At 43.9% G+C, this 60,948-nt stretch overlaps 1 protein-coding gene across 1 annotated transcript; it reads left to right on the top strand.

Moving 5' to 3' along the window:
• The first annotated feature begins 312 nt into the window (after positions 1 to 312).
• LOC140914239 (interleukin-1 receptor-like 2) lies at positions 313 to 54,974 on the top strand. Its single transcript, XM_078853800.1, has 13 exons — positions 313 to 722; positions 6,080 to 6,170; positions 14,204 to 14,656; positions 15,360 to 15,429; positions 16,765 to 17,020; positions 29,486 to 29,672; positions 32,004 to 32,166; positions 38,374 to 38,439; positions 42,308 to 42,431; positions 44,504 to 44,640; positions 45,316 to 45,459; positions 47,588 to 47,755; positions 51,932 to 54,974. The coding sequence occupies exons 4-13, from the start codon at positions 15,369 to 15,371 to the stop codon at positions 52,318 to 52,320; spliced, it is 1,695 nt and encodes a 564-aa protein (XP_078709926.1). The 5' UTR covers positions 313 to 722; positions 6,080 to 6,170; positions 14,204 to 14,656; positions 15,360 to 15,368; the 3' UTR covers positions 52,321 to 54,974.
• Positions 54,975 to 60,948: the final 5,974 nt, after the last annotated feature.

Genomic DNA, 60,948 nt, shown 5'->3' with positions numbered 1-60,948 from the left:
CTGCCGCTGCCTGTCGCGCGCGCTTGGCCCCGGCAACCGCGCGGCCCCCTGGCTGACATCCCAAATCGCGGCGATTTAAAGCGCTTTAAATCCCCCCCGCCGAGGGGGACTTCTCGCTGCGGTGCCTTAGCTCCGCTTCCTGCCGCCGCTCTGCCCCGCCTCGCACGGCAGCGGAGCGGGGCGTGTCCCCTCTGCCCCGAGCGGTTGCAAACCGGCCGGCCGGGGCTGCGCGGTGGGGAGGGAGGGAGGAGGAGCCGGGGCTCTCGGGCGGGGTCAGCGGCCACCGCCTCCCGCGGGCGGCCCTGGGGAGACGCGGGGCTTGTTCCCAGCGCGCTGGGCGCAAGGGCCCCGCGAGACCAGCCCCAGCCGCTCCCTTCCCCCCTGCAGCCCGCTCCCAGCGCCCGGCTCCGGCGGCCGCCCAGCGGGGCTTGGAGCCTGGAGCCCAGGCTCCGTGGCGGGCCCGGGTGACGCCGCTGCCGCCTGGGGGCGCTCCGGAGGCGACGGAGGGAGGGTTGGCAGGCGGGAGCAAGTTCCCCGTGTCTGCTCCCCAGTCTCCCCTTCCCCTCCCTCTCCCAGCAGTGCCTGCCGCGCAGCCCACAGAGCAGCATCCCTGGGCGGGCGGGCTGGCTGGTGTCTCCTGGGAGGCGGCTGCTAGGAGCTGGCTCTCTCCCAACCAAGCTGAAGCCAGGGGTCAGCTCTCTCCCGTCTCCACCCACCCACAGGTAAGACCTTCTGCCTCCCAAAGCTGGAGAAACGGGAGAAGCAATCTGGAACCTGGCCTGCTCCTCCTAGTGGGGACACCAGTGTCTCTTCCCAGCTGTGGCTGAGCTGCAGCCACTGCCCTCCTCTCTGCCCTTAAATAAGGAACTAAAGGCTAGGCAGTGGCTCCCTGCTCACGCAAGGGTTGGGGTGAGGAGAAGCTGCCGTGATGGGGGAAGGAGAGGTGAGCGAGCTAACTTACTTGTTTTGTTCTGCAAGGTGACTCACAACAGCACAGCTTCAATAATTTCTGTAGCAGAGGTGTTTAATTTACAACTAAAAGGATTCTGCCCCTCCTACCTCTGTGTTTTAGCCCTGCACACTCAAGGTGGGGTCTTTCCCTCTTGCACAATCAGCAACAATAAGGTTCTGTTGGCCAGATTCTGCTGTTAGCTGGTGTCTGTGCTGCCCGTTGTCTGTAGTGGGTTTGCACAGATGTAAGCGACTGGAAGAGCAGGGGTGGCCAAACTGTGCCTTGTGAGCCACATGCGAGCCATTGAAGTGTGGCTTGTAGAGCTCCCCAGTGACCCCCCATTCTCCACCTACTAGACTGATGGTGTGGGAGCTCAGGACCTCTGCCTGGTCATGACGTAGGGCCTTCTGCCTAGTGCGGAGGAGGGTCACAGGGCTTCAGCCCTGCTGGGCGCACATGCAAGGAGTGGGGGTGAAGCCCCGAATCCCATCAGGTGCTACCTGGGGGACTGAAGCCCTGAGCTCCAGCAGGCGCTTCCCATGGGGCTGAATCCCCAAGGTCTGGCAGGTGTTCCTCAGCTCTTGAACTTGTGAAGATTGTCATATGTGGTTCAGAGGGTCAGTAAGTTTGGCCCCTGCAGTAGAGAGACAAGGTACGTGAAGAAATATCTTTTATTGGACCAACTTCTGTTGGTGAGAGAGACAAGCTTTTGAGCTTACACGAGCTCTTCTACAGGTCTGGCTGGGATTGTCTTTCTCTCCAACAGAAGTTGGTTCAATAAAAGATATTACCTTCACCCCCCCCCCCCACCTCGTCTCTCTGGTATCCTGGGGCTACAACACCATAGCATGTGACAATGGAAGCCAAAAAGCACTTCTGAGGGAAATGTAAGGGGACTGTTGCCCCCTTACTAACATTCAGTGGGGGTGTTTTAGTTGCTAGCTCCCAGTACTAAAAGGGGGGTTGATGGGAAATCAGGACCCTGAGACTGACAGTCCCCAGGAACAATGGGGAGAGGCCAATACTCCCATCAGCATCAGCCTGAATGACAGGACTGGCAGGCTAATCAGGGAGTCAGGAGGACAGGGACATCCTGTCCTCCATGTGAGCTGGAATTGTCTGGGTCAGACAGAGTCGGGCCGAGCTAAGGAGAAAGCCAGGGCCCAAGCTAAGCTGGGGAGCAGAGCTGCAGCCCCAAAGCCAGAGGCACAGCCCAGAGAGAGCAGACTTGCCCTGGGAAGAAAGCTGCAGCAACCAGAGCCAGAGGGGCCAGAAAAGCAGCCCACGAAGCAGATCAGTGCAGGGAGCAGAGTCACAGAAGCAGCCTGCAGAGCAGACCTGTTCTGGGAGCAGAGCTGCAGCAACCAGAGGCAGAGGGGCCAAAGAAGCAGCCCAGGGAGCTGGAGGCAGAGCAGCAGCAGTGCAGAGACCGAGTGGTGGACGTGGAGCTGGGGCTGGAGCAGTCCGGAGCTGGGTGCGGTGAGCAGCTGGGGAGTGCGAGGGGGACCCTGGGCAGCGGGCCCAGCACAGGGAGACACCTCAGCCAAGAGACTCTGCAGGCCAGGCTTGGATTGTAACCCCGACGGGGCGACACTGGGAAGAAGGGTCCTACCACTTAGAGCCTGAGAGCGCGTGGCCACCACCAGAGCAAGTGTCCAACCCACAGCATCCCTGCAGCACAGCTAGGGCCTCAGAAGAAGGCCTGGGACTTACAAGGAACAGACTGTGAACTGCCCTGACATTCCAGAGACACTGTTTGTGTTGTTCCCTGCCACAGAGCGGGTTGATGTGTTTCCTTTCCCATTTTTCCTTATTCTTTTTAAAATTAATTGTTGATTAAATAACTTGCATTTGCTTTAACTTGTATGTAATGGTCAGTGGGTCAGAGAAGTGCCCAGTGCAGAGAGAGTACCCCGGAGTGGGGACACCCTAGCCCCTGTCCTAGGTGACCACAGCAGGGTTGGGGGTCGAGTCCCCCAGGAATCCTGGGCCCAGCCTTGTTGGAGTTACGAGGACTCTGCCAGACAGGAGAGTGGAAGGGGAGTCCTCAAGGCAGGGAGGCCATTGGGTAAAGGAAGTGGGAGCGAGGACTCAGATCCTTTCGCTAGCCCACTTCACTGGGGTAGTGCAGAAGCCAGGAAAGTTCCCCACGATAGCGGGACTATTCCACCGCTTACAGATAGAGGCAGAATCCAGCATGGCTCTGCTGGTATAAAAAGCATTAAAAACTAATGTATGTGATTGCAGTCAATAAACAAAACTGAACAAACACAGGATCAGACTTAGGTAAGAGAGTGCACTTTTGACAGAGTTTGTGTAGACCCCACACCTCATATGTTTTTGGCAACCTATTATAGTCATACACTCACAAAAGAAGGAATTTTCAGTGCAGGTAAGGGTGTAAAAGTGGAAATGTCTCTCTGCTCTTGGAGAGGAGAACAAACAGGAATCCCACTCTCCCTTTTTGAGCACTGCTCTATTCTATCTTTAATACAGACATGAAAGAGAGATGGAAAATAATTTTTTTCATGCAGTTCCCTAAAATTTTTTTCCCCAAAGGTCCCAGATGATGATAAAATTGCAATCCTTTCTTAAATAGACCAATCTGTCAAAGTGTTAAATATTTTATTTTATTATAAAGTGTGTGTGTGTGTGTAAAATTATATTTTAAAACCACAAAGACAAATTACAGAAAGTAAAATTGCAAGTCATTAAGTGCATTGTATACACTCTGCAAAGTCTGTTAAAACTACTCCTATTCCAAGATATTAAATAATGGATATTATCTGCTTCAAAACAGTGAGAAAATCTTTCATCTTTCCAACAGCCTTACAGTGTGGACTCTCCCACCTTCTGACTGCACGCACATTAAGTACCATTTGGGAAGGGTCTGTTTGGACGGAACTTCCCATAGCTATAACCCAATGCTCTCTTGGTTAGAGGTGAGAGAGTTACAGGAGAGGTGATTTTTGATCCACTTCACTTTGATCCCTATTTGATCCACTTTATTTGTTAAGCGTATGCCTTAGTTTTAGGTTGTCAAGGTGGGAAGTTATATAGAGGCCTAACCATTACTTTTTTGGGTACAAAATACATTTTTCATCTTAATGAGTTAACATGCAACAGTTTCCTTCCTGTTCCTTAAAACAGGACTAATTTTAAGTAGTTTTAAATTTACATCTCTGCTCACAGACCACTTATGAGCTTCTTTTAAAGAATGTTATTAATATGCAAAATAATTGTTCAGCTTGTTCTCTATTTAATATTCATAGGTGGATGGGAATATACAGTTATTAATTTAATATATAGGAGCAACTAGTATTTCCAACATGAATTTATTTCACAAATCAGGTGAGCTATGAGGGCTTTGCCAAACTGACAAAAGTTCTTACACATAAATTCTATAGCATGAACTACTATGAAAAAACAGAATTCAGGTTGAAATGTCCATTCCAGAGAAGAGCTCTTTCTTCATTCACTCAAACTTCTAAAGATATCCCTGTGTGGCTAAATCTGTATGTGTTTGTTATGAAATCTAAGGAATTTTTGTTCTGTTTTTGAAAGCTGAATAAAGAGCAGCCTAGATTTAGGGGTTTGGAGGGGGACCAGGAATGGAGGAACCTGCATTTGAGAGTTACAGGAGGAAGATGGAGAAAGGACTAGGAAAGAAGCACATTGGAAGGAGTATTTCTGCGGGATCTGGCCAGCAAGGGAGATTCTGGGGCAAAGGGGAATAAAAGTAGGGATCTAGATTCTCTAATTTAGCTTGAATCGTGTTCTTAATGGTAGTAAGAGTAGTAAACCCGAAGTCCCTACGGTGGGAAACTTTCTTTCCTCCATGCAGCGCAGAAGTTGAGTGTGCCGGCTTGGAGAGATTTATGTGGTATATTTTGAGGGCTGGGGTAAACTAGCTGCAGGAATTTATGAGAATGGCTTCATTGTTGCACATCATTTGCATTGAACGCTGGTGTGATGATGAAAGTAACACCTGATGGGGAGAGAGTTCAGAAAACTGATGCTGGTGTACTGGGACCACAATGGGGAATGGTAGGGAACAGGCATTCTGGTGTTTAAGGGTTCATTTGAAAAATCTGTCATGCTCTTTACATGTAAGAGCGGTAAATAAAGGCTAATCCAGAAGCGATTGGGCAATACGATGCAGAGCAATGATAAGTTTGTGCTACTTGGGCCCTGGCCAACAGAAATTGTTTTGTAATAAAAGAGCTATATCGGGGTGGTCAACCTGAACCTGAGAAGGAGCCAGAATTTACCAATGTACATTGCCAAAGAGCACAGTAATACGTCAGCAGCCCTGTACCAGTCCCGTCCCCCTCCCCTGCACTCCCAGTGCCTCCCACCCACTGGCAGCCCTGCTGATCAGTACCTCCCTCTCCTTCCCACACCTCCCCATCAGCTGTTTTGTGGCATGCGAGCAGCTTGGGGGTGGGGGGGAGAAGCGAGGGCATGGAAAACTCGGGAGGAGATGGGAAGGGGTGGATTGGGGGCAGGGCCTGTGGCAGAGCCAGGGGTTGAGCAGCGAGCACCCCCCGGCACACTGGAAAGTTGGCACCTGTAGCTCCAGCCCCAGAGTCGGTGCCTATCCAAGGAGCCGCATATTAACTTCTGAAGAGCCGCATGTGGCTATATATAAATTAACCCTTCATTTTCTCTGCTTAGAACTAAGATTGATAAATGCAGTATTAGGATTTATACGTTTTGAATGCTAATTCTGCTGATTTCTCATTCTGGTATCCCTGGTTTCTCACTCAAATAAAAATTTTACACTTGCATGTAATTTTTTTTTTTGAAATGCTGGTGCAATGTGCTTACATTTGAACATATATTAACTGTTCTTCACTCATGCATTTCCAATATAAAAAACTAGAAAACAGACAAAAGGCAGTGAACAATTCCTTGAAAGAAATACATTTTTATTTTCTTTACATCAACATTGCCTTTACATTTTAGTGTGAAATTTAATATGTGAAATAATTCAAGAATTGCTAATTGCAAACCAAAATAATTTTTGAAAAGAAATTGTGTCTCCATCGTGAGGGCTTCAGCCATTGTGCATGTCTGTTTAATTTGTCCTTTTGTGATCAATATTCTTGTGTCCATTTCTGCTAGGTTTGTGATTCTTGTTATAATTTATAAACTTAGCCGGAGTCGGGGTTGGTCGGTACTTGACTGGAAGATGACTATGTTAAGACACATGTTGGTGAGTCTTTTATTCAGTAATGCAACACCCCCACATCGTATCTTAGGGCACTGTATTTCAGAGATTTTTTTTTGAGCAAGAAATTTTTGAAATATTCCCCTCATACTATTCATAGGAATAGTCAGAACTGGTCTGAAAATTTCCAAAAAGGTTGAAATTTTGGTGGGAAATAGAAATTATTTTCATTATTTAACCAGCTCTAGGACTAAGATTGCAAGCCAGTGTTGTTCTCAAATTTCAACTTGTCTTATGCACACTCTGAAGTTTTCTGTAGTTTCAATAGAAGGTATTCTTCAGCTTCTTAAAAAAAATAGTTGTATGTATTACTGCTACAAAATTATTGCCATTTCCGGTCTACAGATGACAACATACTGAGAGTGGGTGTAGTGAGCCCTATGTGTATCTATAGGGAATAAATACACACATACACTGCATAGTCTATAACATACTTTGAGAATATTAGAAATATAGAGAGTTGGGTTTGGTGATTGGGAGAACTGCACGGTGAATTACAGGCTGGTTGCAAAGGTTGCGGACCTCTCAAGACATCTAGGCAAACTTATGTGCAGTACTGGGAAGGAGCAGATGGTCGTGATACACATAGATACCAATGACACAGGGAAAGTAGGAGAGAGGTCCTAATGGCCAAATTTAGGCTGCTAGGTAAGAGATTAAAGATCAGGACCTCCATGGTGGAATTCTCTGAAATGCTTCTGGTTCCACACCCAGGCCAGTTAGATAGGTAGAATTGCAGGGTATCAATGTGTGGTAGAGATGATGGTGTAGGGAGGAGGAGCTTAGGTTTATTAGGACCTGGGAAACCTTTTGGAAAAAGAGAAGCCTATACAGAAAGGATGGGTTCCACCTAAACCAAAATGGAACCAGACTGCTGACACACACAATTAAAAAGGTTGTAGAGGAGTTTTTAAACTAAGGGTTGGGGGAAAGCCGAGCAAGTACAGAGGAGCACACATTTAGGAGCGAGACATCCTTTACGGGGGAAATTTACTAAAGGGAATACTCTGTGTCCTAGTAAAAAGGAGAGGATAGAAGTTGATCAAGTAGGAACTGAAAAGAAACAGTCAAATGAAAGAGTCCCCTTCAATTGCATCACATGAAGCCAGACAACTAAATATTGACAGATGTATAGGTGCTCATATACAAATGCTAAAGTCTAAATACTAAGTGGGTGAACTTGAGTGCCTGCTATTAAATAAGGATATTGATATAATAGGCATCACAGAAACTTGATTGAACAATGATAATCAATGAGACATGGTAATAGCAGGATACAAAATATACAGAAATGATAGAATAGGTTGCTCTGGCGGGAGAGTGGCACTATATGCAAAAGAAAGCAGAGTCAAATATAGTAAAAATCTTAAAGTAAATAAACTGTATCATAGAATCTCTATGGATAGTAATTCCAAGCTTGAATAATAAGAGCATATCAGTAGGAATAAATTACAAACCACCTGACCAGGATGGTGATGGTGATTTTGAAATGCTCAGGGAGGCGAGAGAGGCTACAAAAACAATAAACGCAGTAATAAGGGGGCATTTCAACTACTCCCATATTGACTGGGTACGTGTCACCTCAGAACGGGATGCAGAGATAAAATTTCTAGACCCCATTAATGACTGCTTCTTGGAGCAGCTAGTCCTGGAACCCACAAGAGGAGAGGCAATTTTTGATTGAGTCTTAAGTGGCGCACAGGATCTGGTCGAAGAGGTGAATGTAGCAGAACTGCTCAATAATAGTGACCATTATGTAATTAAATTTAACATCCTCGTAGGGGGGAAAATACCAAAGAAACTCACCTTGCTATCATTTAACTTGGAAAAGGGTAACTATTCAAAAACGAGGAAGAGTGTTAAATTAAAAGGAACAGTCACAAGAATGAAATGCTGGCAAGCTGCATGGAAGCTTTTTAAAGACACCATAATAGAGGCTCAAATTAAACGTATATCCCAAATGGAAAAACAAAACAGTAAGAGGGCCAAAAAATGCCGCCATGGCTAAACTGCGGGTGGTTAGAGGCAAAAAGGCTGTCATTTAAAAATTGGAAGTCAAATCCTACTGAGGAAAATGGAAAGGAACATAGTCTTGGCAAGTCAAGTGTAAAAAGTATAATTGGGCAGGCCAAAAAAGAATTTAAAGAGCAACTAGCAAAACACACACAAACTTAACAGCAATTTTTTAAAGTACATCAGAAGCTTAGTGGGGCCACTGGATGATCAAGGTGCTAGTACAGGAGTAATCAAGGAACACAGTGTGTTTCAGAGAAACTAAATGAATTCTTTGTGTTGGTCTTCACTGTAGACTCGGATGTGAGGGAAATTCGCACACCTGAGCAATTCTTTTTCAGTGACAAATCTGAGGCACTGTCCCAGATTGAGGTGTAAATAGAGGAGGTTTTGGAACAAATCGATAAATTAAACAACAATAAGTAAGGCCCTACTTCATTTACAATATTTTGGAAATTGCAGATCCTGCAATATTAGGCTTCCACTGCAGTTTTGATTTTAATTAGCTTACTTTACTTGCCCCCCAAACCTGGAGCCCCTCGTGCACCCCAATCCCCTCATCCCCAGAGCCCCTCGTGGACCCCAAACCCCTCATCCCTGTCTCCAGCCCAGAGCCCTGACCCCCTCCCGCAGCCCTCACCCCAACTCTCTGTCCCAGCCCTGAGCCCCTCCCACACCCTAAATCCCTCATCCCCAGTTCCATCGGGTCACGGGCATCAACAATTTTCTTCAACTGGGTCCCCAGAAAAAAAGTTTGAAAACCACTGCCAAAGAGCATTGCTTTTTATTTACATTATATAGATAACACTAGCTACCTCCTGTCACATTATTCAGTACCCCTATTTCACCAATTATTCAATACAACCTATTTAACCACATTATTCAAAATGTAACCAATCATGCACTGGCACCTATGTGTCCTCCTCCCTGCTTAAATATTTCTTACATTTTATCTCTCATGCACAAATTATAACTTATTTATGACCACCTCTTTTTGTGCAGTGGGCAGCATAAATTCACTGGCTTATTTTATCAAATTTACCATTTGCTGAGTCTTTTGGTATCCTCCCTAAACTTTCCAGTGCCTGGGGGTGTCTCTACTTTACAACCCTGGGTGTTATAACTCTTGTTAGGGGCATTCCTGAGGTGGGGGTACCTTATTAGCAGCAGAACAATTTTTTCTTACTTTTAATGGTGAAATCCCTGAGTTTCACCCAAGGCTAATCAAGGTTAGTTTAGTATGGTGGTGAATTAGGTCCCAGGCCTACTGTAGCTATTCAGCAACCAGTTCCAAACACAGGTGCTCTTCCTTCTGCTAACAAGCTTCGCCAAGATTACTTACCCAAAGCGTTTGAAGTCCACAGAGAGGAGCTGAAAGAGCGTATGAAAAAAGCTGCTTCTGCTTGCATTATGTTTGACAAGTCAACGGATGACAAACATAATCATATTGTGAGTCTGGCTAGCAATCAATGGCATGTTCATTTTTCTAAAATTGATAAATTCACTGCTGCAGTGAAAAAAATGTTTAAGCACTGGCCCGCTCGCAAACTGTGTTTCAAGGCTTTCTTTGCAAGAAAAAAACAGCCCAATCCTGACCGACTGCCTCTGTCCAGAACCAATAGCGACATGATGGAATGGGTGGTTTGAAGCAGTTCTTTGCCACGCTGAACATGTAAGTGGCTACTGCAAGTTCATTGACAGTGAAATGGAGATTTCACCTGACACTTACTCAGTGATGAGCTGCCAAAACCTTAACAACCGGTTCCCTCCTCACCCCACGAGGGGGTCATGGCCTACCCCGCCCTGCGGGACTTCTGCCCCATCCAACCCCTCATGTTCCTTGACGCCCCACCCTATCCCTGGGATCCCTGCCCCCTGACAGCCCCCGGAACCGGGCAGGAGGCTCTTGTGGGCCACCGTAGTGGGTGCCCACCCTGCCCCTAAGAACCAGAGGGACCTGCCAGGGGCGGAGGTGGGGAGTCCTGGCAGTGCTTACCTGGGGCAGCTCCCAGGAAGCATCGGGCAGGTCCCTGTGGCTCCTAGAGGTGGGGTAGCGTAGGTGGGGGGGTTGGAGGGGGAGCGGCCACTCCCCCCACTGATCACATCGAAAGTGGCACCTTAGGCGCCAACTCCGTGAGTGCTCCGGGGCTGGTGACGATGCAGAGCAGAATGCATTTTTACAAAGAGTGTTCAAGAAAACAGCAGACAAACTGAAGACACTGAAGAGAATGTTGCCAGACCAGCTCAATGAGGCCCAAGGTTCAGATAGCCCGGACCGTCATTTATGAAAGCAGTTTGGGTATTGGATGTGAAACAAGTGAATATGTTATCAGAGCAAGTGCTCCCTCTGGAGGTAATCCCTATGTTTGGCCGCAAAGCTAAAGCACAGCTTGCCCCATACACCGTTTTGTACAAGTGAGTGTGAATTAACTTGGAGAGTTTTGGGATTCACCTGCCATTCTACAGCGTTTTCCAGAGTTAGCAGAGATAACAAGGCAATCACTATCAATCTTGCGTCATTTCTGTGGATGCCAAGAGTGCTGTGTGTACCTGTCGCTTAAAGCAGCCTCTTACCAAATGACTGGAGAATAGCTAATGTAATGTTATTTAAAAAAAAAAAAATAAAAGGGAGAGGGCTCCAAAAGTGATCCTGGCAATTACAGCCCAGTAGGGTTATGTCTACATTGCAGTGTAAGCCCAGGGTTAGTGGGACTCGAGTCAGCTGACCCATGTTAGGGAACCCTGTTGTGTGTCTACATTGTTTTCTAACCCTATATTAGAACTTTTCTAAACTGTTCTTGTGGTGCCCATATTGGCAGAGGGAAATGTTATTTCCTGACTGCAGGGAAATCTGCCGTGTGTGCAGCTGAAGTATTCTAATGTATAGTGACAAAATAGGATGTTTGTGTGAGAGGAGTGAACTAGTCAGCTGTCCATGGGGGCCTGGAAAATACACCCTCCCCTGCAGTATGACTGACTATCTGGAGTTGCTGCTTCCGGAAAAGTTTGCAGCTATCAGCAGCCAGGATTGGGTCAGAATCCATGAGGGAATTAACACGAGGCTGCATTAGGTCACATGTGGCTTACTCTGTTATTGCTCCAACAAACGTCGAAATCCATAGGTTTCTTCCACTCTAGGTTGGCACTAGGGGAAAAAACTGACACTTGGAGACCTGATTTTGTGACCCGCTGACTGTATGGACTACTTCTAACTGAAATGGACTAGATTTGGAAATAAAATACTGTTTCCCAAACACACACACTCAGTTCACTGTTCACAGGTGGCTCCATAGACCTAGGAGGAGTGATTACAGAGTGGCAAATTTCTTATTACTGAAAGGAAAACATGACTGACCCTGACAAACATGTGTGACTTAACAGTTAAAATGACCTTTACAGCTGTTTATGAATGTTTGAAATTCCAAATTGCCATTTTGAATGCCACATGCGGGGAGGAGAGGGCGAAGAAGAAGGGAGTCACGTAGGCAATGTGATGCAGTCTGCCCTTAGTGGCCATGCTGCTAGCCGGGACTTGTCATTATTGCATTGTTTCTTACAGCAGAAATCCTTCCCATTACTGTAATAATAAACTGTAAATTTGCCTTATACACTTACCGGGCTTTGAGGTGGCTTCTGCCTCCACCAGGTTTGTTACAAGCTCGGCTGTGTTGGGGGGGATCAAACAGCCCTGCTGAGTAGGGACCAAGAATTTGCTGTTAATCCTGGTCCACAATCTGCTCTTGTTAATCCTGGTCCACAGTTCCATTAAAACTGTCACTTCATGCTCCTCATTGGGAGCCTGCTTCTGGCTCCCATCAGACCCCATGCTGATGGAGGTCATTGGCCGCTATCCTAGCTGACCAGGTCATTATGAAGCACAGTTGCCTCCATGCTGGGCACAGTCGTCATAAAATGGACATGTTGTTGGTGAGTTACCCGAGGTGCAGTTCTTGTCCCTCGTCTTCCAGTACTTGTTCTTCAGCCTCTTAATACATTCCCTGCACTGATCACCAGTCTGGAATATCTGCAGAGCTGTCAGCTTTTTAGCTATCTGCTGGTACACGTGGTCATTCCTGGTGCTTTTGCTGAAGTCCACAGTTTTACTGACCTTGCACCAGAGATTGACCAAAATTTGGCTGTGCTCCCATGACCATGAAGCAGTGCGCTTTGGAAAAGGTTCTTTCAGTTCAATCTCTATTGCAAACCCAGGAGGCTCTCCGATAGTGTGGTTGCAGATCAGTGATCAGAAGAGAATGGGTTAATGACCTGAGCTGCTGCCATACGCCAAGAAGGGAGTAGTTTCTGGTTTCAATAGAGTGGATTGGAGCTTGTTGGGATAGAGAGAAGTAAGGAAGTTGTCCTATGGAATTGTGGGTTACTTCTGGCAAACTACTAGACATGGGCAAGTGGGGCTGTGTCTACACTGCAAAGCCATAGGGCTCAAACAATGGATCCCGGCTTGACTTGAGCTCCAACCCTGTTGCCTTGCAGGGTCCTGGGACCCTGGGTCTGAGTCCTGGGTTAGCGGAATTGCAGTGTAGACGCAAGGTAGGTTAGGCTTGACCCCGAGCGCTAATATGGGCTTATGTTGCAGTGTAGACGTACCATAGGCCTAACTTGAGGACCAGGCAGATTGGTTGAAACTATTGTAAAAAATGGAATAATCAGACACCATAGGTGAACACGATATATTGGGGAAGCATCAACATGACTTTTGTAAAGGGAAATCATGCCTCACCAATCTGTTAGCACTCTTTGAGGGTGTCACAAGCATGTGGACAAGTGTGATCCAGTTGATATAGTGTACTTGGACTTTCAGAAAGCTTTTGACAAGGTCCCACACCAAAGACTCTCAAGCAAAGTAAGCAGTCATGGGGTAAGAGGGAAGGTTCTTTCGTGGATCAGTAACTGATTAAAAGCTAGGAAACGAAAGGCTAGAAATAAATGGTCAGTTTTCACAATGGAAAGTGGTTATCCATAAGGATCTGTGTTGGGATCTGTGCTAGTCAACATATTCATAGATGATCTGGAAAGGGAAGTAAACAGTGAAGTGGCAAAGTTTGCAGATGATACAAAATTACTCTAGTTAAGTCCAAAGCAGACTGTGAAGAGTTATAAAGGGATCTCATAAACTGGGTGATTGGGCAACAAAATGGCAAATGAAATTCAGTGTTGATAAGTGCAAAGTAATGCATGTTGGAAAACATAATCCAAACTATACTAAACTAAAATGCTGGGATCTAAATGAGCTGTTACTACTAAAGAAAGTGATCTTGGAATCAACATGAATAGTTCTCTGAAAATAAATGCTCAATGTGCAGCAGTAGTAAAAAAGCTGACAGTATTAGAAACCGTTAGGAAAGGGATAATTAAGACAGAAAATACAATGCCACTATACGAATCCATGGGATGGCCACACCTTGAATGCTGCATCTAGTTCTAGTCGCCGCATCTCAGAAAAGGTACAGAGAAGAACAATAAAAATGATTAGGGGTATGGAACAGCTTCCTTTTGAGGAGAGATTAAAAAAACGGATTCTGTTTATCTTAGAAATGAGTCAACTAAGAGGGGAAACAATAGAAATTTATAAAATCATGAATGGAGTGGAGAAAGTGAAGTGTCGTTTACCCCTTCATATAACACAAGAACCAGGGTCTCCCAATGAAATTAATAGGCAGCAGGTTTAAAACAAACGAAAGGAAGTATTTCTTCACACAATGCACAGAAAACCTGTGGAACTCGTTGTGATGCTGGCAAACCAGGTGCCAGTGGACTGCAGGCATTAGCTAAGAACTAACAGACTCATAACTGGAGACTGGATCAGTTTACCTGTGTGTTAGTTTTGCTCAAAATTAGTCTTATAAGAATGTATTTAGTGTTTAGACTCTCTGAAATGCTTGTAAGGTGCTGCTTGCATGAATCTAACTTTTAATGGCTGTATTCCATGCTACAAAAAATACGTAAGTTTTGCTTTATAACTTTGAAAATGTTTGTTCTGAACCCAGGTATGGGAATCATGTCCCCCACCCCGCAGCCATCCAGAAGGACTATCAAAATAAAGATGAGCCATCAAGGAACATCGCAATACAAAGGATTGGTTAATGGCCCTATCACACCTAGGAAAAGCTGTGTGCAAGGAAGCTTATCCTATGGACTTGAAAACTGAATGAAGGAAATAAAATCACAGGAAATTTGTCCAGCTCTCTCTTTGCTGTTTGAACGCTGAGAGGGCCAGAGACTGAGGCAGGTATCCCAAGATACTTTGAATTGACAGATCTCTACAACTCTGTCACTCTAGTGATTTAGATAACTCATTTGTGTGTATATATTTGCTTGCTTTAACCTGTAAATAACTCTTATTTCTTTTCCCTAGTTCAATAAACCTTTAGATAGTTTATTACAGGATTGGTTACAGGCATTGTCATTGATGTAAGCTCCTGGGTACCAACTGATCTGGGGTAAGTGTTGGTCTCTTGGGAATGGAAGCAACCTGAATATTGTGTGATTTTTGGTGTGACCATTTATCACTGAGTCCAGCTTGCCTGGGTGGCAAGATAGACTGGAGAGTCTAAGGGGACTGTCTGTGACTCCATGGTAAGACTCTTACACTAGGAGTTCACATTGGTTACTGGGTTGGTGAAATCTAATTATAGAACACACCACCAGTCTGCCCTGTTTTTGACAGTCTGCCCTGTGGTAGGCCCTCGTGAGCCGCTCCAGACAGCGTGACACTCATTGCTAGGATATGTTATGAAGGTCAAAAGTACAACTAGGTTAAAAAAAGAACTAGTTAAGTTCATGGAAGTTAGCTCCATCAATGGCTATTAGCCAAGATAATCAGGGACGCAACCCCACGCTCTGGGTATCCCTAAGCCTCTGACTTCTAGACGCTGGGACCGGACAACGGGGATAGATCACTCAATAATTGCCCTGTTTTATTAATTACCTTTGAAGCATCTGGCACTGGCCACTGTCAGAAGACAGGATACCGGGCTATATGGACCATTGGTCTGACCCAGTATGGCCGTTCTTATGAGGTCCTTGTGTACAAAAAGATCTATAAAAATACAAGTTACAGTGTGGACGCTTGTAATTTTTGTTCTGCTCTGAGTTGTACTACTTTGAGAGAGACAATACTGAATCTATTTTTTTTCCCTCTAGTAAAACATAATGGCTACAGCTGTGATTACCTGCAGTATAATCCTAGTGTTTATCTCTTCAGTGAAGGCAGGTAAGTTGATCAGATGGTTTCTTAATTACTTCCTCTGAAATGCGCTCTTTTCACATACATGTATTATAACTTACTTCTCAGATACCTGAAAACAGCTATTTAAGAACAGAGATGTAGTATGACCAGTAGAGACGCTAGTCTGAACTCTATATATTTAGGGTGTGCTGTATTTTCATTATAAAATGGTGTGGCTTTTATTTGTGATCTTAAGTTGCTTTGGTGTGAAGTTTGTCAGTGCATTATGTGTGCTTTCCAAACCTAGGCATTTTTAAATGAGCACTGTAAAAAGTATTGAATATCCTAGATTTGACACACATTTGATATTTTCAGTGTGGAGAATTCTCAAGACTTATATTTGTACATCTTTCAGTGTCTCTATATAATCCTACAATGTATACACCTTATTGTTCCAGATCTGGGCAGGGTTAGGCTGACAAATTATTTTACAATATCAAGGCCCCATGTATCTGTTAATTCCATGCTGCCATTGACAGCAAAGCAGCAGAAAGCTCATACAAGCGGGGGACAGAGTAGCAGAAGTTGGAAATGACAGCCCCATAAAATTCTCCTTGTTTTCCACTCTCCCCCAATGTGCAGACTTGGAGAATGTAGAAGGACCTTTGTACCAGTATGTTGTGATCAGGTATTTGCACATTGGGATGGAAAAAGTCAGGTAAAGAACAATGACTGTTTCCTGGAAGTTGGCATGCTCTGCTTGCTTTCAGCATATTTCAGAGTGAGAGTTGATGCTGGCGAAACTAGTCATTTATTGCATGGGCTGATGGAACAACTGAAGACTGGACAGTACTGCTACAAAACAATGTAGGGTGAGATTTTCCAAAAGTACTCTCTATTAGCCTAACTCTACTCTCATCAAAGCCAATGGTAAGCTCCCCTTGACTTCAGTGAGAGCAGAGATAAGTTGCTATTTAGTGCTTTTGAAATTTCAACTCGGTGCGGGAAGGGAGGTGAAACAAAATATGCAATCTAAACTCAGTGTGGGGAATTCTAGATAGGCAAAATATAATTACTTAAACTGGGATTTGGCTATCACATTGAAGCTGACAGTTTCTAATGTTATTCTCCTAATTCCTTCACATAAAATAGTCAGATTTCAGATTGCTGGGGAACTCTCTGCCTTCTTTATGATTAGAATTTCACTAACAGAATTTTTGTGTATAGTTATCGAATATCATTTAGTTTGTAGATGCTGGAGTTGCCTGTCCCACAAGAGTATTTAAGGATGAATATTGAAAACCTGTTAAAGAAATAGACAATTTGTCTCCATAGTTCTATACTCATGTCTTTTTTAAATTTTGTCTCCATGTTTTTTAGACGAATGCATGGTACATGATGTGCTGCATAGTCAAAGTTTGTTATCTGTACTGGTAGGAGAACCTCTTACTATTGATTGTTTGTTAGATAAAACACTAGCTCTTCAGCACATGAATTACAGCTTGACTTGGTATAAAAGTGGGAGAAAAATACCTGTAACTCAAGTGAAACTTTCCAGAATACATCAGCATGAGAACTTGCTTTGGTTTATGCCTGCAATTTTAGAAGACTCAGGATCCTATGAATGTGTCATATGGTAAGAATCTGTTTTTCCTTTGGTCTGGTTTTTTTACAAAAGCTACACGCTGTAGATGTGAGCTTGAAAAAATAATAATTAAATAAGTATCTGAATTATTTTTCTGATATTAAGTCTGGGCTTAGCTTGTAGTTTTCCCTTCACAAACTCTTACGGTTTATTATTAAAAACAGAGCTACTCATTTTGATTTACAGCAGAGCTGATTTTGATGAGGCTGTTACACTTTATTGGAAAAGAATCCCAAGTACATTCATCGCTGACACAACTTCATGATTAGAGCTGGTCAGAAAATACTAATTATTTTCTATGGAAACTTTCAAACTAAAGGAGATTATTTTTAAAAAATTTGAATTTTTTTTCAGAATTTTGACTTTTTTTAAAGAAAATTATTGGAAGTGAAACATTTTCATTTTGATTGGAATTTAATGGAGTTAACAGTTTTGTTTCTTGGTAATAAAATCTTTTATTTCATGTAGTTGAAAATCAGAAAATTACAAACGCTGCAAAAAGTTGTAATGAAAAACACTTTTCCTTGAAAAACTTCCAGAGGAAACACTTTCAGCCAGCTCTAGCCATGATATCATGAGGTTTGTGTCTATTCAGATATCATGATGATAGGACACAAGGGCGGCAAAACCTCAGCTGGTATTAATTGCTATAGTTCCAATTACTTCAATAGAGCCAAGACAAATTGCACCAGTGGAGGATCTGCCCCAGTGATTTTTTTTCCCAAGAGGTGCACCCCAGTCCTGCTGCCCAGTGTTAAAAACTCATGCCCATCCTAACCCTCTTCAGGCTTCCAGAAAACCATGTCCAGCCGTAATTTTCAGTTGTAATCCAGATGTAGCCATGGTCCCAGAAATCCTTCCCTGTTCTGGCCCTTGAAGAACTAAGAGCTGATCTAAATTGATGTATTCTTTCCCAGCTACAGCATTCTCCTGGGTCCCTAAAATTCAGTAATCATATTTCTTTCTTCAGCATAAGCCAGTTGCCTGGACGCTGTTTGAAGGCCAGTAGACAGGGTATGATGACGTTCATTCATGGACATGTATTTGCACATGGGAGGTTCATACCCCAGTTCGAACAGTGTTTGTTTGCTGTGAGTTTTCAGGGATTGGAGGAATTTTTTGCTAATTAAAACACGACTAGCAAACAAATTCTCTCAGACTTTTAAAACAGTCAGTTCATTGGCAGTCTGAAGTAATTAGGCAGACCCAAAGAAAAAAAGACTCTGTGAGCCAGGTTCTCTGGTATAGTGCAGCAGCTGGTCTTGCACCACTAGTGGACTTTGACCCAAAAATCCTCTGGTCATAAAGCTGGCATAAGCATGTCAAGGAAGATCACACCAATGTAAGGACAGTTTTCTGGTGATGTAAAGCCAGTGTAGGGGCTCTTTCCTTGCTGCCAGAATAGCAGAAGAGGAAGCATAGCTAGGTGACTCTTACACCACACCAATCCTTTTGTCCCCTTCTGTGCAGACTTAAATTAGATCAGCTTGAAGGCTGCTGTAACTTGGGGTATGTCTACACTACAAAATTAGGTTGAATTTATAGAAGTCGGTTTTGTAGAAAGCGTTTTTGTACAGTCGATTGTGTGTGTCCCCACACAAATGTTCTAAGTGCATGTAGTCGGCGGAGTGCGTCCACAGTACCAAGGCAACCATCGACTTCCAGAGCGTTGTACTGTGGGTAGCTATCCCACAGTTTTCGCAGTCTCCGCCGCCCATTTGAATTCTGGGTAGAAATCCCAGTGCTTGATGGGGCTAAAACATTGTCGCGGGTGGTTCTGGGTACATATCGTCAGGCCCCCCTTCCCTCCCTCCTTCCGTGAAAGCAAGGGCAGACAATCGTTTTGTGCCTTTTTTCTTGAGTTACCTTTGCAGATGCCATACCACGGCAAGCATGGAGGCCGCTCAGCTAACCATCACCGTATGTCTCCTGGGTGCTGGCAGACGCGGTACTGCATTGCTGCACAGCAGCAGTTTATTGCCTTTTGGCAGCAGACAGTGCAGTATGACTGGTAGCCGTTGTCGACGTAGTCCTGGATGCTCTTTTAACCAACCTCGATGAGGTCGGGGCACCTGGGTAAACATGGGAGTGACTCAGCCAGGTCATTTCCCTTTTAAGTTTTGTCTCATGGCGATTGAGTCCTACCGGCAGTCCTAGTGCACTGTCTTTTAATCAGCAGCCAGGAGAATATGATGGCCAGCAGTCATACTGCATCGTCTTCTGCCGAGCACCCAGGAGATGACGATGGCTAGCGGTCGTACTGCACAGTCTGCTGCCAGTAAGATGTATAAAGATAGATGAAGTGGATCAAAACAAGAAATAGAGCAGATTTGTTTTGTATTCATTTTCTCCTTCCTCCCTCCATGAAATCAACGGCCTGCTAAACCCAGTTTTGAGTTCTATCCTTGAGGGGGCCATTCAGTTTCTCGCAAAGCCACCCCCTTTTGTTGATTTTAATTCCCTGTAAGCCAACCCTGTAAGCTGTGTCGTCAGTCGCCCCTCCTTCCGTCAGGGCAACGGCAGACAATCGTTCCACGCCTTTTTTCTGTGCAGACGCCTTACCACGGCAAGCATGGAGCCTGCTCAGATCACTTTGGGAATTAGGAGCACATTAAACACCACGCGCATTATCCAGCAGTATATGCAGCACCAGAACCTGGCAAAGTGAAACCAGGCGAGTAGGCGACGTCAGCGCGGTGATGAGAGTGATGAGGACATGGACACGGACACAGACTTCTCTCACAGCACAGGCCCTGGCAATGTGGGTATCATGGTGCTAATGGGGCAGGTTCATACGGTGAAACGCCGATTCTGGGCTTGGGAAACAAGCACAGACTGGTGGGACCGCATAGTGTTGCAGGTCTGGGATGATTCCCAGTGGCTGTGAAACTTTCGCATGCGTAAGGGCACTTTCATGAAACTTTGTGACTTGCTTTCCCTGCCATGAGGCACAATAATACCAAGATGAGAGCAGCCCTCACACTTGAGAAGTGAGTGGCAATAGCCCTTTGAAGCTTGCAACGCCAGACAGCTACCGGTCAGTTGGGAATCAATTTGGAGTGGGCAAATCTGCTGTTGGGGCTGCTGTGATGCAAGTAGCCAACGCAATGAAAGATCTGCTGATATCAAGGGTATTGACCCTGGGAAATGTGCAGGTCATAGTGGATGGCTTTGCTGCAATGGGATTCCCGAACTGTGGTGGGGCCATAGACGAAACCCATATCCCTATCTTGGCACCGGAGCACCAAGCCGGCAAGTACCTAAACCGCAAGGGGTACTTTTCAATAGTGCTGCAAGCACTGGTGGATCACAAGGGACGTTTCACCAACATCAACGTGGGATGGCCGGGAAAGGTACATGACGCTCGCATCTTCAGGAACTCTGGTCTGTTTCAAAAGCTGCAGGAAGGGACTTTATTCCCAGACCAGAAAATAACCCTTGGGGATGTTGAAATGCCTATAGTTATCCTTGAGGACCCAGCCTACCCCTTAATGCCATGGCTCATGAAGCCGTACACAGGCAGCCTGGACAGTAGTGAGGAGCTATTCAACTACAGGCTGAGCAAGTGCAGAATGGTGGTAGAATGTGCATTTGGACGTTTAAAAACACGCTGGCCCAGTTTACTGACTCGGTTAGACCTCAGCCAATATTCCCACTGTTATCCCACTGTTATTACTGCTTGCTGTGCTCTCCACAGTATCTGTGAGAGTAAGGGGGAGACGCTTTTGGCGGGGTGGGAGGTTGAGGCAAATCACCTGGCTACTGGTTACGGACAGCCAGACACCACGGCGGTTAGAAGAGCACAGGAGGGCGTGGTACGCATCAGAGAAGCTTTGAAACCAGTTTCATGACTGGCCAGGCTACGGTGTGAAAGTTCTGTTTGTTTCTCCTTGATGAACCGCCCTCCCCCTCCGCCCCTTTGTTCACTCTACTTCCCTGTAAGCTAACCACCCTCCCCATCTCCCTTCGATCACTGCTTGCAGAGGCAATAAAGTCATTGTTGCTTCACATTCATGCATTCTTTATTCATTCATCACACAAATAGGGGGATAACTGCCAAGGTAGCCCAGGAGGGGTGGTGGAGGAGAGAAGCACCAGGAGGGGTGGTGGAGGAGGGAAGGACAAGGCCACACAGCACTTTAAAAGTTTAAAACTTATCGAATGCCAGCCTTCTGTTGCTTGGGCAATCCTCTGGGGTGGAGTGGCTGGGGGGCCAAAGGCCCCCCACCACGTTCTTGGGTGTCTGGGTAAGGAGGCTATGGAACTTGGGGAGGAGGGCGGTTGGTTACACAGGGGCTGTAGCGGCGGTCTGTGCTCCTGCTGCCTTTCCTGCAGCTCAACCATACGCTGGAGTATATTAGTTTGATCCTCCAGCAGCCTCAGCATTGAATCCTGCCTCCTCTCATCACGCTGCCGCCACCTGTCAGCTTCAGCCCCCTCTTCAGCCCACCACTTACTCTCTTCAGCCCGCCACCTCTCCTCCCGGTCATTTTGTGCTTTCCTGCACTCTGACGTTGTCTGCCTCCACACATTCGTCTGTGCTCTGTCAGTGTGGGAAGACAGCATGAGTTCAGAGAACATTTCATCACGAGTGCGGTTTTTTCACCTTCTAATCTTCGCTAGCCTCTGGGAAGGAGAAGATCCTTGAAACACACGCAGCTGGTGGAGAAAAAAAAAGGGACAGTGGTATTTAAAAAGACACAGTTTATAGAACAATGGGTACACTCTTTCATGGTAAACCTTACTGTTAACATTACATACATAGCACATGTGCTTTCGTGACAAGGTCGCATTTTGCCTCCCCCTTCCCTGTCGCTAACAGCAGGGAACATTTCTGTTCAGCCACAGGCAAATAGCCCAGCAGGAACGGGCACCTCTGAATGTCCCCTTAAGAAAAGCACCCTATTTCAACCAGGTGACCATGAATGATATCACTCTCCTGAGGATAACACAGAGAGATAAAGAACGGATGTTGTTTGAATGCCAGCAAACATACACTGCAATGCTTTGTTCTACAATGATTCCCGAGTAAGTGTTACTGGCCTGGAGTGGTAAAGTGTCCTACCATGGTGGATGGAATAAGGCTGTCCTCCCCAGAAACCTTTTGCAAAGGCTTTGGGAGTACATCTAGGAGAGCCGCAAATGCCAGGGCAAATTAATCATTAAATATGCTTGCTTTTAAACCATGTGTAGTATTTTAAAAGGTACACTCACCAGAGGTTCCTTTTCTGTCTGGCGGGGCCGGGAGGCAGCCTTGGGTGAGTTCGGGGGGTACTGGCTCCACGTCCAGGGTGAGAAACAGTTCCTGGCTGTCGGGAAAACCTGTTTCTCCGCTTGCTTGCTGTGAGCTATCCACAACCTCATCATCATCATCTTCCTCGTCCCAAAACCTGCTTCCTATTGCCTCCATCTCCATTGAAGGAGTCAAACAACACGGCTGGGGTAGTGGTGGCTGAACCCCCTAAAATGGGATGCAGCCGCTCATAGAAGTGGCATGTTTTGGGCTCTGATCCAGAGCAGCCGTTCGCCTCTCTGGTTTTCTGGTAGGCTTGCCTCAGCTCCTTAAGTTTCACGCAGCACTGCTTCGGGTCCCTGTTATGGCCTCTGTCCTTCATGCTTTGGGAGATTTTGACAAATGTTTAGGCATTTCGAAAACTGGAACGTAGTTCTGATAGCACAGATTCCTCTCCCCATACAGCGATCAGATCCCGTACCTCCTGTTCAGTCCATGCTGGAGCTCTTTTGCGATTCTGGGACTCCATCATGGTCACCTGTGCTGATGAGCTCTGCATGGTCACCTGCAGGTTGCCACGCTGGCCAAACAGGAAATTGAAATTCAAAAGTTCGCGGGCCTTTTCCTGTCTACCTGGCCAGTGCATCTGAGTTGAGAGTGCTGTCCAGAGCGGTCACAATGGAGCACTATGGGATAGCTCCCGGAGGCCAATACCGTCGAATTGTGTCCACAGTACCCCAAATTCGAGCCAGCAAGGCCGATTTAAGCGCTAATCCATTTGTCGGGGGTGGAGTAAGGAAATCGATTTTAAGAGCCCTTTAAGTCGAAAAAAAGGGCTTCGTCGTGTGGACGGGTGCATGGTTAAATCAATTTAACGCTGCTAAACTCAACCTCAACTCCTAGCCCTGGTCTAGACTAGGACTTTAGGTCGAATTTAGCAGCATTAAATCGATGTAAACCTGCACCTGTCCACACGATGAAGCCCTTTATTTCGACTTAAAGGGCTCTTAAAATCGATTTCCTTACTCCACCCCTGACAAATGGATTAGCCCTTAAATTGGCCTTGCTGGCTCGAATTTGGGGTACTGTGGACACAATTCGACGGTATTGGCCTCCGGGAGCTATCCCAGAGTGCTCCATTGAGACCGCTCTGGACAGCACTCTCAACTCAGATGCACTAGCCAGGTAGACAGGAAAAGAACCGCGAACTTTTGAATCTCATTTCCTGTTTGGCCAGCATGGCAACCTGCAGGTGACCATGCAGAGCTCATCAGCACAGGTGACCATGATGGAGTCCCAGAATCGCAAAAGAGCTCCAGCATGGACCGAACGGGAGGTACGGGATCTGATCGCTGTTTGGGGAGAGGAATCCGTGCTATCAGAACTCCGTTCCAGTTTTCGAAATGCCAAAACCTTTGTCAAAATCTCCCAAAGCATGAAGGACAGAGGCCATAACAGGGACCCGAAGCAGTGCCGCGTGAAACTGAAGGAGCTGAGGCAAGCCTACCAGAAAACCAGAGAGGCGAACAGCCGCTCCGGGTCAGAGCCCCAAACATGCCGCTTCTATGATGAGCTGCATCCCATTTTAGGGGGTTCAGCCACCACTACCCCAGCCGTGTTGTTTGACTCCTTCAATGGAGATGGAGGCAATACGGAAGCAGGTTTTGGGGATGAAGAAGATGATGATGATGATGAGGTTGTAGATAGCTCACAGCAAGCAAGCGGAGAAACCGTTTTTCCCGACAGCCAGGAACTGTTTCTCACCCTGGACGTGGAGCCAGTACCACCCGAACCTACCCAAGGCTGCCTCCTGGACCCAGCAGGCGGAGAAGGGACCTCTGGTGAGTGTACCTTTTTAAATACTATACATGGTTTAAAAGCAAGCATGTGAAAGGATTACTTTGCCCTGGCATTCGCGGTTCTCCTAGATGTACTCCCAAAGCCTTTGCAAAAGGTTTCTGGGGAGGGCAGCCTTATTGCGTCCTTCATGGTAGGACACTTTACCACTCCAGGCCAGTAACATGTACTCGGGAATCACTGTAGAACAAAGCATTGCAGTGTATGTTTGCTGGCATTCAAACAACATCCGTTCTTTATCTCTCTGTGTTATCCTCAGGAGAGTGAGATATAATTCATGGTCACCTGGTTGAAATAGAGTGCTTTTCTTCAGGGGACACTCAGAGGAGCCCGTTCCTGCTCGGCTGTTTGCCTTTGGCTAAACAGAAATGTTCCCCGCTGTTAGCCACAGGGAGGGGGGAAGGCTGAGGGGGTAGCCACACGGTGGGGGGAGGCAAAATGCGACCTTGTAACGAAAGCATATGTGCTATGTATGTAATGTTAACAGCAAGGTTTACCCTGAAAGAGTGTAGCCACTGTTTTATAAAATGTGTCTTTTTAAATACCACTGTACCTTTTTTTTCTCCACCAGCTTCATGTGTTTCAATGATCACAGGATCTTCTCCTTCCCAGAGGCTAGTGAAGCTTAGAAGGAAAAAAAAACGCACTCGCGATGACATGTTCTCCGATCTCATGCTGTCCTCCCACACTGACAGAGCACAGACGAATGCGTGGAGGCAAATAATGTCAGAGTGCAGGAAAGCACAAAATGACCGGGAGGAGAGGTGGCAGGCTGAAGAGAGTAAGTGGTGGGCTGAAGAGAGGGCTGAAGCTCAAATGTGACAGCAGCGTGATGAGAGGAGGCAGGATTCAATGCTGAGGTTGCTGGAGGACCAAACCAGTATGCTCCAGTGTATGGTTGAGCTGCAGCAGAGGCAGCTGGAGCACAGACTGCCACTGCAGCCCCTGTGTAACCAACCGCCCTCCTCCCCAAGTTCCATAGCCTCGACACCCAGACGCCCAAGAATGCGGTGGGGGGGCCTCCAGCCAACCAGCCATTCCACCACAGAGGATTGCCCAAAAAAAAGAAGGCTGTCATTCAATAAATGTTAAAGTTGTAAACTTGTAAAGTGCTGTGTGGCATTTTCCTTCTCTCCTCCACCACCCCTACTGGGCTACCTTGGTAGTCATCCCCCTATTTGTGAGATGAATGAATAAAGAATGCATGAATGTGAAGCAACAATGACTTTATTGCCTCTGCAAGCGGTGATTGAAGGGAGGGGGGGCGGGTGGTTATGTTACAGGGAAGTAGAGTGAACCAAGGGGTGGGGGGTTTCATCAAGGAGAAACAAACAGAACTTTCACACCGTAGCCTGGCCAGTCATGAAACTGGTTTTCAAAGCTTCTCTGATGCGTACCACGCCCACCTGTGCTCTTCTAACCACCCTGGTGTCTGGCTGTCCGTAACCAGCAGCCAGGCGATTTGCCTCAACCTCCCACCCCGCCATAAACGTCTCCCCCTTACTCTCACAGATATTGTGGAGCACACAGCAAGCAGTAATAACAGTGGGAATATTGGTTTTGCTGAGGTCTAAGCGAGTCAGTAAACTGCGCCAGCGCGCCTTTAAACGTCCAAATGCACATTCTACCACCATTCTGCACTTGCTCAGCCTGTAGTTGAACAGCTCCTGACTACGGTCTAGGCTGCCTGTGTACGGCTTCATGAGCCATGGCATTAAGGGGTAGGCTGGGTCCCCAAGGATACATATAGGCATTTCAACATCCCCAAGGGTTATTTTCTGGTCTGGGAATAAAGTCCCTTCCTGCAGCTTTTGAAACAGACCAGAGTTCCTGAAGATGCGAGCGTCATGTACCTTTCCCGGCCATCCCACGTTGATGTTGGTGAAACGTCCCTTGTGATCCACCAGAGCTTGCAGCACTATTGAAAAGTACCCCTTGCGGTTTATGTACTCGGCGGCTTGGTGCTCCGGTGCCAAGATAGGGATATGGGTTCCGTCAATGGCCCCACCACAGTTCGGGAATCCCATTGCAGCAAAGCCATCCACTATGACCTGCACATTTCCCAGTGTCAATACCCTTGATATCAGCAGATCTTTGATTGCGTGGGCTACTTGCATCACAGCAGCCCCAACAGCAGATTTGCCCACTCCAAATTGATTCCCAACTGACCGGTAGCTGTCTGGCGTTGCAGCTTCCACAGGGCTATCGCCACTCGCTTCTCAACTGTGAGGGCTGCTCTCATCTTGGTATTCATGCGCCTCATGGCAGGGAAAGCAAGTCACAAAGTTCCATGAAAGTGCCCTTACGCATGCGAAAGTTTCGCAGCCACTGGGAATCGTCCCAGACCTGCAACACTATGCGGTCCCACCAGTCTGTGCTTGTTTCCCGAGCCCAGAATCGGCGTTCCACAGCATGAACCTGCCGCATTAGCACCATGATGCATGCATTGTCAGGGCCCATGCTTTCAGAGAAATCTGTGTCCATGTCCTGATCACTCACGTGACCGCGCTGACGTCGCCTCTCGCCCGGTATCACTTTGCCAGGTTCTGGTGCTGCATATACTGCTGGATAATGCGTGTGGTGTTTAATGTGCTCCTAATTGCCAAAGTGAGCTGAGCGGCCTCCATTCTTGCCTTGGTATGGCGTCCGCACAGAAAAAAGGCGCGGAATGATTGTCTGCCGTTGCTCTGACGCAGGGAGGGGCAACTGAGGACACGGCTTACAGGGTTGGCTTCAGGGAGCTAAAACCAAGAAAGGGGGTGTCTTTACATCAAGGAGTATTTCAGGCAGGACTTCACGGAGGGTTCCAATAAGAAATGGTGCACATAAGTTATTGTTCTTATTGGAACAAGGAGGTTAGCCTGGCCTCTGATTGATACATGGCTAGATTTACCTCGCTGCACCTTCTCTGTGAGTGACTGCAGTGTGACCTAGAGGAATGGGTCCCCTAGACAGGGGAGGAGGCAAATGTGTACAAAACAAATCTGGTCTATTTCTTGTTTTGATCCACTCCATCTATCTTTTACATCTTTGGCTGGCAGCAGACGGTGCAGAAGGATTGCATGCCATCCACATCTCATGGCTGCTCGGCAGAAGATGGTACAGTACGACTGCTAGCCATCCTCATCTCTTGCCTGCCTGGCAGAAAATGGTACAGTACAACTGCTAGCAATCCGTATCGCCTGCCTGCTCACCATAAGACTGTTCAATAGGACTGACTGCAGGACTAAAGAGAATGGCCTGGTCAAGTCACTCCAAATTTAGTCCCTGCGCCCATGTCTGTCCAGGCGCTCCCAGCTGACGTGGCCAGGAGCACTTCGGACACGATGAGGACGGCTACCAGTCATACTGCACCGTCTGCTGCCAGAAGGCAATGGGTTGCTGCTACTGTGTAGCAAAGCCGTACTGCGTCTGCCAGCACCCAGGAGACATAGGGTGACGGTTACCTGAGCGGGCTCCTTGCTTGCCGTGGTATGGCGTCTGCACAGGTAACTCAGGAAAAAAGGCACGAAACGATTGTCTGCCCTTGCTTTCACGGAGGGAGGGAGGGAACGGGGGCCTGACGATATGTACCCAGAACCACCCGCAACAATGTTTTAGCCCCATCAGAGTGCTCCATTGTGACTCCTCTGGACAGCACTCTCAGATGCACGATTGTTTGCTGTTGCTCTGACGCAGGGAGGGGCGACTGAGGACACGGCTTACAGGGTTGGCTTCAGGGAGCTAAAATCAACAAAGGGGGTGTCTTTACATCAAGGAGTATTTCAGGCAGGACTTCACGGAGGGTTCCAATAATGGTGCACCTAAGTTATTGTTCTTATTGGAACAAGGAGGTTAGCCTGGCCTCTGATTGATATATGGCTAGATTTACCTCGCTGCACCTTCTCTGTGAGTGACTGCAGTGTGCCTAGAAGAATGAGTCCCCTAGACGGGGGAGAGGGGGAAGCAAATGAATACAGAACAAATCTGGTCTATTTCTTGTTTTGATCCACTCCATCTATCTTTTACATCTTTGGCTGGCAGCAGACGGTGCAGAAGGACTGCATGCCATCCACATCTCATGGCCGCTCGGCAGAAGATGGTACAGTACGACTGCTAGCCATCCTCATCTCTTGCCTGCCCGGCAGAAGATGGTACAGTATGACTGCTAGCAATCCGTATCGCCTGCCTGCTCACCATAAGATGGTTCAATACGACTAACTGCAGGACTAAAGAGAATGGCCTGGTCAAGTCACTCCAAATTTAGTCCCTGCGCCCATGTCTGTCCAGGCGCTCCCAGCCGACGTGGCCAGGAGCACTTCGGACATGACGATGATGGCTACCAGTAGTACTGTACCGTCTGCTGCCACAAGGCAAGGGGTTGCTGCTACTGTGTAGCAATGCCATACCGCGTCTGCCAGCAATGGGTTGCTGCTACTGTGTAGCAAAGCCGTACTGCGTCTGCCAGCACCCAGGAGACATAGGGTGACGGTTACCTGAGCGGGCTCCATGCTTGCCGTGGTATGGCGTCTGCACAGGTAATTCAGGAAAAAAGGCGCAAAACGATTGTCTGCCCTTGCTTTCACGGAGGGAGGGAGGGAACGGGGGCCTGACAATATGTACCCAGAACCACCCGCGAGAATGTTTTAGCCCCATCAGGCATTGGGATCTCAACCCAGAATTCCAATGGGCAGCGGAGACTGCGGGAACTGTGGGATAGCTATCCACAGTGCAATGCTCCGGAAGTCGACTCTAGCCTCGGTACTGTGGAAGCACTCCGCCGAGTTAATGCACTTAGAGCATTTTCTGTGGGGACACACACACTCGAATATATAAAACCGATTTCTAAAAAACCAACTTCTATAAATTCGACCTTATTCCATAGTGTAGACATACCCCTAGTGTAGACCAAAGCTTGGAAGGGGGATTGGCAGAGCACCAGATTTGGAGGAGTGCAACGGCGAGCTTTACACCACATGTGTGTACATGCTGATCAGCATTCTGTGCAGTTTAGTTGCTCCTCAGGATCTGTCTCTTAATTTGTTCATAGTTTGTGGAATGTCATACCTGACCATGTTGTCTTCTCTTCTCTTTTTTTTTGTAATCGTATGGGCTTTGTGGATTATGGAATGAATGAAGGAATTGATGCTAGGGAAAGTAGAGCTGGCAGGGGGAGTGGGGTAGGAAATTCTTGTTACAGGATCCTCTGACAGTCGATGTGCTAGACAGCAATGGATTTGCTTCTGGGGGGAACTATGTTCCCAACTTTCCAGCCTGATGTTAAAGCTTCATTAGAACTGGCTAAAGAGAAAGGGTAGTAGGTATGAAAAGGATATAAGTATGAAAAATATTAGAACTGTAATTCACCTGCTTTATTTTCATTACAGGAATTTAACAAGCTGCAACAAAATATATTTCAATGTAATCGTTTTCAAAAATACTGCTGGTTTGTGTTTTAATGGGGATTTTTTCTATGCTCAAGAGATACCAGCATCATCAAATGAAAAGATTGTGTGTCCTCATCTAGACTATTTCAGAGATGAGAAAAATACTTTACCCATTCACTGGTATAAGGTATAAGACCATGTGGGGTCTGTCCCCTATTTCATTTTCAGCCACTGTTTTGTGTTTTAACTGATGTTTAGAATTGGTAATGGAGGGTGGGGAGAAAGAATAGATCATATGACTTTTTTTTCTGTGACATGGGATGTACATGTGAGGAGACTTGTGTGTCACGGTGAAATTACTATAATAAAGTGTAGATAAGCATGTCTATTTTAGCTGCCCACATGACACGCAAGGGGCCTATTGTTTTGAAGGTGATTTCATCTTCCCCTTCCCTCATATCGAACAAAAAAGGGGACCTTAACAACATATATACGTAGTTACATAGTAGGGTGATTGTGTTCTTGAAGAGGCTGGCCTGATGTGTAGCCAGACTTCAGTGTGAGTTGAGGATGCTGAGCCCATCGCAGCACTGAGTCCTGTCTTGGTAGACCCCTGTGGCTGTGCGGAGCTCACTGCAGAATCAGACCCTAAATGAGTACCTGCTATGCACAAATGACTAAAATTCTGCCTATGGTGTATTAGGAGGAAAATAGGGAAAAAAAACCCTCGGTGATGTTTTAGTTTTAACTGGGGCTGTCAAGTGATTAAAAAAGTTAATTGTGATTTAATCACATTGTTAATCAAAGAATAACATTTATTTAAATATTTTTGGATGTTTTCTACATTTTCAAATATATTGATTTTAATTACACAGAATACAAAGTGTACAGTGCTCACTTTATATTTTTTATTACAAATGTTTGCACTGTAAAAACCAAAAGAAATAGTATTTTTCAATTCACCTAATACAAGTACTGTAGTGCAATCTCTTTATCTTGAAAGTTGAACTTACAAATGTAGATTTTTTTTGTTACACAACTGCACTCAAAAACAAAACAAATGTAAAACTTCAAAGCCTACAAGTCCACTCAGTTCTACTTCTTATTCAGCCAATCGCTAAGACAAACAAGTTTGTTTACACTTACAGGAGATAATGCTGCCCTTTTCTTATTTACAATGTTACCAGAAAGTGAGAACAGACATTTATTTGCATGGCAGTTTTGTAGCTGGCATTGCAAGGTATTTACGTGCCAGATGTGCTAAAGAGTCATAGTCCCTTCATACTTCAACCACCATTCCAGGGGACATGCGTCCATGCTGATGACTGGTTCTGCTTGATAACAATCCAAAGCAGTGTGGACCGATGTATGTTCATTTTCATTGTCTGAGTCAGATGCCTCCAGCAGAAGGTTTATTTTTCCTTTTTGGTGGTTTGGGTTTTGTAGTTTCCGCATCGGAGTGTTGCTCTTTTAAAACTTCTGAAAGCACTTCTGATTCTTAAACCTTGGGTTGAGTGCTGTAGCTATCTTTAGAAGTATCACATTGGTACCTTCTTTGCATTTTGTCAAATCTGCAGTGAAAGTGTTCTTAAAATGAACAACATGTTCTGGGTCATCATCCGAGACTGCTATAACGTGAAATATGTGCAGAATGCATGTAAAACAGAGCAGGAGACATACAGTTCTCCCCACAAGGAGTTCAGTCACAAATTTAATTAACCACATTATTATTTTTAATGAGCATCATCAGCATAGAAGCAGTCCTCTGGAATGGTGGCTGAAACATGAAGGGACATACAAATGTTTAGAGTATCTGGCACGTAAATATCTTGCAATGCTGGCTACAAAAGTGCCATGCAAATAAATATCTGTTCTCAATTTCTGGTAACATTGTAAATAAGAAGAGGGCAGCATTATCTCCTGTAAGTGTAAACAATCTTGTTTGTCTTAGCAATTGGCTGAACAAGAAGTAGGACTGAGTGGACTTGTAGACTTTGAAGTTTTACATTTGTTTAGTTTTTGAGTGCAGTTGTGTAACAAAAAAATCTACATTTGTAAGTTCAACTTTCATGACAAAGAGATTACACTATGTACTTGTTTGAGGTGAACTGAAAAATACTATTTCTTTTGTTGATAATTTTTACGATGCAAATATTTGTAATAAAAATAATATACACTTTGATTTCAATTACAACACAGAATACAATATATATGAAAATGTAGAGAAACATCCAAAATATTTAATAAATTTTAATTGGTAGTCTATTGTTTAACAGTGCAATTAAAACTGCAATTGTGATTAATTTTTTTAATCTCGATTAATTTTTTTGAGTTAATTGCATGAGTTAACTGTGATTAATCGAAAACCCTAGTTTCAACATAAAATTCATATTGAACCTAACTGGTGAAATTACCTTGCCCCATTCCATGGGAAGGAATATTTGAATTGGATATTTTTGGAGTACTGTATTCTTATTCTCTGTCTGTGATTTAACAGAGCACTTTCTGTTGTGTTTAGGAATGTAATCTGATTGACAATGAAAGATTTCTAAATTGGAATGATGATCTCATAATAATTAGTGCGAATGTAAATGATTCAGGAAATTACGTATGCAAAATGACATATAATTATATGGGAAAAGAATATAATATTTCACGAAACATTTATGTAACTGTTATAGGTAAGTCTTGTTTTTATTCTTCAGTGCATTTGTAGAGTTCAATGTTACTTTTTTTTGCAAATCCAGAAGTTTTGGTCAATTCATCGGTTAGTGTGAATTCAAAGGAATACCAAATTTGACCACTAAGATAATCGTTTGTTAGTAATTCTTATATAACTTTAAGGGAGAGCTAGAAGACTGAAAAACACTATTAATATTATTTTTGTTTGTTTGTATTACAATAAAATAAATAGAGACTCCAGTCAGGATTTAGGGTCCAGTTGTGTTAGGAGCTGTACAAACACACAGGAAAACACAGGCCTTGTCTGGATTAGTTTACAATATAAGGGCCTGTTCTAAACTGGGGATGGATGTACTGGTGTAACAGCACTGGTACTATATATGGAAGGTTTCAGAGTAGCAGCCGTGTTAGTCTGTATTCGCAAAAAGAAAAGGAGGACTTGTGGCACCTTAGAGACTAACCAATTTATTTGAGCATAAGCTTTCGTGAGCTACAGCTTACTTCATCGGGTGCATCCATGATGATACATAGGATGCATCCGATGAAGTGAGCTGTAGCTCACGAAAGCTTATGCTCAAATAAATTGGTTAGTCTCTAAGGTGCCACAAGTCCTCCTTTTCTTTTTATATATTGAAGCAAACTCCAGGGGGAATGCACTTCCCTGATGTAAAATGAGGCTTGCACTAGTGTGACTTCCCATGATTTGAAACTGGGAGCATTTGTATTGGTGCACGGCACTAATGCAAACCCCCCAGCGCAAGCTATTTTACACTGGTAAAGTGCATCTACGCTGAGGGCTTGCATCAGTGCAGCTGCACCAGTACGAATACTCTCAACACAGACAGGTCCTGATTTTAAGACCGGATGTGACAGTTGGGTTTAAGAAACAGTTGGAGGAAGGAAAATTGCAACAGGGATAAGATCTGGTGGTCTAGCTAGTGCTCAATTTGATTGGCTAAATAATCCCCAGCTGAGGAGAGGAAAAGACTCTAAAGCCATCTTCCCACTCCCTTGATTCTGGGGATGAAAAAGCCCCTGTCCCAGGTGACCACTCCACCATGTACTCTGGCCCCACCTTTCCCTTGCCCAGGTGCTGCCCGCACAGAGTAAGGTGGGAGTGCATGGTGCAGAGTTAGCTTTGCCAGTTTTATACCAGGGCAATTTCTAACTGCTCTTTAAGAGCAGATTTTGGGCTGCCTTGGCCCTCAAAGCAGCACGAATGACCAAGATAGCAGCTGAAGATCTGGCCGGATGAGTTAGATTCATTTTTCTGTATGATCCCCTTTTCCTACTTTGCTGATTTGTGTTTTTATTTTTCCCCTTCTTAAAATTAAATACATCTTTATTCTTGTTCTTAAAACCTATTTTTGTAGCCATTACCTTTTCCACATTCTTAAAGTACTGTATTCACTGCACTTGACAGTTTTTCTAATAGTATTTAAACTGCTGCTTTCTCCAGTGTTTTCATGAGGTTATTTTTAATAATCACCACCTTTGTTTATTTACCCCTACATTTTTAAAGCTACTGCCTTTACTTATTTTGTATATTAATTTAAATAAAAAACCATAGTCAAAGTAACTCATCCTGTTACTTGGCTACTTCTCGTCCACTGCCCCTGCCAGTCACTGCTGTTTCCTAGTCAACAAAGTGTCTTTTAGGAGCACAGAATAGCCGCAGCCAATAAAAGCAGTAAGCACTGAAAGTCAGTGATTGCTGCTTGAAACCTGAATGTCCCAGGGTGTTAGCCGACGGCCAAGGATGTTTGGTGAGGTGCCAGCTATGCCCGTTTATACCATCCGTGACTTTAACCGCTAGGACGCACTGTCCCTTCGCGGCGGGCAGCCCGGGCTAGGCTGACGGATGCCCCAAGGTCCTAAACACCCGTGACTTTAACTGGTAGAGCTCAGAGCTCCTTCGCAGCGGGCAGTCAATACTGACTGACAGGTGCCCCAATGGCAGCACTAAGAGCCTCTCCACACCCGTGACTTTAACTGCTAGAGCTCAGAGCTCCTTCGCAGCGGGCAGCCAGGATTGACTGACAGGTGCCCCAAGAGTTTGCCCCGTGGAGGCGGCACAACTCAACGCTAGGCTCTTAGTACTCTCACCTAATGGCCAGGCTTTAGAGCCAAAACGGCTGAGGTTCTTTAATTGTGTTGGCTGCTTTACAGTAAACCAGAGAAAACAAGTCAGGCTTATGCATAAATGGTTACCAAAATTTATTAAGCTAGATTCTAATCATGTGGTTACAAAATTGCTAGTGCCTACTTATTTAAATGTAGAGATGTTACACACACAAACAAGTTACAAAACTGAAGCCACAATCCCAAAGAAAGAAAACAAAGTATAGAGCTCTATTTCAAAATATGTGTACACTAAAGATAGGAGATCAGGTGTGGGTGCTTCTTACCCTCCTTGCATCTCTCAATTCCAGCGGTGCCAAGCCAGGATCGGTCACTCAATTCCGCGGAAAGACGAATAAGGGACAAGGCGTAGGGACCCTCTTAGCTGCAGAAGCCTTGGGAGGCTGTCACTTATCTGACCAGCAGATAGATAGTGAAAAGCACTCAAAAATCATGGTGCTGTAGGTCCCCTACTTATACCTCTGTACTCCTTTATTCTCTTTCTCCTTTCTTATGCCAAATTGAGGCTGGTCTGTCTGGGTGACACCAGCTTTCGCAAGAGTAGTTTACACTTGCAAGGGAGAGAAACAATAAGTGTCGACTACTGGACATTTCTTTTATCAGGGTAAATATTTTCCCACCTAGGGTGTTGGTGTGTGTGCATCACGCTATTTAGTAGGGGCTAAGAGCCATGTCTGTCACAGGGCCTCTGCCTGCTGTGAGCTTAATCCTTGTATCTGTTCCCAGCGGCACATTGTAGCAGCACACCTGTGCTTTCACAGCTTCAAAGGCTGTGCTGGAATATATGTTAAGTGCCCTGTTTTGGCTTCCTCCTGTGTTTCCAGCAATGCTGGTCTGAGGGGGGGGCTGGCTGTCTGGCTACACAGGGAAGTAGAGGAACATGGTAAGGAGCAGGGATGTTGGAGGGACTATGCTGTGGATCAGGATGAAGGGGGAAGTGTATAGGGGCAGCCGGGGCATGGGGAGGGATGGGGGTGCTAAAGGGACATTGGAAGAGGAGTGCAGCTCTGTGGGTGGCTGGGGAGGGGGTGAAAGTTGGTTGGGAGAAGATGAGTATGAGAGATACTAGGTCTCTGCAGAGGGACATAATATATGTCAGCCGATAGTTACCCATGTGAATAACTCAGTGTTGACACATGTTAAAAATACACCTAGAAAGTTCCACACACAACACTTAATTAACTTTAAATTAAGGTTACCAGACTGTGCATCCGATCAACTCAAACTGCAAAAAAACAAAGAAACAAGCAGTTAGGACATTCAACCCCATATGCTCCAGTCATCAGTTGCCCTTCTGAACCTCAGCTACCTCTCTCCACCCTCACTCTGACCAATCAATGTGCATCCTTAATTCCAACCATAAATATAATGCACCATCACATGCAGATCTCAGTTTTGTAATTTCTATATAAAAATGACCGTCAGATTTAGAACAGTCATTAACACAGATCACCAACTCACATCGCTGTTCCTAAACATTATAGACAACTAATCTCACAGCCATCTTTGGCAATTTGATTCTCTCCTTTACTTCCTTACACATATCATTGCAGAGCCACACTAGAGCTACATGGAATGTAACATCTGAAAGCCACAGACAGTAACTCTGTATTAATCATCAAAACATCTGAACTTACAGGGATGAAGTTGAGGCTGCACATTGGTTCAAGGTGGAGATACGTGGCGTGTGAAAGGGAGGCTGAGAAGGGGAACTTATGAGTGGAATGTGAACTGGGTGTTTAAATGACTTAATAGCTTATTTCCTCTGGGTTTTTTTTAATGGTCAGAGTTGGTGAGAGATGCAGTCTAGCAACCTTAACTTGCTGTATTTGGTGTTTTTTCTTCTTAATATCCCCAGCTCAGGGAGTTATGAGAATGTGAGAATCTCTGCTTTTTGCACAAAAGTATGTTTCTAACACTCATGAATGCAGAGAAGAACATGAAGATGCGACCCTAATGCACCCTGAAGGTTGCCAAACCAGAAGGCAAATAAAAAGTACTCAAAATTTCTTTTTTTTTTTTTTTAAAAAATATCATTTTTAAGCCAATCTCTCAGTTATTTTGGTGCATTGCTTTTGAACACTTGGGTTGACAATTTGGTAAGACTGAGTTTACTTAATCCTTGGGGGGGGGGGGAAATATGTATAATAATGCTACTATTTGTAAAGCATTCTGGGATCCTTCAGGGCACAAAAAGACATGTAGTTACATGTGAAATAGTGAAGAGGGACATAATATGTGTCAGCTGATAGCTTTCCATGTGAATAGAGTCCTCTTATTAGCAGCCCCTCTGTTTTCAGCAAAAAGTTGCTGCTGTTAGACAATTGCCAGTAAGTGGAAGGAGGTTTGCAGGGCTGCAGCCAGGGATGGAAGCGCTGGTACGTGCTGATCCTGGGCCCCAGAATAGGCCGCAGGTAGGGCAGCCGTGGGGAAGAGGGCTGCTGCCTGGATGCTGGGGCTTTCCATAGGAAGCGAGGGCACTGGGGGCCTGACCGGTACCTCTCTGTGAGCTCTCCAGGCTGCATCCTGCCCTGGCACTGGGGGCCCAGGCTCAGCACATCCCAGCATCCCCATAAGCCGTGGAAAGCCCTGGCTGCAGCCAGATGTGCAGGACTGCAGCCAGGGAAGGAAGCACTGGGGGATGCTGAGCCTGGTCCCCTTGTTTCAGGACAAAACACAGCCTGGAGAACGCAGGGAGAGGTGCCATGCAGTGCTTGGTGCCATGCCCAGTGCTTCCTTCCCTCTCTGCAGCCCTAGAGGGAAGCTCTTGGACATACTGAGCACTAGCTGCAGACAGGTTTGTGAGGCTTCCACTCACAAAGACAGGATAGTGGGTCATTGGATGGACTGTTGGTCTGATGCAGTGTGGCCATTCTTATATTCTTCGGCAGTCTGGAAGGAGGCACTGGGACAGACCGAGCACCAGCCGCCGGTAGGTTGAGGGCCTACAGCTGGGGAAGACACATCCCAGTCCTTCCGACCGTGGCTGCAAACCTTCCTGCAGCTGTGGCTTTCCACAAAAACTGTTTTCAGTAGCTGATGTGCCTGTTGCCAGTATACAGACCAATTAACAAAATGTTTCTGCTAACCAAAAGTGGTTGTTCTCCAGGTTGTTACTAAGCAGTGTCTACTGTACTGTTATTCACACCTGGAGCACTATAGCCATAATTGTAATGCTAAAGTGAATTATAATTAACTAATGCTTTGTGGAGCCACTCTGGTCCAGGAGCTGTAGCGCTGGATTGGGTCTTCAGAGACCTGGGTTCTAATCCTGCCGCTGCTTGGCTTGGGGCAAGTTGCTTCACTTCTGTTCCTCTCTCTGCCCTATACCTGTCTTGTCTGTTTAGATCATAGAGTCTTTAGAGGAAAGGATTGTCTCTTACTATGTGCCTGTACAGTGTCTGACATGCTGGGGCCTGTGGGAATAAGAAATGTGATGGAGTGGCATAGTTTAAAGGTTTTATTAGTATAAGTTTGGGCTGACCCTGTCATCCATCACAAATTAAGCACAACTGTTTGACAAGAAAACTGTTCTGATTTTTCTACAAAACTGATATTTTTAAGGTATTTGCAAGTATTTCTGGTATTTAACTTGATGTAGTTAATCTTTTTTTTGGGGGGGGGGGGGCGGGAAGGTGGTCTGGATTAAGTAGAGAACTGTTATCCTGGACACTACAAATAAGGATGGAGCGGGGAGAGTGAAGGGTTGTTGATATTTTGGGATACTGTAACTGTTAATGTGTTTTACCTCTTCCCCTGGTTTTCTCGGTCTGTTTGTTGTTTTATGGAAGTTCTTCAGAAAGAAAAGAACAAGCAAACGCAAAACAAACATATAGAAACATACTTTCTGAAAAAGTTTGAGGTTCTTTTCATTGCAAAGGAACAGTAAGGGCTACAGGCAAAAGTTTTGTGTTCTTGTTTTGCAGTTCATCTATAAACCACTCCTGCTTGTTAGTGGTATTTCTAAACTAGTGCTGTACAAAATATCCTTGCCATTACTTTTGATTATTTCTGATAAAATTTTGTATTTATGCATGTGCTTTTGTTTTTTTTTAAATTTTTAGAGACCCCACTGAAGAAGAAAACTGAAATTCTTTATCCAAGAAACAATACAATTGAAGTGGAACTTGGTAAGAAATGGGCTCATCGCACATTATAAAAATTGAGAGTCTTTTGTCTCATTGTCAATTCATAACCCCTTTATTATGGTCCTCAGACTTCTTGAGTCTGGGAAACCTTTCCTGTATTTTCCCAAAATTCATTGAACCTCCATTTACATTATTATTATTTTATTATTATTTTTTAAAGGGGATAAAGGGGTGGTTCCTCATCTATCTCCTGTCAATCATCTTGGGATTCCTAAAAAGGCTGAGGCTCCGGCTGGACTTCTTACATGGCTGAAGTAGCAGCTGCAAAGTGGTCGATTTGATATCTTTTGACCATCCTACATAAATATTGAGTAACTTGCAGTGAAGAGGGTAAAGGGGAGGTTCAGAAAAGGGCAATGAGAAAAATTAGGGATGGGGAAAAATTCTTAGTGAAGCAAGATTGAATAGATTTTGATTGTTTACCTTAGAAAGGAGATGAACAAGAGGGGACTTGATAGACGTCTTCCCCACAAGCAAATGAAACCCCACCCTGCTCCAAGCAGAATTTTGATTCCAAAAAGGGAAAAGTGCCAGAGACTGCATGGTCTGCTTGGGACTGTACTACTGCTATTGATTTCGTGTGGAAGATGTTCAGATGCCATGTTGAGGGGCAGCAATATAAAACCCGAAGACAGATAAAAGTATATACAATAATAAATTATATCGAAGGTAGTAGCTTCTGCCCTTCTCGTCTCCTAACACAATGAGAAGTCTTTCAATTAAAGTAAAAAAGTGGCAGATGCGAAACTAAGTGCTTTTGGCACAACATGTAATTAGATTGTAGAACTTGCTGTCACAGGAAGTCTTTGAGCCCCAAATTTAGCAAGGTTCAAAAACTGTTTTGGATGTTGATAGAGAGAGCCACACTTTTTACAGTTAATGATATGATTAAGAAGAATAGCCACACTTTTTTACAGTTCATGATATGATTTATTTTGGACAGGATATTAAACCCCATGCTTCAGGGCTTTAGCCCATGTCTAACTATTAGAGATCAGGATGAGACCCAGTGTGGAGGGCAGCTTATTTCACATCTTCCTACCACAGGGTTCTTATACTTCCCTCTGAAGCATCTGGCACTAACTTTTGTCAGAGGTAGAGCACTGTACTAGATGGACCTCAGATCTGATCCAATGTGGCAATTCCTATGTTCTTAAATACTTTCTAATGAATTGGGGTGGGGGGATCTATGTCCCTTTCCCAAATGCCAGGGGCTCCCACCCTGATTCAGTGTTTCATGTTTCACCTTCCAAGGCTTGCCTTTAAAAGGGACTTGAAAAGGGGGCTGGGGAGAAAGGGTAAGTGATGTTTTTCCTGCTTTGAGAAGTCTAAACAAATCCCGGTAATATGTTTTCAAATTTAAAAATAAAAACCCGATAGAAGCTGGGACTGGACTTGATAATTGTCCAGCTCTGTTCTCTTCCTCTGAAGCATCTGTTGCTGGCCACTTTTGGAAGACAGGATACTGGGTTAGATGGACCATAGGTCTGATCCATTATGGCCATTCTTATGTTCTTAACCAAACCTGCATTTTTGTATCTTTTTAGACTGTCCAGTCGTGTCTTTCCTGTCTCTGTGTGTGTGCGTGCGGGGGGGAGGGGAATAGGAAAGAATGGAATGGGATTCGGAACCAGATTCGCTTGCAGACTGAGATGTGCGTTGTGATCTTTCTCAGCCCTTAAGTGAAGAGCTGGGGAATGTCGAAGCTTTAACAGATTTTTTTTTCCCATTAGATCTTCAAATCTTTATAGGATGTTTTACTTAAATAGATGTTAACAAAAACAAACATAACAGAGTTTTAAACAGCCTGGATAAATGCCACTCCTTTCAGGCCCTGATCCTACAAACACTTATTCACATGAGTAACTTCACACATGTTTTTACTGGATTGGGCCTTAATCAAATTTCCCATGCTTGTATTTGGAATATCATAATTCTACCAGTTTTCCAATTGTTCGTAGAGTCAGGGAAAATAAAGCAGGCAAGACTTGAATTTCTAATGTTTAAGGGTTTTCCCCCCCTTTTCTTTAAACAAACCCTCACTTCATGTCACCTTTGTCTGTTGAAAAGAAACAACAAAGGCACAAATCTATGTGTTTTCCTTTGTGGGTCACCTTTAATCCTAGAAATGGAAAAAAATGAAATGCTTATCACAAATAAAATTCAAGCAAAAATTGTATAATTAACAACAACAACAAAAAAGTCACTGCTTTTGTTGCTTCATGTCCTGTATGCTGTTTGGCTTATGAATTCTTTAGGGCAAGACCCTTTACTCCTGAGGCAGTTGTGCGCCGCTGTACATGCTCAGAATTCATGTTCCGTGCAGAGTTTTTTCCCCGCAGTAAATACATTCTGCCCAAGAAGTGCTGCAGTTCTGCCTTTTGCCTACAAGAGGCCGTTGTGGCACCAGAACAGCTGGCTGACTGGCATTAACAGCTAGCAGTCAGCTGTGTTCATTACAGCAGCCTGCTGGTGGAGCCAGAGTGGGGCATATGGGGTTGCTGGGAGGGTCATGGACTGGGGTCCAGAAGGGCTAATGGGGAGCACAGGCTGGGACTTGGGTTCAGGAGCTAGTTGGCTGACAGCATTGAGCCAGGGCCTGAATGGGAAGGGGCTCCAGCGCCATATGATGATGGGGGATAGGAGGGCTATATGGGGATGGGGGTAGATGTGCCTTACTGAAGGGGAGAGACTTGGGGTCAGCCAGGGTCTGCATGGGAGAGGTTCCCCAACTCCCTAAGAATCCCCCCACCCAAAGAAACTGTTCCATACTTTTCCCACCCACACCCAACAACCCTACGAGTTCAATCCAAGGCTCCTTTCTGCTCCCTCATCTCCTCTGTTACCCTCGACTCCCCCAAGTCTTTGCACTGCTTCTGTGGGGTGCAGAAATACAGTTCTGTGTTGTAGTTTAAATGAATTGCTCAAAGTTCTGTATTAATATGCCTATTAAGGAATCTATTTGTCAAAAAAAAAATTTTCCTGAATCTTTTTTTTTTTTGTTTTGTTATCTGTATTGTTACAGACATACTTGCTGACAGGTATTTTGAAATAAATTACCAAAAATAATTGCAACTGGTGTGTTTATACTGTGTTATTTTGACAAATAAAATGTTCAGAATTTTGCAGAATTTTAAAATATCGTGTACAGAATTTTTAGGTTCAGAATTCCCCCAGGAGTAGCCCTTGTCTTCATACTTTTGTGAAAAAGCTTTTAGTTCTCTTTTGGTGCTATACCATCCATAATAAAAAGTGGTTCTGGAATTCTACTTTCAACAAATATGATGTTTTGTCTTCTACAATAAGAGTCTGTCCAGCACACTTCAAGAAAATGTTTGCAGGATAAAGAGCAACTGATTTTGTCCTAGTGATCTGCTGATCTGGACCAAATGTAAAAAATGACAAGGGTTGTGATATATTTAAACCTCTCCTAATTGTTGTGGATGGAAGAGTTTTGTATTCGTTCTTTTATGAATTTTCTACTTTGACCTTTTCAAGCTTCGCACTGAAGCCATAAACCTGAGAGAACATTATTTCATCCATAGATGTGTCAAATTTAAGAAGCAATTATGGTCATTTTGTTCAAAATAGAATTAACATATTTATTCTCTGGAGGGATTAATTTACTGGGCTCTTTATAATTTGCTAGGTTAGCGCTTGTAAAACAGCTGATGGTCTGACAAGGGATCTTCATAATTCTGCAAACTCCCTCCTTCGTTCTGTCAGATTACTCTTTAGATGTTTACTGGCGTTGGTTGCTAATGTTTCCCATGTTCCTTTACATGAGTGGATCTCATGACTTTGCAGAGTAAACGATATCTCATGGCCATTTTCTAATGCTATTTTTCAGGGTCCAGTGTTATCGTGGACTGCAACGTATCAAGTTTTAAAGATAGCTCAGTTGGTATATCCTGGAAAGTCAATAATACTTTAGTCAATTTTTTGTTTATGGGGAGAGTTCAAGAGGGAAATCAGTAAGTATACTTGCATATAAAAATGCATATCAGTTGATCACTGACTGCAATGTATGACAATACCCTTAGTGTTTGTAATGCCTTTCTTTGCTTCCCAGGAGGGATCCTAATTCTGTGTTTCTTAGAGACCAATTTGGACAACTAGTATCCTACTAAACTTCAATGGAGTCTAGGAGAAAAAATAACATGGATACTTCGGAACATATTGCTTTACAAAAAAATCTGTTCACTGGGCAAGGCACCACTCAGGGGCTATAACCCCCAAGCATCACCAGTCTGCATTGGTTCTCCCCCTTCCCCCAAAGAAAAATATTCCTGAAAATTAAGCGTATGAGCTACTGAAGCAAATCTGTCCAACAGCTGCATATGGAAACCTCATGTGCTTTTTAGAAAGTAGAATACTAGCAGTTTTGCCAACCCTGATAGGTCAAAAATCATGAGTTAGGTTCTCCAAAATAGCAAAATTGTCTCAAAAAATCATGAGATTTATAAACATAGATTTGGGGTTCTTTCTATTTGCCTTTTGGTTTTTGGGGTGCACTTGGGTCAGATTTTTAAGCTTTTCTCTTCAACTATGAGGGCTAGAAATGTTTTCTTTTTAAATGAAGACTGAGATTCTCAAGAAATTATTCAGTTACATGAGCTGAGGCTTTCAGAAAAATGCCAAATATCATGAGACTTTGTAATAAAATCGTAGAAATTATAGGGTAGGGAAGGGACCTTGAGAGGTCATCTAGTGCAGCCCCCCTTGCTGATGGAGGACCTAGATCAGTGGTGGGCAGCCTGCGGGCCACACGAGGCCCATCAGGGTAAACCGCTGGTGGGCTGCCAGACAGTTTGCTTACATTTGCACGGCCACCTGCAGCTCCCAGTGGCTGCGGTTTGCTGTTCCTGGCCAACAGGAGGTGCGGGTGGCTGTGCAAACGTAAATAATCTATCTGGTGGCCTGCCAGCGGGATTACCCTGACAGGCCACATGCGGTCCGCAGGTTGCCCACCACTAACCTAGACCATCCCAGACAGGTGTTTGTCTAATCTGTTGTTAACATCCTCCAATGATGGGGATTCCACAACCTCCCTTGGTACTCTATTCCAGTACTTACCTAATATACAAATAGAAGGTTTTCCTACTATCTAACCTCAATCTCCTTTGCTGAAGATTAAGCCAATTACTACCTATCGTAGCTTCAGCGGGCAAGGGGTACAATTGCTCAGCATCCCCTTTGTAACAGCCCTGACTGTGTTTTGAAGACTGCTACCAGATCCCACCTCAGTCTTACTTTCTCAAGACTAAACATATCCCGGTGTTTTTTTAACCTTTCTTCATCGGCCGTGTTTTCTAAACCTTTTATTGTTTTTTGTGGGCTTTCTTCAAATTGTCCACATCTTTCTCAAAGTGTGGCTCCCCAAACTGGATACAGTATTCCAGCTGAGGCCTCCCCAGTGCCAAGTAGAGTGGAACAATTAGCTCCTGTCACTTACATACAACACTCGTGTTGATGCACCCTGGAATATTAGCCTTTTTTGCAACTGCATCACATTGTTGGCTCATACTCAATTATGTTTACTGCTTTCCCTTTATCCACTTTGTCAGTAACCTTGTCAAAGAAGGAAATTAGGTTGGTTTGGTGTGGTTTGTTCTTGACAAATCCAAGTTGGCTATTACTTATCACTGTCTTATCCTCTATATGCTTACAAATCGATTGTTTGAAATATTAGAGTTGGCAGCACTGTCATAGAATTGCCTCATGTCTTTCTCACTGGGCAATGATAGCATGAATAAGATTCTTACATGTATGTAAATCTAGTCTATTTTGATTGAGAGCTCCTAGTGCTATCTCATTATGTGTCTACACATGAGGCCATGCTCTTGACTGGAGCTGCGAGGTACATCTATAATTCAGATAATTTATAATCATAGACTCCAGATATCTGTCTGTTTTGAAAAGATTCAGGCACATTTCAGACATGTCTGAAGATAAAATATAACCATTGTCCTGTTTTGTTTTCAAATGAAGAAACCTGCCTAATGCCACTTTTATTATTTTAATTATTCACTACCTTTTTGGATAGAGAAGATTCTTTTCCCGATGGGTACTTATTCTCTACAGTGACACTCAGCATCACAGAAGTGAAGCAGGAGGATTATGGACGTCAGTTTGTGTGTCATGCCGGTGAAGTTGCAGCCTACATTGCATTAAGACAGTCAGGTCAGGCCTTCAGTCTTAATAATGTTCTGAACTGCTCTTGTAGTCAGGACTTAATTTAAAAAAGAGATGAGGGGAACACTTTGAAAAGGGACAGACAAAGGGTGTGTGAAAATTTGGGATAATGGGCAGGAAAGAGGCTATAAAATCATTGTAAATCGTGGAGTAGCTTAATTAATGTCAAAGGAGTTACTATAGATTTACTGATCGGATTATTCACCAAAACATCAGCGGTAAGGCAGATGGAGTAGAATACATAAGGAAAAGCAAATTCTGAATTTGCACCAGACATCTGGTTCTGAAAGTGGTGCTTCTCCAGCCAGAGAACCAAGCGTTCTGTGTTTCCATGTGTCCAGTCAAGACAGCATAAATTTCAAGTATTGAATACCTTCAATGAACTGCTTACAAACAAGCTGTAGAACTAGAATTATTTGTCATCAATTATTTGGAATAATGAATACATTCAAGAAAATCACAATCAGTTTGCAGATAATTCATGAACAGAAAAAGAGGAGAGAGATGTCAGATTTTTGTTATCAATTATTCACAGTTATAACTGTCTTTAGGCAGCTTAAAAGGGCTCTAATTTCAGAATTCTACACAATTTTGTTTGAATGTTCCTAACTTGACCAGTGCTACCACTTCAATATATTACATATTTTTCCTTTGCTGATGTAGTTCGAAATTTTCAAGGATACTTGACTGGAGGACTCCTTGCACCAGTGTTTGTAATAGTTGTTGTCATATTAATCTACAAGTATTTCAAGGTTGACATTGTGCTCTGGTATCGAAAATCCTGTCGTCCTTTTCTGAGTAAAGAAGGTAGGTGTGTATAGCCATGTAGCTAATGTACATGGCATAGAATCCCAGGATTCATTAAGAATTCTTAAGTGAATAAGAAGCTATATTTATTTTGTGTAGCCTTTTTAAGGGGGAGCAGATGCAGGAAATGTCCCTGAATGAGCAAGCTTGTTTGGAATTTCCGTCTGTGTGTTGTGTTGTGTTTGCAATATGGATGATGAAAAGATTGAGTACCAGATTTTTAAAAGGGCTTCTACTCAGTGTCCTTTTTTGCAGACACAGTCTTTTCCAATGTATTTTACACACAGTCAGTTAAGAGTGCAAATCCTCTCTTTTAGATGCTGAAGTACTTCAGTATGGCCATCTTAGGCCTGGGCTACACTGCGGGGGAGGTGGTTCGAACTAAGATACGCAACTTCAGCTATGCTGTTTGCCTAGCTGAATTCAGAGTATCTTATTTCAACTTACCTGGCCGTCCTCACGGCGGCAAGTCGACCACGGTGGCTCCCTGATCTACGCCGCTTACTCCTCCTGCCAAGGTGGTGTACAGGCGTCAATTCGGGGATTGATTTATTGCGTCTAGACGAGACGTGATAAATCGATCCCCGATAGATCGAGCCGGCAGGTAGTGAAGACGTACCCTTAGTGGTGTCATTTTTATTTGTATTGTGATAGTACCGAGAAGCCCAGAGACCTCTTGTGCTAGGCTCTGTACAAACATATAGCAAAATGATGATCATCTCTGCACTGAATAGTTTACAGTTTAAGACTCCATAGACAACAGGTGGATATGATGAACAGTGAAGGGGAACACAAGGTACCAATGGAATGATACTGGTTAGCATGATAAGCAGTGGTCACAGAACACCGCTATTCTAATCATTGTCCAGTGTAAGTATCATAACAGAGATGGAGGGGTTTGAAGGAGGGCAATGCAGTACTTTTGTAGATATTGATATGGCTCTCCTATGAGGCATAAGGACAGGCTGGGAGAAAGTGTGCTTGTTGGAAAACATTATAATTTTAACTGTAAGATGTGAAACTACGATTCGCTGAAGGTGGAAAAAAAATATGGGTGCAGTCTTTGAAAGTGCAAAATGTGCTCCAACAAAAAAGGAAGTCTGCTATTTTAAAATCTGGGCTTAGATGCACTTTGAACAGAGGGTGTGAAATGCCTTATATATGTAAGCTATCAGACGTTGGCTCGTGTAGGTAGAAAAGCAGATATGTAAATCTGCTAGAAACATAAACCTGAAAAAAGGTTTATCTGCTCTCTGCTTTGCAGGGAAACTCTTTCTAACTGCGAGACATGCATACTACAGAATACTTATATCTGCAGAGCAGGTCTTGTAATGAAAGGCTGATGTCACCAAGAGCTACTGCTGCAAGAGCTACATTGACAAGGTGACAATGTGATAAGGTAGTTTATTGCTCAGTGTTAAAACAGAAATCAGGGTAGTTCTCAACCTTTCCAGATGACTGTTCCACTTTCAGGGGTCTGATTTGTCTTGCATACCCCACGTTTCACCTCAGTTAAAAACTCTGGCTTCGGCTTCAGCACCGCATGGTAGGGCTTGAGCTTCGGCTTTCTGCCCTGGGCCCCAGTGAGTCTAACGCTGGCTCGGGAGACCCCATTGAAATGAACTCCCAGTTTGAGGATCGCTGATATAGTATATAGAGCAGTATAAACAAGTCCTTGTCTGTATGAAATTTTAGTTTGTACTGACTTAGCTAGTGCTTTTTTATGTAGCCTGTTGTTAAACTAGGCAAATATCTAGATGAGTTGATGTACCCCCTGGAAGACCTCTGAGTACTCTCAGGGATGCACATACCCCTGGTTGAGAACCACTGTGCTAAGGCAGCAGTGAAGAACTTCTAGCCAGCCCTGCAACTCTTAGTATTTTTCATTCTAGATAGGTAGTAAATTTGGGCAATTTTTAAATTTGCCTGAATAATTAAATGCAATTATGGTGGTATTTTTTGCAGCATTTAACAAAGATTACTTTATTATTAACCTGTGGTTATTTGTATGTTCTATTCAAACAATTAACTCATGCAATAAAGTTTAAAATAGAAAAGGGGGGAAAATATTCTTCTTCCTTTAAAGTAATTTTTGTCTTACAAATCTCACTGCTTCTGTCTTGTTCAGTTTCAGATGGGAAGATCTATGATGCATATGTATTTTATCCAAAAATCAACAAAGTAGATTGCATCTACCCACCAGATAACTTTGTGCTAACGCTGCTTCCTGAGGTCTTAGAGAGACAGTGTGGATATAATCTGTTTATACTTGGAAGAGATGATCTACCAGGAAAAGGTAAAATGAAAAATCATGGTATTCTCTCACTGCCTTTAAAGTAGAACTGGGTGAGTTTTTTCATCATTCTCTTTAAATACTAGAGCAGGGTAGGAAAGTTTTACATCACTGTGGTCCCATGGATCACATCATGACGCAGAGGCAGGAGATTAAGGCAACAATTTTTATAATAGTAATTTCCGAAATATGGATGCTCTGAAATATTTTAAATTGGAACTAGGTTGGAATGGAACTACTAGTGGGAGGAGAGGCGGCCACTTGGCAACAAAACCCAATGTGTCTCCAAGCTGAACTTCAGTAGAGAGAGGTCAAGGGAAGAGAACAGCTTGCCTAAAGGTTTTGGATACTACACCTAGAAAGGGGAAGGTTCAGGGTTCCTCTCCCAAGCAAAATTCATGCAATACTTCACACCCAATCTTCTCTTAATTCCTGCTTCAGGTTAAGTATTGGCAGCATTCCCCATAGTCCCTGAATTCTCAGTGCTTCAAGAAGGGCTGGTTCTAGCACTGTGTCCTATGTGTGACTGACCAAAAGCATTGGTCCTGGCAGGATATACTCTTCTATCTGATTCTTGTATTGGTTTCATATTTTTGTTATCCCATCTCTGGTTTTCTCTCTCTCTCCAATGTTTTTTGTCCTGTTGTCCCTCCTCTGCAGTCTTCCCCTGATCCCTCATTTCCTTTCATTTCAGATTTGATTTTCCTTTCTCTCTTTATTTCCTCTTCCCCCATCTCATGTTTCCCTTTCATTTTTTCATCTCCTCCATGGATCCTTCAGTTGCACCGTTTTGTTTGTAGGGGGAACTTCATTGCTGGCCCCACTTGCCCCACAATACAGACAAACCCTTGAAATTTTGGGTATCTTTGCCTCTTTCTGAGAATGTTCAGTGAAGTTTGCTTCCACTTACCCTTTTCACCTTTCCCTGTGACATACTCCACCTTTTCCCCATACCCTGTAGATAACATGAGACTGCTGCTGCTTGTGCTCCCATGTGATGGGCTTTACACATCTCCCACTAGGTGGCACTCTGCTCCTAAATCTCTCTGCAATATGTCTGTGGGCAGAGTTCGGAACAGAGTGTTTTTGGCATCATAGGAGCAACTCTTTCTTGTTCCACTTTTCCTAGTCTTAAAGGTAAGAGCAGTGCTCTGGGAGGGAGGAAAGGCTAATCTGCTAGTGATCTCAGAGAGGGCAAGAGATCTGGTATGATATAGAACATCAAGAAGTTGATTGGTTTTAGTACAATAAAACCTAACCAGTTGGTACTGGATGTTTGTTCTTTCTAATACTTCTGCACTATCCCATTTGCTTACTATAGAAAAGACATTTTTTCACTGTTAACATGTTCTTATTTTGTACTGTATATTTACATTTATATTAAAACATCAGAATAAAAAATTGCTTCTGAGGTAATTGATTTTGAAATATGGCTATAAAGCAAAATGGATTTTTTTTGTTACTAGTTATAATTGTAGAATTCATATTTCTGAAAGAAATCTTTAAATAGAGAGAATTTGTTTTTAGTAACATTTTTAATTGATTTTCATCTGGGGTAGTGAAAAGTAGCAATAAACATTATTCTTTGAGTGCTGGCCCCTATGTGTATTCCACTGTGGATATGCATTCACTCAATGCACCTGGAGCCAGAGAACTTCGAAAGCAGTGTCTGTTGGTCCACACACACATGCCCCGAGGCTTACCTCGTGCCTCTGACTGAGGAGGTAAAGGCAAGGCGGACCGACTGCGTCTCAGCTCAGAATCTCTAGAGTCCAAAGCTTTGGCTTTCTCTTTTATTTATTAATAGATATCTGTCAATAGTTTTTATAGTTCTAGAATTTTAAAGTTTTTATCTGATAGTTTTAATGTTTTCTGGTTATTTAGTCAGTCTCTCCCGACCTGGAGGGCACCCCATCACCCCCCCAATTTGGGTACTGGACTATGCCCAGAACTCTGGGCTTCAAAATTTGTGCTTCCTCCCTGCAATCCTTCTCAGTCAGTGACGACCACCAATGCTACATGTGCTGCCTTGGGGGAGTCCACATCATGGCAAGGGCAGGAACTTTGCCACAGGAAGCACCTAATGGAAAATGCCATGAGGCAGCAATCAGACGTATGCTGGGGGTGGGGGAGTCCCCCAGCCCGGATCAGCCTGATTCTGAAAAGAGTGCACCTCCTGCCATGAAGTCTGACTCAGGAGCAAAGAAGTCTATCCCCACAGATCCCTTGATGGGGTCTTGTTGGGAGAGTAGGGAGCATTCTCATGAGCATTAGGCTAAGTCCTTTTCCAAATCCTCTTTGAAGAAGTCAGATTCAGCCCTGTCTAAACCGAGCAAGTCTATAAGCTCAGCCCTAGAAAACCTAGTAAGTCCTATGTCTTAGAGCTATGACAAGGAAACCTACAAGTCTAGGGCTCCGTTGGCACCAGATCGCAATCTGTCACCTGCAGACCACTAAGTCCAACATCTCCCTACTCCCACACACCTTTTGGGGTTGTTTAGCACTCTTTTTCAACAGCTGGAGTACAGTGGATAAATGGGTGCTGAACATCATCCATTCTGTCTGTACGATAGAGTTTATGTCCCTTCCCCCTCCAAAACTTCCTTCCTCACCCCCTCTTGGGGGCCACTCTCATGATAAGATTCTCAAAGTGGAATCCCTCTTTCAGTGGGAAGTGATAGAGAAGGTTGCTCTTTAGTACCAAGGGTGGGGGTTTTACTTGACATACTGGGGTCAGACTATATCCTCTCAAAGAATCCCAAAATGGATCTCTGACTGTTTAATTCCCCCCCACACACACACATAGGGTAAGAGCTCATTCCACAAGAGTGCAAGCAGCATCTCTGGCATCGCTTCAAGAGATGCTGCTACTTTATACCTGCAAAGCAGTTACAAGGAGCTCCATCCACGTTTGTGAGACACTATGCCTTGGTACAGGACTCCTCTGCCGATACATCTTTTGGAATCACAATCCTTCATTTGGCTCTGCCATCTACAACCTCTCACCCTCCTCCTATCTGAGTACTGCGTGTCAGTCACCCACAGTGAACGCCCATAGGGACCAGCACTTGAAGAGAAAGTTACTTACCTTTTAGTAACTGGAAATTCTTCAAGATGTGTAGTCCTATCTGTATTCCTCTACCTGTCCTCCTTCCCCTCTGCTTTGGATCTTCTGTGATTTGCGGTGGAGAAGCAGGGCCATCCCTAGCTATTCTGGGACCCTATGCAGCCCCCCCATAGGGGGGGCGGTGGTTGTGGGGCCCCAGTCCTCCGCTTGGGGGAGGAGGGCCTGGCACCAGGCCTCTGCGGGGAGGCAAGGCTGGCTTGGGGGGCAGGTGGGATCCGCCCCCCCAGCACTCACCGGCAGCACGGCTGGGTCCAGGTCGCTGCACTTCCCGCCGCTGGTGAGTGCAGGCCCAGCCCTGCTGCAGAATCCTCAGGGGAGTGGGGGTGGAGCGGGGAGGCGGAGCAGGGGTGGGGCCATGGGGAAGAGGTGGAGCAGGGGCTGGAGCAGCACGCAGCTGCGCAGGGCACCAGGAAATTTCCTGGTGCCCTATGCAGCTGCTTACTTTGCGTATGGGTAAGGACGGCCCTGTGGAGAAGGAACTGGAGAAGCAGTTGGTCCACCCCGCCCTTTATCTCCTCGGTCGGTGGCACAAGGTGAGCCACGGCACATGTGCGGACCAGCGGACACTGCTTTCAAAATTCTCCAGCTCTGGATGCATGCAAAATATGCGTATCCACAGTAGAATACAGATAGGGGCCGCACATCTTAAAGAGCCTTCAGTTACTATAAGGTAAGTAAGTTTGCATGGATTAAAAACAAAAACAAAAAAATCAGCTGTATCATTAAAGTGTGGCCTAGAGTGCACATCTAAAAATGTTACCAGCATAGCTATGTTGGTAAGGTGGATGGTTTTCTTGCCACCAAAAACCTCTCTAATGTTGACACAATTATATGTGTATAAAAGTGTGTGTGTAGCTTATTTTGCTTCTCTACTGGAATATGCTATGCTGGCATAGACACTTTATACCAGTATAACTGTGTATATATTAGAGGGGTTTTGCCACTTTAATTATGCTGACATAAGAAAAAGTAAATATCTATTTTTAATGGGGGGAGAGCGATTCTTTTGTATGAGCTAAAAGTTAATCAGTCATTCTGTGTGTCTTTTACAGCTGTGGTCAGTGTTGTTGATGAAACCATTAAACAAAGCAGAAGGCTTATAATTGTATTAGTACCAGAATCATCAAGTTGCAGTTTATTAGAGGATATCTTCGAACAGCAACTGGTTGTGTACAATGCTCTTGTCCAGGATGGAATTAAAGTTATTCTGATTGAGCTAGATAAAATAAAGAACTATACGAACATGCCAGAATCAATCAAATACATTAAACAAAAGCATGGTGCCATCAGATGGAAAGGGGACTTCACAGAAAAATCCTATTCAGCAAATACAAAATTTTGGAAAAATGTCAGATACCAAATGCCATCCAGATGTCCAACTTCTTCAGAACTACACTTGCTGCCAACAACCTTGAACAGCTTTCAAACCACAGAAAGATGAGGCATATGTCACTTTAATGGCTCTGGGCAGCTCCATTTCTAATGCTGTTTTAATGGATTTTATTAGAATGCTGATTGTGTACATGGTAAATGGATGATTTCACTTAAAGCCTTTCAGGATTGCATTCACAGGTTAGAGAAAACTAATTAATTATCATTCCACTGTGCAGAGCTAGCCAGCAGGACACACAGTAGTATTCCTTCAATGTTATATTAATGACAATATTAGAATGATGACATCAGAAAAGAAGCCCCAAACACAGCAGAAGAAATAAGCTTTTGAAAGGACACTTTTCAGACCCTTTTTGAACAGTGTGTTTCTAGGAAAAAAACTGAATTAAAGCAGATTAAGTATAATGAACATTCAGGTATCTTTTATGTTAACTGGGTCCAGATTTATATTCTGAGTTTTATTAGTGATATATTATGTCTTTATCCTAGGTGATACAATTGCAGTAGTTAGAAGTGTAGTTCATTAATCTGTTCTTTATCACTAACTTATTCAGTCCACCCAGGTTAGACCCTCTTCACCCTGCCACCAAGCACGATCAGACATTGCCATGCGTATCCTGCAAAAGCTCATCTTACTCTGAATTGTAGATCTTCAAGTCCCAACAAATACGTTTTTAGATGAATCTGAACAGTTTGAAAGATGGAGGCAGTTCAGTTGAAAGATGCCACGGTGATTAGTTTTTAAGCATAATGTTACTGAACATACTTTAAATGATCTGGAAGAGGGGCAAAGGATTAAACAGCTGTAAAATGTTAAATTACTTCACCGATAATACTAATTTGGGGTACGAGGCAAGCACGAAGGAGAACAAAGTAAACGTATGAAGGCTGGAAATCCATGCGTAAAATGATACAACCTAATCCAATGAGATTCACTAGAAGCATTACAAAATGTACTGTACCGAACAGTCAGTGACCTGGCAGAAGGACAGCCTTGGTGATCGAATAAGTCTCTTCCATCTCCCAACATCTAAGAATTGATGAGAAGTGATAGCAGTGTGTTTAATATTGGTCAGATATAAATATTAAGTTAATGGGGCAAGTGCGGGGTTTTTTTTTGTTTGTTTTTAAGAAAATATATGCCATAGTTGCAGCTGATCTTTAATACATTTCCAGTACTGTTTTGGGTCAATTTTTGAAGCAAACTGCAGGGATTTGATGGTATAATTTCCTCTTGCATAAATTAGAAAGACTGCTAAAGCCTTTTACAGTTTTGTGGAAAATATAAGCTTTTTGAAGCAGCTGTGTATTGTTAACCATATGAGACTGATGTTGAACCGGACTATCACACAGAGGCTGCTGGCCAGGAGAGGTGTGGCAAGTTTTAGAAATGATACCTTTTTGAGAAAAGGAGGCAAGATTTTCATTGATCTTTCCTGGCACAGCAGAGGATTTAATGTTTGCAGGTTGTAATAGAGTTGTCTGTGTATAGTTATCCAAGTGTTCTGACTACAACTGCTAAGAAATTAGTCTGCCCTGGAGAGGACCACAAGAGCTTGGGATATGTTTAAGATACAGGGATTTACAACAACAATCTAGTCAATGTATCAGCTTTCACTGGATTACAAGTGGAAGGAAATTTCGTATTTTTGTAAATGATAGGAAAAAATCATGTTCTTGAAATGAAGAGTAGAGTTGCAAAGTGCACATTGGTCATGTGAGAAATGACAACCTGTAGGGCGGGCCAGGGAAAACTGGTAAAATTTGGGAGATCAAATATCGAATATCTAAATTTATGGATACTACACTGACCTGTGGATCTACCGGTTGTCTTCTAAATTAACCAGAAAAGGTTATTTCACTCTGAAACTAATGCTTAAGGCCCCATGATTATAATGGGACTACTTGCAAAAACAGTTAAGCATGTGTAAGTGCTTGCTTGCCTAGGGGCCTGTGACAAGGAGGACTCTCAATGCAGATAGAAGTTGGCTATGTAAAAGAAGGGCTCTGACTCTTGACATTAAATCTGTAATTGGTTTGAAATTAACAAATCCAGCTCCTAGAAGTATTGACTCTACATATATGAATCTTCACAGAAGACAGTGCATTGACTGCAGGATCAATTCTTTTGTAATACTGCTTAATAAAGTAACTTGCTCAGGGTCTGATAAGTATGGTTTGTATACTAGGAAGTGCAGCAATACGTTTTTGTAATTGGCTGTGATCAAAGGTTGGTTAGGGGAAATATGAACTTTGTGTGCTCTCAGGTTCAGCAACAAAAGGAAGGAATTATATCACTGAGTCAAAGAACTGTGCTTATAAATGTTCAGTGTCTATATTTTACATATGGTAAATTGTATTTGTATCAGTCAATGAAATCAGTCTCTCTCTCTCTAATGTACATATTTTTAAGATAATTAGAAAAATGTAATAAAACCTCCGGACTATTGTTTGAATAGAATGGGAATGGTGGTGCTATCAGAAGAAATATTTTCCATCTATAGCATTGCGCAATTGGATATGTTTATTTTGAGGTTTTCTCCGAGCCTCAGGTACTGACCTCTGCTTGAGGTAGAATAGCAGTGCAACCAAATCATCAGCCTGGTCTAGTATTACAAGTTATGTTTCTGTGTTTTAGTCACTTTCTTTATGTAACCATTTGGTTTAAACAGGTGCAAATATTTTTTACTCAGTAAAACTCTAAGAATGTGATCAAAAGTACATGCTTGTTTTTTTTTTACTTGCATTTACCTGTTCTCATTAGAAATGTGCTAAAATAATAGTGTGTGTTTAGTGCATCATACACAGGTACATAATAGAATAATTTTTACAAGGTAAAGTTGTCTTTTTGAAACTTTGTATCTCTGACTAATTGTGGCCCTGATCCTGTGATGAAATGCGTACAGTTGGACTCAGACTTTACTGGGGCTCTGCATAGGCATAAAGCCTTGCTTGCAGGGATAGTATTGCAGGATTGGGGCCTATTGTGCCTCTCTTGTATTTCTTTAGACCCATGTAGCCTAGGAATATGATTAGTCTAACAACTAAGAGGTATCTGTAATATGGTGTTCCAGAAGTCTTAATTTTTTTCCAGACACATGAAGATTTGAGTTCAATACTGACCTTACATTAAAAATAAGAGAGTACAGATTTTCTTTATTCACGTTTTGATTGTAGGGGGAGGAAGTGGGGGGAGTTGGTGTGTGTGTTCACTTGAGGCCAATGTGGAGAAGTTTTGATTTTAATATAGAACACTTCATTCCACTTACTGAACTTAGTTAATCAATATGATCTAGTGGACTGCGAGACTTGGACTCCTGACTTCTGAATTTGGCACTGCCCTGCTTTGAGGCACAGCCATAGACAAGCTATTCTGGGTGAAATCCTGGACCTATTGAAATCAATGGGAGTTTTGCCCTTGACTTAAATGGGGTCAGGATTTCACCCTCTGTATTCCCCCAATGTAAAGAGGTAACAATGCCTAACTTACCTTAGGGGTGTTGAGAGTTAAATATACAGAGCTGTAAAGATATATAAAGTGCAATACAAATGCTTAGTAGTAGTATCATTACTAGTAAACTCTTTTTCTTGTTTTCAACTAAATCTTTATTTTTAAGGTGAGAGATTCAGCCCTAATATTGTTAAAACTAGATAGTTTCTTATCTAGCTTGTTATCCTTCTTTAAAATGAAACGTTTGATGTTGAAACCGAGACATTACTGAGCTTTGTTAATTATCTTCACCATCTCCTCTTTTTTGGGTACTTTTGGACTGTCTTACAAACACTTTTTCTGCAAGCAAATACGGCCTAAAAAGGAAAACACATTTCTCTACACAAACTTACACGTGAATGTACATTTAACAAATGTAGGCTTTTTTTGAAAAAGGAATATGCCACAAGTAAAAGTTCCAGTTACCTAGGGGAAAAGATATAAACTTCTGGAGTGAGGTCAGAGTGGGGCCAGGAAATGAATGATGACGTTCTACTAGAAGAACTGTTGTAGCACTGTACATTTACCAAAGCACCATCACTTGCAAGTTGTGCCTCTGTACCTCTGCATTTTCAGAGTGTTTTGGCTGGCTACAGGGGTAGCCTTATATTGCTGGAGGTATTATCTCATTTTCTTTCCTTCCTTACACTCCTTTTTATGCTGCAATAATGGAGTGGGTGTATTGGTAGGAGGGTGGTGTGTTTCTGTAAGAGAACTGTCATTTAAAAATAGAAAGTGGAATAAAGAATCAGAGTGAAGAGGTCAGAGGCAACTTGGGACGTGAGGGTGAAGCTCACTGGTTTTGTATGCAAGTATTGAGAACCAGCTTAGGAAACTTTGTGACTTTATATATTCCCTTTACACTTTGATTTTTTCAGAGTAACAGCCGTGTTAGTCTGTATTCGCAAAAAGAAAAGGAGGACTTGTGGCACCTTAGAGACTAACCAATTTATTAGAGCATAAGCTTTCGTGAGCTACAGCTCACTTCCTCAGATGCATATCGTGGAAACTGCAGCAGGCTTTATATATACACAGAGAATATGAAACAATACCTATTCCCACCCCACTGTCCTGCTGGTAATAGCTTATCTAAAGTGATTTCCAGCACAAATCCAGGTTTTCTCACCCTCCACCCCCCCACACAAATTCACTCTCCTGCTGGTGATAGCCCATCCAAAGTGACAACTCTTTACACAATGTGCATGACAATCAAGCTGGGCTATTTCCTGCACAAATCCAGGTTCTCACATCCCCCCCACCCCCATACACACACAAACTCACTCTCCTGCTGGTAATAGCTCATCCAAACTGACCACTCTTCAAGTTAAAATCCAAGTTAAACCAGAACATCTGGGGGGGGGGGGGGTAGGAAAAAACAAGAGGAAACAGGCTACCTTGCATAATGACTTAGCCACTCCCAGTCTCTATTTAAGCCTAAATTAATAGTATCCAATTTGCAAATGAATTCCAATTCAGCAGTTTCTCGCTGGAGTCTGGATTTGAAGTTTTTTTGTTTTAAGATAGCGACCTTCATGTCTGTGATCGCGTGACCAGAGAGATTGAAGTGTTCTCCGACTGGTTTATGAATGTTATAATTCTTGACATCTGATTTGTGTCCATTTATTCTTTTACGTAGAGACTGTCCAGTTTGACCAATGTACATGGCAGAGGGGCATTGCTGGCACATGATGGCATATATCACATTGGTGGATGTGCAGGTGAACGAGCCTCTGATAGTGTGGCTGATGTTATTAGGCCCTGTGATGGTGTCCCCTGAATAGATATGTGGGCACAGTTGGCAACGGGCTTTGTTGCAAGGATAAGTTCCTGGGTTAGTGGTTCTGTTGTGTGGTATGTGGTTGTTGGTGAGTATTTGCTTCAGGTTGCGGGGCTGTCTGTAGGCAAGGACTGGCCTGTCTCCCAAGATTTGTGAGAGTGTTGGGGCATCCTTTAGGATAGGTTGTAGATCCTTAATAATGCGTTGGAGGGGTTTTAGTTGGGGGCTGAAGGTGACGGCTAGTGGCGTTCTGTTATTTTCTTTGTTAGGCCTGTCCTGTAGTAGGTAACTTCTGGGAACTCTTCTGGCTCTATCAATCTGTTTCTTTACTTCTGCAGGTAAAAGAATAAATGGACACAAATCAGATGTCAAGAATTATAACATTCATAAACCAGTCGGAGAACACTTCAATCTCTCTGGTCACGCGATCACAGACATGAAGGTCGCTATCTTAAAACAAAAAAACTTCAAATCCAGACTCCAGCGAGAAACTGCTGAATTGGAATTCATTTGCAAATTGGATACTATTAATTTAGGCTTAAATAGAGACTTGGAGTGGCTAAGTCATTATGCAAGGTAGCCTGTTTACTCTTGTTTTTTCCTACCCCCCCCCCAGATGTTCTGGTTTAACTTGGATTTTAACTTGAAGAGTGGTCAGTTTGGATGAGCTATTACCAGCAGGAGAGTGAGTTTGTGTGTGTATGGGGGTGGGGGGGATGTGAGAACCTGGATTTGTGCAGGAAATAGCCCAGCTTGATTGTCATGCACATTGTGTAAAGAGTTGTCACTTTGGATGGGCTATCACCAGCAGGAGAGTGAATTTGTGTGGGGGGGTGGAGGGTGAGAAAACCTGGATTTGTGCTGGAAATCACTTTAGATAAGCTATTACCAGCAGGACAGTGGGGTGGGAATAGGTATTGTTTCATATTCTCTGTGTATATATAAAGCCTGTTGCAGTTTCCACGATATGCATCTGAGGAAGTGAGCTGTAGCTCACGAAAGCTCATGCTCTAATAAATTGGTTAGTCTCTAAGGTGCCACAAGTCCTCCTTCACTTTGATTTTTGATTACTACTTAACTATAAGGAGAAGTCTATCTTTACAACTAATAAGGGCCCATGCATTCTACCAGTTTTTGGAGAATAATGTACAGGTTCTTCCTCACTTATACTCTTTGTTTTCTAATGTGGTTATTTAAAAGTTGAACCTATGTAGGAAATAAAGCTTTCTGACCACCCTATACAGGGAAAAGTCATTCTGTTTGATCCTGCAGTTGGCAGTGCAGCACTACCAACAACCACAGGTGATCTCCCACTCAGCATAAGGCTTGGAGAAACCGTGCTTTCAGACGTGGTCGGTGCTTCTAGAAGACAACTAAAAAATCCCAGTTTCTTCAAGTGCTTGCTCATGTTGATTCCATGCTAGGTGTGCACACACCTCATGCACAGTTGCCAGAGATTTTTTTTCCCTTAGTGATGTCCGTCGGGACAGCCCTATCACCCCCTGGAGCCCCACACCTATGCGCCGGTATAAGGGGCACCACCAGCCCCACAACCTCTCTGTTCCTTCTTACCGCCTGTGACAGTTGCTGGAATGGCTTCTCGCTATTGAAAGGCTTTCTTACCCTGATAGTTTGGACTTGAATTTGTTGTATATAGTTTTAATTAGTTTAGTTAATAAGTTTGAGTATAGACAGTTGTCTGCATCTCAGAGAGACGATGGCCCAGGTGTTGAGACAGTGCCAAATTATTATGAATTGCTGTGATTGATAGGGATAAATTGGGCAAGCATGAGTTTGGTATGGCTTGGTATATCTGGACCTACTAGAGGATTCTGGGAGCAGGATTCTCTTAGCATTAGATAAATGGAGTGAAATACTACTGGAGGTGCTGAAATTACACTGGAATGGTTAACAGCAGCTTGATCGGCATGTGTGTTTCAACATCGAACTTTGGAATATCAGCAGGGGAACCAGCCCACAAAGTAAAGAACACGTAAAATCATGCGATTGGTGGGCTTGGTAACATGGCTGACATGGGTCAGAATTACCCTTTTTGGATAACCTCATGCTAAGAGCTTAACTGAATGATTTATGAGAGGGTAAATTATGGATGAGCTTTGGTTTGTGTGTCCGCTTTGCAATCCCTTCAAAATTGTGAAGAAAACCAGTAATAAATGCTTGAGGCATATTTCTGGAATGTGATTCCTTTGAGGACAAAAAGGTATATAAGTGCTAAGCAAAGTAAATTAGTCAGTTTGGATCAAGTCCCCAATTAATATCCGAAGAGGTTTGAGACTGTGAGACAGAAGTCATCGGGGTAACCAAGACCTGGCCTTGAGGGACCTTTGCAAGATCTTAAAACCAGAAGTTAGGGTAACCAAGGTCCTGCTTCGATGGACAGACCAAGTGCCTGAGTGGGGAAAGAGAAGTAGTCTCCATCTAGAGCTGGTAGATATATTTTCTTTGTTTGCCAATCCGGATACTGTGTAAGGCCAACATAGTTACTGAGGGTTTATGCTTGGGGAACTGAGGCTTATGGAGAAGAATTGTCTCGAATTTTGCTCCAGAGCGGGATTGGGCAAACATTCCCTAGGAGATGCATTCCTGATCTCATGGGCTCAACACTTAATGTATGCTTTCCCCCCAATATCGGTTCTCCACAGAGTTCTGACAAAGATACGAACAGATCGTGCCACTGTCATTCTGATTGCCCCATCGTGGCCCAGACAACCGTGGTTTCCATTCCTCACCAGAACGGTCAACTCGCCCACCAATTTCGTTGCCCTTCACTCCAAACCTCCTATCGCAGTAACATGGCTGACTTCTTCACCCCAGCCTGTCCATGCTTCACCTCAAAGCTTGGTTCCTACATGGTTCTCCCAAAATGAACTAGCATGCTCTGAGCAGGTTCAAAGAGTGCTCCTAAATAGTAGAACACAATCTACTTGCATCACCTATCTCAGAAAGTGGAAGCGATTCACACAATGGTGCTCAACTAAACAACTTCCTCCTACTTCTGCACCTCTTCCACCCATACTTGACTACCTATTAGACCTTAAGCAATCTGGCCTGCCTTTCAGCTACATCAAGGTCTATTTAGCTGCTTTACAACTTTTCATGACAGGATCGACGATACCTCTATTTTTGCTTATCTCCAAGCGTTTACTCAAAGGGCTCCAATCCCTATACCCGGACATTAAACCCCTTACCCCTCCGTGGGACTTTCACATAGTATTATCCTCCTTAACTCAACAACCATTTGAGCCCCTAGCCACTTGCTCCCTCTTACACCTCTCTATGAAAACAGCATTCTTAGTGGCAATCACCTCTGCCAGACGTGCAGGAGAAATAGCAGCTCTCATGGCGGACTCACCGACTATTTTTTAAGGCAAGGTTACCCTCTGACTACA

Source organism: Lepidochelys kempii, chromosome 1, assembly GCF_965140285.1.
Source record: "Lepidochelys kempii isolate rLepKem1 chromosome 1, rLepKem1.hap1, whole genome shotgun sequence".
Classification (NCBI taxonomy): Eukaryota; Metazoa; Chordata; order Testudines; family Cheloniidae; genus Lepidochelys; species Lepidochelys kempii.
Note: the sequence above shows the minus strand (reverse complement) of the source record. Positions and strands in the feature narration are given on the sequence as shown.

Coding starts and splice junctions, on each gene's coding strand:
- LOC140914239 (XM_078853800.1), top strand. CDS start 15,369: ATGGCTACAGCTGTGATTACCTGCAGTATAATCCTAGTGTTTATCTCT. Junction 17,021..29,485: donor TCCTATGAATGTGTCATATG/GTAAGAATCTGT, acceptor TTTTCATTACAG/GAATTTAACAAGCTGCAACA. Junction 44,641..45,315: donor CATTGCATTAAGACAGTCAG/GTCAGGCCTTCA, acceptor TTGCTGATGTAG/TTCGAAATTTTCAAGGATAC.